At 38.1% G+C, this 72,089-nt stretch overlaps 3 protein-coding genes and 1 pseudogene across 4 annotated transcripts; all 4 read right to left on the reverse strand.

Annotated features, from left to right (window-relative positions):
* Positions 1–12,782: 12,782 nt before the first annotated feature.
* LOC143532639 (uncharacterized) lies at positions 12,783–15,192 on the reverse strand (the record flags this gene model as incomplete). Its single annotated transcript, XM_077027637.1, has 1 exon — positions 12,783–15,192. A coding segment is annotated over one exon (2,229 nt), but the record flags the coding sequence as incomplete, so codon positions are not given.
* An 11,555-nt stretch (positions 15,193–26,747) lies between these two features.
* Positions 26,748–27,562, reverse strand: LOC143532650 (uncharacterized). Its single transcript, XM_077027641.1, has 4 exons — positions 27,375–27,562; positions 27,166–27,283; positions 26,947–27,028; positions 26,748–26,866 (listed from the first exon to the last, which is right to left on the reverse strand). The coding sequence occupies exons 1-4, from the start codon at positions 27,558–27,560 to the stop codon at positions 26,794–26,796; spliced, it is 459 nt and encodes a 152-aa protein (XP_076883756.1). The 5' UTR covers positions 27,561–27,562; the 3' UTR covers positions 26,748–26,793.
* A 296-nt stretch (positions 27,563–27,858) lies between these two features.
* On the reverse strand, positions 27,859–31,812 carry LOC143532649 (protein transport protein SEC13 homolog A pseudogene; annotated as a pseudogene). Its single transcript, XR_013135219.1, has 2 exons — positions 31,769–31,812; positions 27,859–28,932 (listed from the first exon to the last, which is right to left on the reverse strand). The product of XR_013135219.1 is annotated as a protein transport protein SEC13 homolog A pseudogene (transcript).
* A 19,623-nt stretch (positions 31,813–51,435) lies between these two features.
* On the reverse strand, positions 51,436–54,995 carry LOC143532640 (uncharacterized). The gene is made up of 2 exons (XM_077027638.1): positions 54,904–54,995; positions 51,436–51,865 (listed from the first exon to the last, which is right to left on the reverse strand). Exons 1-2 carry the CDS (start codon positions 54,993–54,995, stop codon positions 51,436–51,438), a joined length of 522 nt encoding a protein of 173 aa, XP_076883753.1.
* Positions 54,996–72,089: the final 17,094 nt, after the last annotated feature.

Below are 72,089 nucleotides of genomic sequence, written 5' to 3' on the forward strand. Positions count from 1 at the left end.
TGATCTTTTACTATCAAATTTTTATCGGAACTAATATCGTCCCCAGCTTGTCTAGTGTCTTAACACCTTTCATGCTACCAACTCAGATACCCAGATGTTTGATTATAAACTGAAACAGAAATTTTATGAGCTGCTATGTCCAAATCCAAACCATCCATAAGAATCCTAGATTCCTAATTGATTAATCTGTTGAGTTTTGATCTAATTAACCTTAGGGTTAATGTTCCTTGATTAACCTGATCAACAACGTGTTTTAATTACCTTAAACAACGAAGGATGGATGGTGAATTGGCTTGAACGAAGCCGACGGCCATATGGTCTTGAACATGATGTTACAATTACTCTTGATGCAATTTATGTTAGGGTTAATGATCGTCGAGTTGCATAGAAGGTACATACCAGTTTAATTGCTTTATGGTGATGATTATATGGCAAAACGCAAGACGGGTATTGACGGATTCGTTTAATTCGAAATTCCGAATCTTATTTGATCTTGTTACTTAATTATGTTAGTGATAAGGATGGTTATAATCATATAAACGATTTGGTACAATCAATTTCATAAATTAGATGAGAATTAAGGGCCAAGTTAACAAAAAGGGTCGTCTGGCTGCACTTATATACAAATATGGGCATAAGGGTTAACGGGTTAAAGAATATAATAATATAATGTGTCAGATATTGCATATGGGTCCCTAGACTATGGAATTGGATACAAAATAGGGTTAAAGTGTAGTTTAGGGTTAACATTGCATAATCTTGAAAGTTGTTTATATATATTACATATATAATTATATAATAATATTAAAATAAATAATTAACTCGTTAGACGTGATATTTTTTATTGGAAAATTTTCCCGAATATAAAAAGTTTGTTCATCCCTATGCCAACATGAAGGAGTGTATCAGTATGAAAAGAAAAATGAGCAGACCAAACTTAGAAGTGTTGTGAAGAATTGCAAGAATCAGCTATGAAAAGAAGACTGATAGCTACATCTTTAGAAATTCTGAAGGTGTTGCTCTGGGCATTATTAAAGATGATTCTGAATTGGAATATCTCCATGTGGATGACTTATATGACATCATGAAATGGGATCTCCCAGAGGATTATTCATTCCATGTTGAGATATCTATAGTCCAACCGAAGACAACAGCTGTCAGATTGGAGAGAAGAATGGAATAAAGAAGAAATTCAAGAGGCTGAAGCTGAAGGTAATCAATGCTTGAGTTACCTATAATATTTTATTATGTATTTATGATTGTAATTTTATTTTGATATGTAATGCCCTTGAGGCAGAATTTGAATACGTGATATTTTCTTTGAAGTAATGTAATTTATTGCTTTTAAGGATTTGATGGTCCATCTGAGTTTGTTCCAATCTAGGGGGAGATTGTTGGGCCTAAAATATGATCTAGGAAGATTGAAATGTTCTCAACCTTTTCAGAAATATGCTAAGTATGGAATTCGAGCAAGCCAAGCACTTCAAGCAAGCTTTACACTTATTCTAGTAAGGTATCTTATTTCGATTAAGGTTGTCTTCTGAAATTCTTCTAAGTGTTAGGTTCGAGCAAACTACACTTCATCAAACAAGATTGTTCTTCAGTCGAGCAATGATTGCATTAGAGCAAACTACTGACTTATCCAAGCTTAGATCACGTAATTTGGTGGGTCGAGCAAGGGTTCAATTTATAGGATCTCAAGCACACTTGTAGGAAGTTAATGGAATTATCACAAGGACTTCTACGAGCAAAGTTAAAGCTCGAACAAGCTACAGTATCCCGAGCATACTAAGTTTGCTTGAATAAGTCTTAGACAAAAGGTTGAAGAGATCAAGAAGAACATGTTTGCTCGTAGGATATTTTCGAGCAAAGTTTGATTATATTATGAAGATTGAATAATACTTGAAGGAATGTTCAAGCACACTCATGGATTACTAGGTCTGCTCGACAAAGACAAAAGCTTACTCGAATGCCTATTTGACACTTGTAATAATTTGGAATATGTTTGAATATATTTTTACAATCATTAGAGTTTCTAGAAGGTGTCAGGTGATGCTATATAAGGGAATACTATGTCACATTTATGACAACGGATGATAACACATATTTTCAAGCATACATAATATTTTGTAAGGAAAGCAGCCGCACCTGACATTATGCCTAGAAACCCTAAAGATATTTCCTTTGTATTTTCATTGATTACTATGAATGGAAATCTTTTGATTTTATAGCGTGTTTGTTAGCTTTGTGTTATTAAAGCAACATCCTGATTATTATTGTTTCCACCATTAATAATCAAGGGGTTTTCACTTAGTTATTTTGTAATCCGTCTTATCATCATATTTGTGGGTTGCGAGTTTGTAGTGATATTAAGAATCTGATCATGACACATCCTTCAAGTTTTTTGATCTCAAAGCTTCTTCAACAGAATTTGGAATTTGTTCATCGTATAAAGAAGCGTTATAGGTCTTAGCTTCTTTAGATATGTTTGCTTCTGCAATGTTGGCTATGGGATATCTGGATTATTTGGATTGTTTTTCTGGAGAGTATCTCTTTGCAGGAATTCCTCTGTTCGCTCTTGGTGGAAGGACATATCTCTTAGCTGCTTCTTCTTGTCTTGTTTCTTCTTGCACAAGTTCTTCTTGTTCTTCATGCACTGTTTTTTCTTTTTCTATTTCATGATTGTTAGTTGTATCAACATTTTCATGGGTTATATTTTCAAAAATGGGATTTTGAGAATTACTTATGTTAGATTCTAGGTCGGGAGCACTTCGGTTTGGAACACTAATGGTTGGTCCGCCAGATTATTGTGAAGCTAGTGACTCATCTTGGGTACTGTGATTAACCTCTTCAGAAGTTGACGCTCATTTTGGAACCCATTTTAGCCAACTCAGTGTGTCATACTCTTTCTCCCCCTCGCCACTGTGTTGGGTGGCATAAAAGAATTCGGTTTCAAGGAAGTCACATTTAATGGTAATGTATATATGGTGAGTTTTAGGGCTATAGCAGCAATACACTTTTCTATTAACACCATAGCCTACAGATACACATTTTTCAGCACGTGGGTCAGTTTGGTTCGATTAAATTTGGATATGTGGAAAAATACAGAGCACCCAAATATTTGTGGTTATAATGTAAGGGTCGGTGACAATTTGGTAAATTCAAAAAGAGTTTGAAGGGGGGTTTTTAGGTCAATAGATGGTGTAGGTAGCCGACTGATAAGATATGCGGCAGTAGCGAGAGCTTCGGGCCAGAAGGACTTAGGTACTTGAGATTCAATCATGAGGGCTCGAGTTATTTCCAAAAGAATACGATTTTTTATCTAATAGTGTTGTTTTGTTCGGGAGTGTGGGAGCAAGACGTTTGGTGAATTATTCCGTTTGTTTGACAAAATTGTTTCATTGAATCATTTATGAATTCTGCCGTTATTATATCGAAGAATTTGGATGTTGGTATTGAATTGTGTTTGTATCAAGGTATAAAACATACTAATTTTTATCAAACACTTCATATTTATGTTTAAAAAATAAATCCATGTCATGTTAGTGCAATCACCAACAAAGAGTACCAAAAAACGAAAGTTTTGTCCTCCAGCAGCTTTTGTCGGTCCCCAAACGTCCGAATGAATAAGGGAAAAAGGTAAATCAACTCTTGTGTTGTTTGGTAAAAAAAGTGTGTCTATGGCTTTTAGCCAAGACACAAGATTCACAACTTAATGTATCATTTAAAGGAAATAATTATGAAATAAAAGATGTGGATAACCAATCGATGGGTGTCCTAATATCCTACACTATAGCCAACATTCTCTATTGGTGGTTCCATGAGTCAACATCACAGTATCGTGTTGAGTCACTTCTTCAACATAGTACACTCCTTGGCGTCGGTGCCACGCTCAATAATCTCCATGTCTGGATATCTTGTAATATACAAAAGGTCTGGTGCATTAATACCGAACAATTTAATTCTTTTGTCACATGACAAATTAGAAAATAATTTGTGTGACAATGACGGGATGTAAAGACGATTTGTAAGTTTTAAAGTGGGTGATATTTCAATAGTTTCTCCTCCATTTAATGGAACTATTCCCCCATTGGCAGTTTTTATATGGTTAATTTTGTGTTTAGAGTTTGAAGTTATGTGGGATAGCTCGAAAGTCATAGTGCTGTAGCACCACAATCAAAAATCCATTACTTATTTAATTTTTCACATGTTTTGGCTGTATTAGCTTCTTCCACAATTTTATTTGGATTCGTTTTGTGAAAAACGGAATCTCATAGGATGTCTTTAAAATTTTTAAAGTTTGAGCCAGTATAAAAAACAACAGGTTCTTTAGGGGGCTTGTCGGAATTAACAGATTCTTTAAGGGTTTTATTCAATAACTTTAAAACTATATGGTCAATAAATCTATGGTTGCAAATGCAAGGGTTTGAGGGTAGTCTCTCAAACCTGTTACATGTGTTGCAATTATTATGATCGGTCGCTCTTTCTTCGGCAGATGCTACACCACCAAATCCTCCTGTTCCACTTCTAATATCATTATGTTTGTCAACTATCTTGTGATACATGGGTATAAACAAGAATGAAGATCGAATCACGTTGATTTAGAGAATACCCGTGATGAACTTCGAAACTCCCAAATCCCACCCAAAGGTTTATGGAAAATGAAGAGAAAATTGATAATTATTAAAATTCAATTTTGTCCCTTTAGATTATATAACCAGCATATAAATAAAGGGTCTAATACGAAATGGGCCTAAAATGGGCCATGGGCCAAACACAAACCCAAAAACAAAAACATAAAAAGGCCAAAACTTTATATAAGAGGCGTTTTTGGGCTTTGTACAGGGGCCAAACTGTTGTAGGCGTTTGCCATAATGTGCTCGTCGTCTCAAGCTTCGATTTGACTGGTAATAGGCCTGAAACGGAGCTTCGTGGGCCAAGTTATGCCCGTTTTCGTGGGCCACCTATAATAGCGCGATCTTGGGCCTCCAAATACATAATAGCCCGGTCTTCAATACTTGGGCCTACATCATTCCCCCCTGGACAGAAAAAATTCGACCTCGAATCCGTAGCATCTTATCATCAGAAGTATCCCCGTAATAAGGTAGTAAATGCTTCACATTAAACACATTAGAACAACAAACGTGACTCGACAGCTTTAGACGATAAGCATTTGAATTTATCTTCTCCACAATTTCCATGGGTCCAATCTTCTTAGCTGATAATTTGTTATATTCCCCAATAGAAAAACGATCTTTTATCAAAACAGCCCAGACAAAATCACCTTCTTCAAATTCAACATGTATTCGCTCTGGATCCGCAGCCTGCTTATACTTTGAATTGGCTCGAACCAGGTTGTCATGCACATCTTTATGAATTTCATGTAGCCCTTCAAAAAAATCTTTCATCTTATTGGGTATAGAACCAGGAACAGGAAGTGACATCAGATCAAGGGGTCCCCGTGGCTGAGCAGATTAAACCACTTGAAAAGGACTAAACCCGGTACTTCGATTGACAGCATGATTATGATCAAACTCAGCTTGACATAGCTTTTGATCCCAAGACTTCACATGATCACCCACAAGACATTGTAAAATATTACCAAGGGACCGATTAACAACCTCTGTTTGCCCATCCGTATGAGGGTGGTAGGCAATACTGAAGTTAAGCTGAGTGTTCACCATCTTCCACAGGCTGTGCAAAAATGACTCAAGAAACGAGTGTCCCGATCGGAAACAATAGAAGATGGTAAACCATGCAAACGATAGACATCCAGAAAGAATAAATGAGCCACATTAACTGCATTTGTTGTCTTCTTGCAAGGAATAAAGTGCACCATCTTAGAAAACCGATCAACCACAACAAATATTGAATCGTTTCCCCTCTGAGTCCATGGCAACCCCAACACAAAATCCATACTAATATCATTCCAAGGCTGTGAAGGGACCGACAAAGGCACCTTTTAACATAACGATCTACCTCTTTCCTCATAGTAGACCAGAAGTAGGAAGACTGCATCAAATGTAAAGTACGGTTACGACCAACATGACCCTCCCCATGTAACTCGTGAATAATTTTCAATCAAAGACTGGAGTCAGGAATACATAGCTGATTCCCTTTGAACAAAAAACCGTCATGCAAAAGAAAGTCTGACTTCTGACCCGCTTGCATATCCTGCAACACAACTGAAAAATATGGGTCAGTGGTTAACTGCTCACAAATAACATTCAACCCCAGCACAGTGATTCTCACGGAAACAAGCAAATTTCCACTCCTGCTCAAGGCATTAGCAACACGGTTTGAAACACTAGTTTTGTGTTTTACCACAAAAGTAAACTTTTCAAGAAAAGCTAACCAACGCCCGTGCTTATGAGATATCTTGTCTTGCGTGTGAATATGCCTTAGAGAATCATGATCGGTGAATAAAACAAACTATTTAAGAAACAAATAGTGACGCCAATGCTTTACAGTTTGGACCACTGCATAAAACACCAGGTCATAAGTACTATATCTCAACTTTGCCCCTGTTAACTTCTCACTAAAATAAGCAATTGGTCTACCCCCTTAACTGAGGACCCCGCCAATCCCAACCTTCGAGGCATCAGTATGAAGTTCAAAAACTTGTAAAAAGTTAGGCAATACCAGAATTGGTGCGGTAGTGAGCTTTTCTTTGATAACCTGAAAAGCTAACTCTGCTCCCTCTGTCCATACAAACGTCTTTCCCTTCATGCAATCTGTCATAGGGGCCATAATGGAACAGTAGTGTGGAATGAATCTCCTATAAAAAGAAGCAAGCCCATGAAAATTGCGGACTTCAGTAATGGTGGTAGGAGTTGGCCAGTTTTGAACAACTGCAACTTTAGACTCACCCACCTGTATCCCATCACCTGAAATAACATACCCAAATAACAAAACTTTAGGGGTCATGAACACACATTTCTTTGTTGCTGCATAGAAACGGTCTCTGCGAAGTAAGGCCAAAACCTTCTTCACATGCATGACATGCTCACTGAAAGAAGCACTATAAATAAGAATATCATCACATGCTTGGGCTTGCTAGGAACAAGCGTTATCTTTACCCCACCAAACATGAAGCTATAAGAATTTGACCACCCATCATTTTCTATACTTCGATCATACTCCCAAGGCCTACCCAACAATAAGTGACACGCATTTATAGGAACCACATCACACACAACATCATCTTTATATGTGGTCCCGATAGAAAAGGAAACAAGGGCTTTTTTTGAGACCGTTACCTCTCCCTCCTTTTTAAGCCATTGAAGCTTATAAGGCTTGTGGTGACTCTCCGTCTTCAAGACCAACTTTTGGACTACCTCTTTGTCACAACTTCCAAAATCGATAACAAACGTGCAAACCTTCCTCAGAATGGTACATGTGGAGTGGAAGATGTTATGCTTAAGCCATCCATCTCCATCAGCCTTTGGTGTATAGCAAGAACGCCTAACCACCAGGTTTACCCCCACATCACCGGCCACAAACTCCTCCTCATACTCGGGTTCTTCATCATACTCTGGGGCCTTTTCATATTCTTCATAATGTTCATCATCAGATTCAACAATCAAATGCCTCTTACCCGCTTGTTTACAGTCAACTTGCCGATGACCTGTCTCACCACATTTAAAACACTTCACCCTGCTACTACTAGCCCCCTTAGAAGTCGACCTAGTGTTAATGGCCCCCGACCTCTGCTGACTTGGCACGACACGAGGTCCTCCACTACCGACCCCGAATTTCCCCCAGCAGGGGCTGCTGAATACGAACCGCCCACCCGACGGTTTTGTTTTTCAAAAGCCAACGCCCGTTGGTGCGCCTCGGCGACTGTTAACGGATCAAAAATATTTATAGAATCCATGATCTGAACCCTTAAACCTCCAATATACCGAGCAACGAGTTGTTCGTCGGTTTCTTGGATATCAATACGAGCAACGAAATGATAAAACTCGGTCGTATAGTCATCAACCGATCTGGCACCCTTCTTTAGATTCTATAAATTTTGATACATCAACCGTTGAAAGTTGTGAGGTAAAAAGGTATCCCGCAAACACTTTCTCATCTTGGCCCATGTCACGATCCGTGACATTCCGAGTCTATTTTGTGTCATCTTCAATTATTGCCACCATGCTGACGCCCTCCCACGTAGCCTGGTAGCGATCAAAGAGACCCGCTTATTTTCAGGGACCTCTCGGAACTCAAACACCTCTTCTACAATAACCAACCAATCGATGAACCCTTCCGGATCCAAACATTCCCATCAAATTCTGGGATATCAGTACGGATCCCAGCATCCCAACACCGGTTTCCATCTCCAAGTTCTTGTCTTGGTCCCCTCTCGTAACCTTATTTGGAAGACGAACCATCATTACCAAAAAATTATCAAACTCCCTGTTTTCTGGGGCCGGCCTTCTATGATTCATCAAGTTAACCATTCGATCAGTTAGTTGATCGACCACTTGATCCAATCGTTGTTCCAACTCTCGTTTGTAAAACCTCATCGAGCAGTCTCTGTTGTCTCTTTGGAGGCATTTTTGAGCCATGAATTCGGCTTTGATACCAACTGATGCAGCGGTATAAACAAGAATGTAGATCGAATAATGTTGATTCGGAGAATACCCGTGATGAACTTCGAAACTCCCAAATCCCACCCATAGGTTTAGGGAAAATAAAGAGAAAATTAATAATTATAAAAAATCAAGTCTGTCCCTTTAGATTACATAACCAGCATATAAATAAAGAGTCTAATACGAAATGGGCCTAAAATGGGCCATGGGCCAAACACAACCCAAAAACAAGAACATAAAAAGTGCTGAAAAAACATAAAAAGGCACAAAACTTTATTTAGGAGGCGTTTTTGGGCTTCGGACAGGGTCCAAACTACTTTAGGCATTTGCCACAATGTGCTACTCGTCTCAAGCTTCGATTTGACTGGTAATAGGCCTGAAACAGAGCTTCGTGGGCCAAGTTATGCCTGTTTTCGTGGGCCACCTTTTATAGCGCGATCTTGGGCCTCCAAATACATAATAGCCCGGTCTTAAATACTTGGGCCCACATCATCTTGGTAGCTACTGAGTTTCCGATGGCTTCATTTGTTCCATTCACCACCAGTCTAGTTGCCAAGTCTGAGGTATCTCTTGAAGTCGCTTCAAGAATGTGTTGGTGAGCGGTTTCTTTTCTCACAATGGCATAGGCTTCTTCGGCTGATGGCAAAGGATCCCACCGTAGGATTTCTCTCTTAAAGGGTCGTATTTGCGATCGAGATCAATTTCTGTTCGGCTCTTATCCTATTGTATGAGGAAATATCAAATTCACAATTCATCAGGTTTGGGTCTCTTCTTTTAAGCCCCCCCCCCCCCAATTCCCTGCATCACGATCGAGCCACAAATCTTTGAGAGGCATATCAATTTGTTTGATTTCATTTGCCTTAACGTGAAGGTCAAATGTTTGCAATCCGTTCTTTTCACAGCTATAGGTTATAACTAGGGCATCCCACAATGATTTTGCGATGGGAAACTCGGTTAAATTGCTAGCAATGGTATGTTCTATGTTTTGTATAAGCTAGGTGAAGACAACCAGGTCATCTTATCCCAATGCTCATAAGTTTCGTCTATTTTTTATAGAGGAGATGTGGATGGGTGACCTAACGGATTCTTTGATTTTCCTTTGATTTTTACCTTAACTTTACGTCCCACAAGGCATAGTTTTGATTGTTGAGGTTGTCGGAAAGCATCTGTTTTGGATTTTGGGGCTGAAAGTTGAGATTGGCGATTTGGATGGCTAAATCATCATTGCTGATTTGGTTTGAGTTATTGACACCAAACATGGCAGCTTGGGAAGAAAGTATTGGTAATGATGAGCTGAACCGTGTTGTTTGATCCAAGAATCGTTCAACACCGCTTTGATACCATGTTGTGAAATGGAATTCAGATTGTTGCTCTTGTATAATGGTTTTGTGAATTTCTTGTTGAGGAAACTGGTTCTTCCCCTAGCAAGATCTAATCGAATAACATGATACATACACGAGACGATTACGTTATCAATACTTTATTGATTACATTACCGTTCATACATTACATACGTTAAAGCTCGGTTTTAGAGAGAATCCGGCAGCATAACATTACTCGAATAAATTAGACACGGACCTCTAAACTCATATGATAGGATCTGCCTATATATAGGTAAAGGCCCCATTTGTTAACATCACTAACGAATGGGGTGATCCCATAACGAATGACCTCCCATTGGTTAAATCTCATAACGAATGAGCATTACTTTAAGGAATGAGCCTCATAAGCTAAACATCCTTAGCGTATGAGCTCCTAACTTAACGAATGAGCTTAGTCAACAAATGAACCTCATTCGCTAAACATGCTAATAGAATGAGCCATATTACATTATAATCTAATGACTAAACTACCCTCTAACTTATTCGATCAACTGCAGACAACAAATCATGCAGAAACACTTGTGGTTGTTACAATTACAAATGAAAGAAGAAGAATATAAATAATACATGTTGATCATTAAAAGAGAAGGAAATACTATAAATTAGGAGCCTGACAATCTTTGAATTGAACCTCTAACGGTAACATGAAGTTGTCAATCATCTCTAAATGGGTAAATAATATTAAGTTGATCCCTTGTAATCTCTTATTTTAATTTAGTCGTTTAACAATCATCTCATATCAATCGGACCCTAATGATTTCTATTAATAGGAAGTAAAACTATCGATCTACGTTATGTTTATTTATTAATGAAAACGATTATACTTGATAAATAAAGAGTATTTATGGCGATGGGATCAATGAAGCAATAATATCTTATGCTAAAACTTCATGAATAAGAAAAACATTGCATGACATTGCATGCTTAAAACATATTATGGTTTGCAAAGGTCACAGATCAATTAGGATATAGACACCTTAAACTTGATTTGGATTATTCTTGCCGTTCAAAATGAAATTTATTATTATTTTTTAATATGAATAGGATTAATTACATATTATAGACACCTTAAACTTGATTTGGATTAATTACATATTACTTGCATCTTATATGATAAAATTGCAAGTAGACTAATTAACAAACAAAACTAAACCAGATGGACTTATACACTTTAATTAATTTGTTAATCAAACATTAGCAATCAATCTTAACTATATTTATAAAGATATAAAAAACCAAATGCAGATTAGAAATTACAAACTCACAAAAATAAACGGAAAAACACTGATTAAAGGACCATCATACGTGGATCAAATGAAAAAACACACTAAAACCTTAGTACCTCTTACCATTTTATTCAGACACAAACTAATGATGTTTGTTTTGTTTGTTACTTCAAATGAAAATCAACTCATAATTAAAGAGCTTTGCATTGCATCACTTATCACCAAACAAGTATCCCACAGATGATGCTCCACCAGGAACCGAAGTAACTCTCGTCGACGGGCGACCCTAGAAATCATGAAACATTTGAAAATATGACATATAAAGAACATAAGTGATCAGTAACATTAATTTGATCTTTCATAAAAATCTTTGAATTTGAAAAACTTACACTATCAGATTTATGGTAGATATAAGTCTTGTGCAATGGGATATTATCATCTATCTTAGATGGAGAAGGCAGAGGTTTCTTGGGTATTTCCTCCTCTACATCATCAGTGCCATACGGTGGTATACAAACCGACGGTAAAGAACGTTTAGGGTCATGGTTACTTTCTTGGTCTAATGCATTGGAGCCAAACAAGTACCCTAAAGAACTTTGACCTCCGCCGGAGGTAGAAACCGTTTGTGAGGGCACCTTGGATTGATCATTGTCTTGTTGCTCTAACTCACCGGATATATTACCAAACAAATAGCCTAAAGAACTTTGTCCTTGGCCAGAACTTTTCCTCCCACTCATTGGAACCAAACATACACCTAAGCTTGAATGTATGTTGTGTGTTTGTAACCCTCATATTTATGTATGGAGTGGCTTATGAGTTATGCCTCTGTTTATAGAGTCAACTATATTATTTTATTAAAGAGGTTGTGGGTATCCAATGCATCGATTGGATTAATATCCACATAGTGGAATGCTAACAACTTAGAATTTGGCTTTCGTAAACACCTTTTATCTTATTTATTGATATATAGTTAGTTATACGTATATCATAGTAAATGACCTCGTGAAGTATCATGTCATTCTCATCCTATTCTCTATCTCTAAATCTAAAATTACATTAAAGCATACTATATTTTCTCTCTCATTTTCAATTAAATAATACTTTTTATATATTTATCATTACCATTTATATTTCCTTCACACACAACCACTTTCAAAATATATTAAAAAATTATAGAGGGTAAATAGTAGTTTTTCAAATATACAGAAAAATCAATACGTTTTAAAATATATAAACTCTTCACTCACAACACCCTAAATAAAATTTTAAATTATAAAAACATCCCAAGCATAAATAGGGGGTTGGATGAGAATGCTCTTATATATTTATTTTTTGAACGGCTCTAAACAGGGATGACATGGATTCACCTAAAAACCATATGACATAAAGCAACCCGGGCATTTCAGCGGAATAAAGATACGACCTGTATCCATCAAAAGGATCAATGACACGATTTATTGTTAAACCCCTCAAGAGAACTAAGAGAATATTTTCACCAACCAATAAGAATGTGTGATGCAGTGGCGGACCAGGATTTTTTTCCAATGAGTTCACTGCTTTTAAATGCTCTAATTTTTGTACGACTGGCCATAAAAATATTTCGGGTCGATTCGAAGGTTTAGGTCGGTTCAACGGTTCGGGTCGGGTAAGGCCGTAAGGTTCATTACATAACATAAATACGATAAATTAACAAAAAAACAAACATCGTCATAGAAAGGATAACATACATAATAAAGATACAATTGTATTTTAAAACAAATAAAAAAAACTTACTTATAGTTGTTCTCTACGAGTTTTCATCTTTTGGAAACGTTGCATTACATCTTCAATCGAAACTTGTTGAAGGAACTCTCTTTCAATGTAACAAATGCAAGCATCGTTCAAGAATCCGTCACCCATCCTATTACGCAATTCCGTCTTCAAATGCTTCATTGAAGAAAAACTTCTTTCAACACTCGCCGTTGCAACCGGTAAAACTAACGATAACTTGATTAAACGATAGACCAACGGGAAATCAATGTGTTTTCTTGTTTCCACCATCCTTTTGGCAAGCTCACTTACCCCATTCAAGTCGTCAAACCGTGTATCTTCTTTCACATTAGCAATGTAGTTGCCGAGTTCATAGAAAAGCTTGTCTTTTTCATCAAAATTAAAATCACATGGATACATCTCGGCCAAATATAGCAAATTTAGTTTATCAAAGGCTTCAAAATTAAGGCACGGGCTCAAACAACTCATATAAATAAGCAAGTTAGTGGTTACCACGTTAAAACGGTTACCAAGCTCTTGAATTTGCATGTCGAGTACCGTGTTAAAATTGTTGACCACATAATGTTGACGATTAGTGATGCCGGTCTTCTTTCTTCGATTTTTCGGGTCAACATAAACGGCTTCCATGTTAACCATTTCAATATCATACTTTTCACAAAAGGATGTGACATCTATCAAAAGTGAGTCAAAACCTTCAAGTCGATAGGTTTGTAATTCTTCTTTAGTAGTTTTGACTAGCTTAACTGCATTCAATATGTCTTGATCTTTTCTTTGAAGTGCTTCACACAATGTGTTAGTAACACCCAAAATGTGCTTCATCAAATGTAGATAAAACACAAAAGTATATGTTCTCATGTATAATTGAAGTCCATTTGCTTGACTTTTGTGAGCATCAAGATCTCCCGAATTTTCTATATATTCAAGCACGTCAATGACACTAGGATATAAAGAAACCAAACGGGTCATCGTTTTTTCGTGGGAACTCCAACGTTTATCTCCGGCTCTTGCAAGTGATAGTTCTTGATTTTGTCCACTTCCCGTTTCAACTTCCGGATTCAATCCCAATCTTTCTCTTTGACTTTCTCTTATCAAAGCTACCCGCTTGCAAGATGCACCAACAACATTTACTAAACTAGATACTTCATTGAAAAAATTAAAAATTTCATGATGTTTGTTTGCAAGAGCCACAACAACAAGTTGAAGTTGGTGAGCAAAACAATGAACATAATATGCGGATGAATTTTCTTTCAAAATCAAGGCTTTCAAACCATTAAACTCACCGGACATGTTACTTGCACCATCATATCCTTGGCCTCTAATCCTACTCAAACTCAAATTGTAATGAGCAAATAATTCATCAATGGCCTTCTTAAGAGATAACGCGGTTGTTTCCATTACATGAATAAGGCCAACAAATCGCTCTTTCACAAATCCAAATTTATCAACATATCTCAATACCACAGCCATTTGTTTCTTTTTAGAAACATCCCTCGATTCATCAACTAATTTGGAAAAGACATCATCACCAAGTTCATCAAATATCTTCTTTAATACTTCTGCCGCAAAACAATTACAAATCTCTTTTTGGATTGATGGAGCCGTCATTTGGTTATTCTTCGGAGCATTGCTTAATATAACTTTACCAATTTCTTCATTTATTACTCCAAATAATTTTAAAAGCTCTATGAAATGCCCTCTATAATGAGATGTTTCGGACTCATCATGACCACGAAAAGATAAAGCACCATTCAACAATCCATAAGTGGCTATAATCGAAGCACTTAATCGCATCTTATATTCCCTTTTGTTTTTATCAGTTTTTTTATCAAGTGCCACATGTACAGATTGAGCTTGGTTAAGTAAGTGTTCCCCTCTTTTACGCGCTTTGTCATGTAAACTATTGATTTTACCGGCATGAGTTGTAAATCTTGAGATTCTATGCCAACACCGTACCCCTTCACTCACAAAAGCATCATTGTGTCCAATTTCCTTAAACAAGTAACAATATAAGCAATACACTTTATCCGTTTTGACACTATATTCCAACCAATTTCCATGCTCTTGTGTGTACCAATCCTTATTAAAACGTCTTGCTTTATCACTAAAATCTGTTTGTGGAAACTCATGCTCTGTTGGTTGACATGGACCTCTAAGTAAATAAGTTCGTCTAATTTCATCTTTTTGACTTGGATGATAAGATGAATTGGTTTCCTTTCCGAAGGATCCCACGGAAGGTCATTCAAATCTATTCGTTCTTTACTACTTGAAGATGATGATTGAATGTTTGATGGTTCACTTGAGAAATATATTTTAATATTCATAATGCCTACAAATAAAATTTAAACATCACTAATTTTCTAATTCAATTAACAAACTTCAACATAATCATACTTCCTAATTGTAATTTCAGTAAACAAACAATAATAATTGAAGCAAAACATCAAATCATACCTTACTGTTAGTCTGTGAAGATTGGAGTGAAGGAAAGATGGAGACTAGGGATGGAGAGGAAGGCAGAGGAGGCGAGGAGCCGAGGACATTGTGGCGGAAGAGAGAAGGCCGCCGGCGGTGGTGGTGGGGGGCTGGGGGGTTAGGGTTTGAACAGCAGGTGGTGATGTCTGATGTTGTTGTGTGTTAGCGATGGGTAGAGATGGGTAGGAGTAAAAAAGTAAACCCTAACTTAACTGGATAAAAAATAAAAATAAAAATAAAAAGCAAAAAAACAGAAAATAAAAAAATTCAGCTTTCGTTGAGACTCGAACCCGGGTCAGAAGATGGATGGCGAGATTAAAGGGGGAATCATTACCACCAGACCAGAATTATATAATGTTTATGGGTTCACTCTCAAAATTTATATGGGTTCACTCTCACAAATTATACCTATATTCTATATAAATTTCGGAACTTAGTAGGCTCCCGTGAACCCGTATCACACACTACAGATCCGTCCCTGGTGTGATGTTACTATCACATTCCAATAGGTCATTCTACTAGTTGGGACCAAAGATGTAATCGTTGGCATTGCCCTACCTGACCTCCACAAACTACTGAAAAACTTCGCAATAGCGGCGACATTTGCCGCTGCTAAAAATCCCCCATTATTGTCATTAAAGGTATTAGTGACGACTATGTTGACAAATCGCGGTTAACGATGTTGCTGGTAATACTTCACCGGTGATGCCAAAAAGTCGTCGCTAATACCTACGACAAAGATTTTGCAGGAAAACTTTCTAGAGACGGATTTCAAGAATTTTTTAACTTAACAAAATATGATTAATTTGCGGGAGATTTTTTTATTAATCAAATTCAACTCGAAATGAAATAAAGCATGATTATTTCTTATTAACGTGTACATTAAATTGCAACGTGAAGAATTCGGTCCATAAAAATGCATATATGTGTATGTCGGTAATTGATCATGGTAGTTAAAGGAGATAGCCTGTGAACCGAAGGTCATGACGGTGCTAGTGGGCCCGGTGTCGCCTTTGAAAGAGGGAAGGAAAAAGGTGGTCGGCAGTCCTTGGCCTTAACACTCGGTAGGCCCGAAATTTATTTTTAAAATAAATTTTATATATTTTTATGAAAAAGAATTATGTATTTTTAATGTTTAAACTCGATTATCCAACTCATTTTAAGTCTATTTTTAATAAATAATAATAATAAATTTGCATAACCCAAATCATAACTAAGTAATTAGTTCATTTAAAGAGTTAACTGTCTAAACCCAAGAAAAAACCCCTTTTACTTAAGGGCAAAACAAATTTCGCCTTCTTGCCAAAAAAAATACTGATTCTCTAAGACTGCCCTGCTAGTGGTTGGAGCTTGAAACTAGTGAACTGAAGGGTTTGGATCTTGACGCTAGCGAGTGACGGTCTTATGGTTGCGGATGAAGGCGGTGGTGGTTTAAGGAGAAACAAGAAGATGCCTGATGTACGTATTGAAGGAGATGGTCGGTCAATTGTGAAGGAGATGATATTGGATTGAGAAAGAAGAAAATGAGGAGCTATAAGATGGGGTGGCCATTGGATCCACATTTTATCAAGGGTTAGGAAGTAATCTTAGAAAAGCACATTGATTATGAGCAATAGCAATGACGGAATTAGCAGCGACAACAACCATTAGCACTGCTATTGCTCATATTTCTCATAGGGACAACTATAAATACCACATATGAGAAAGAACTCAAGTATGCCCTTACTCTTGCTAGCAAATATACTTTCATACTTGCTCTTTAAGAACTCAATATTGATTCTCAGTGACGGAACTACTCATGCGGGACTGGGTTCGCCCGAACCCATTCTATTTTCGATTTTATTTAGAGCATATAGTAGTGTATTAATGAACGAGTTCATTCATTTTTGACGACCAATCCCATTAATTAAGAAACGAAAAGGCGAAGAAAGCATATCGAAAATTTCTCCCGTGAACGGATTTGCTAAAGAAGAAGCAAAGTAGGTAATTTAATATTTTAGGTTAAGTGAGTTTTTAAGGTACCCAATAAATATATTCACTAACTACTTTTTCTTAAAACAATATGCATTCTCATAATTTCTTGATAATAAAACTATTCAAAATTATATTAAATTACATTAAATAAATTCTAATTTACTATGCTATTAATACATGTGTTTTTAATGAGTTTGAGTTTCTCTTTTTAAAGTTTCATGATAGTTATTTTTTTATTTTGGTTTCATTTCAGTTTTTTGTTTTTTGTCCGGTTTAGTTTTTATAAATTTGTTTCATTTCAGTTTCGTTCCAGTTTGATTGGTTTTTTTATTTCGTTTTAGGAGGGTTTAACTTTATTTTGTTTTGGTTTCAACAGTTTTTGTTTTTCAGTTCGGTTTTAGTTTTTCTGTTTCATTTCGGTTTTTATTTTAATTTTATTGGTATTTGGTTTTATTTAGGTTTTCGATTCTGGTTTTGTTTTAGTTTTTTCAATTTAGTTTCGTTTTAATTTGTATTTAGTTTGTTTGCTGTTTGTTTTAGTGGCTATTGAAAAATGAAAGAATATGAAAGATTCACAAGTTAAGTGAAAGATTCACATAGTTTCAACTTTCAAATTGGTTGAATTCATTGAAACTTTATATTTTTTGTAACATTATGAAAATTTCGAGTTCAAAATAACAACTTTTCAAAGTCTAGGGACCAAATTTGCCAAAATCCAAACTTGAGGGTTAAAAATGTAAATTTTGTTTTCCTGGCCAATCGCGTAGCACGATGGATCAGAAGAGAGACCCATCGCGTACCGTGATGGGGTGTCTGACAGCAAGGCGTGTGGCACGCCACGTGTCCACACGTGGCACACCGGTCGCCACGTGTCCCAACACGTGGCCACACGTGGCACGTCGTCCGCCACGTGTCAACACGTGGTACACCATCTGCCACGTGGCAGACCTACTAGGTGACTCACCAGTGCTACGTCGCGGTACGCGACGGGTGCCCAGAAAGCCATCGCGTAGCGCGATGGGACATCAAAAATTGTCTATAAATAGCAGGTCCGAGATCTTCATTTCCCACACCCAATTTCAGCACATCTCTCTCTCTCTCTAACATCTCTCTACAATACCATAATCAAATACTCGATCCACCTCGATTAACGTGCCATAATTCCTAGATAAGCGTGTCCCGATCCTCGATTTTCGTGTCGACATTTCCTCGAAGTTCGTGTCACCCTCCACCCACATAAAACCAAGAATTTGTTTGTTCTCGAAAGGCGTGTCGTCAATTATCGAAGACTGGTGATCGTTGGCGTGCTAAGGAAGGTGTACCGAACTTGATCAAGAAAAAGAAGCGGCGTTGGAGTGCTGCTCGAGTTCTTAGGGTTTCTAAAACGCCAACAAGGTTAGGTGTAACGACAATATATATAATATTATATTAAAGACTTAAGCCTTAAGTCGAGGTTATACTCGATACCTCGATAAAAGAGAAATAAACATAACAAAGAAAAGAATAAAAGATTGAATTGTAAATATGTATATATGTGTGTAAGTATATATGTATATTCTTTGTTATGAAACTATTATTTAAGTAATAAAGCATATTCTTAAATAATAAAAGAAAAGAATACGTTTCTTAGATAAGAAGAAACGTCGGGTTTTATATATATAAACTAAAGGTTTATAATTACTTTTAAACTAAAGGTTTTCAAGTAAAATAGATTTATGAACTAAAGGTTCATCGAGGTAGAGATATAAAATAAGACTAAAGGTCTTAAGCTGGATTGCATATCGGACTGACAAATGGTTATACTCGTACTATAGGTGCGAGATAGCAAGGGAAACACCCTCGGACGGTGTTGAAGCCGATCCCAAAGCGAAAAGGTGAATATGCCCCCAAACTTTTATAAACTTTTTTTCAAATGAGTCAAACATGTTATATGAAAAATATTTACAAGAAACTATGTGTTCCTAAAACCGTTATAAGTAAGAGTATAAGCCTAGACCTCAGGCAGTAGTATATGTGTGTCTGGATCCTTACATATGTGGTAGTACGCGGTGGGCACATCGCACCACGCTTGGTCGTAGGACGCTTTCCTATAGGAAGCACGACCATGTGTATACTTACAGGTGCTTAACTAAGTCGAACGTTGCGGTGTTTGCTGAGGTGACCTAGTGTAGAGGCTCGAGTTTATAATTTTATTGTTTTAACTTTGTTATTCCTAAGCCACGATAGGCCGAGGCAGGCGTAATCTCGAGGGGTAATAAAGTAAAAGAAAATATTTTTGCGTCAGCGTGTTCACCAGCATTCGTTGCTGACGTATTTTATTACATTTTGCAGGTGAACAACAATAACGCTTGTAGTGACGAAGTGTTATGAATATCCGATGGCTCGGATTTGTTTTGTAATAACTTAATATATTAAAATGGTGGTTTTGTAAAACAAGTTATCTTTTAAACACTAAACGGGAAACTTTTATATCCCGTCTTTTTTATGTAAATGTTTATAAGTTAAATCCACATGTTTGCAAGTCTTCCACTAAATGAACATAACTTTGATTTATTTACAAATGTGGTACCAACATAGTCGTCACACTCCTAGGCCGTGTTTTGGGTTGTGACAAGTGTTGGTATTAGAGCCATTGATCTTAGCGAATTAGGTATCATAAAACAATACCCAAGCTTCGATCCAAGTACAGGAAATAATTATTTATTTGTTTTAGGGATAAGATAGGCTGGTAACCTTTTCTTTCTCTCCAAAATCGAAACCACCCATAATATTATATGCCATTCAAAGCTTACATGGAGAATTATGTACGCAAGGCAAAAGAGGTTGGAATCGTCGAACCTTATCCCTAGGATAACATGAGTGATGGTTATTATGAAGCATACTTTGACCAAGATGTGGAACATGATTTAACCAAACCCGTATACTACCCCGAAAGTAAACACTATCCAATAGACGTTCCCAAAAGTCCACCGAAACAAAGAAGTAAGCCACCAAGGCATTCAAGTTACCATCCACCAACAATATCAATGTACCATCCCTCTGAAGTACCGACGTACCATCCATCTGAGATCCCCATATACCAACCCTCTGAGATACCGCAATACTACCCAGCTGGATACCTACCACCAAATCCTCATCCATCCTATGCATTCCTGTCCAATTTACCCATTAAGTAGAACCAAGATCCACATCCTTCGACTGGATGAAATTCCACTCCGATCAAGGACGATGGCATACTGGAAGCTCCACTTTCAATGAAGTCAACTCTCAACCCAACAATAATGGAGGGCCATCCCGCAAACCTAGAATTAGGATAATGATGCCCTATGAAAGTTTCCAGATGCCCCCGATAAACAATGAAACCACTCAGCATATGGAAGAGGAGGAACCTGAAGAAAACGAAGAACCCGAGGAGGAAGAGGAGGACCCCGAAGAAGAGGAGGATCCTGAGGAAGAGTCTGAACCGGAAGAAGAGCATCCCGATAATCCCAATGAGATATCAACATCAATGGATGGATCGCTCACTTCCCAAAACCCAAGCTACGGTTCTGTTGATCCATATGTTCAATACCTCGAGAAACTCAAGAACCAAGCTTCGTCAAGCTTCCCACTATTTCAAGGTGTAATCCCAACAGAAGAAGATCGAGCTGATGAGATTCGAGAACAAAATCCAGCTGCTAAAACTTACCTCTACCCTTCATCCGACATGACTTACGTTCTGTATCCAGAACCAAGGAATCACTAATGAGATGGTAACATTGGGTTACCGCGACCCACCACCACAATATGGATACCCCAACGAAGTCCCACTATCATACGAAGAACACTTGGACCGCGCCCTGCACAAAACAGATGATTGGAGAAAGAAGGTAGCCATTGAAGGAGAGAAAAAGAAGAAAATAGGAAAGACACTTCTTCGTAAGTGCAAAAAATTAACAAAAGTGGTGAAGAAGTTCTTAAAAGATTGAAGATGGTGGAGAAGAATGCAATATGAAGTTATGTGTAATATAGTCTTGTATGATATGTGAAATATATATGTAACAAGAACGTTGAAACGTTCTTTGAATAAAGATAGGTTGATATATATATATATATATATATATATATATATATATATATATCAAACGATATATATACATATATATATTTATATATATATATATATATATGCATGAAATAAGACATGTGTTTAATATAAGAAATTTGTTAAATTTCAGTTAAAAGAAATAATTAAAATAAAAATGTCTAAACAAAGTAATAACGAGAATGCACGGAAAGAAAAAGAAATAAAAGAAAAGGGAAAAGGTCCCGAGAAAGCACAAGAAGAACCTATTCCCGATAAATATATGAGCCAAATTCAAAAGATGATTAAGAAAGCGGTTAGGGAAGATTCCGAATCTAGATCCCAATCTAGGCAATCTAAACATTCTCGATCCGTTAATCCTTCTAAAAAATCTGTAAAATCTCGTCCGAATCCATCTCGTGTCGAAGATAGCGTTCATGAGTCGAATGCTGATGGAGGCGTTAGACAAAATTTTAAGACACTCAAGATTAGTGGGTGCTCATTCAAAGATTTCAAATACTATGGACCAAAGGAGTTCCATGGTGATAAAGGAGCCATCACAACCAAGAGGTGGCTTGAGGAGATGGAGACAATAGTGATAACAAGCAAGTGTACCAATGAGGAGAAGATTCAATATTCTGCCTTGATGTTCAAAGGAGAGGCGCTCGAGTGGTGGAATACAATGATCATGAGTAAAGGGAGAGAAGTGATGTATAACATGACTTGGGATGAGTTCAAGGCGATACTGATGGGAAAGTTCTGTCCCATGCATGAAACCGACCAAATCCAAACGAAATTTCTCAATCTTAAGGTCGTGGGGACGAATCTTCATGAATACAACACCAAGTTTCACGAATATTGTCGCCTGGTTCCCCAGCTAGTGAATCCAGAATCCAGCAAAGTCACCCGATACATTTGGGGACTACCGCGGGAAATCCGCGACATGGTGAGGTCTCACTTACCTCAAACCGTTGACTCTGCGATGGAGTTAGCTGGTTATCTGATGGGCGGTTTGGTCCGTAATAAGGAAGAGGATAAGAACGTTACATTATGAAAATTTCGAGTTCGAAATAGCAACTTTCCAAAGTCTAGGGACCAAATTTGCCAAAATCCAAACTTGAGGGTTAAAAATGTAAATTCTGTCTTCTTGACACATCGCTACGCGATGGGTCAGAAGAGAGACCCATTGCGTACCGCGATGGGGTGTCTGACAGCAAGACATGTGGCACGCCACGTGTCCACACGTGGCACGTCGTCCGCCACGTGGCGGCACGTGGCAGACCTACTGGGTGACTCACCAGGGCTACGTCGCGGTACGCGACGGGTGCCCAGAAAGCCATCGCGTACCGCGATGGGACATCAAAAATTGTCTATAAATAGCAGGTCCGAGATCTTCATTTCCCACACCCAATTTCAGCACAACTCTATCTCTCTTACATCTCTCTACAATACCATAATCACATACTCGATCCACCTCGATTAACGTGCCATAATTCCTAGATAAGCGTGTCCCGATCCTCGTTTTTCGTGTCGACATTTCCTCGAAGTTCGTGTCACCCTCCACCCACATAACACCAAGAACTTGTTTGTTCTCGAAAGGCGTGTCGTCAATTGTCAAAGATTGGTGATCGTTGGCGTGCCAAGGAAGGTGTACCAAAGTTGATCAAGAAAAAGAAGTGGCGTTGGAGTGCTGCTCGAGTTCTTAGGGTTTCTAAAACGCCAACAAGGTTAGGCGTAACGACAATAAATATAATATTATATTAAAGGCTTAAGCCTTAAGTCGAGGTTATACTCAATACCTCGATAAAAGAGAAATAAACATAACGAAGAAAAGAATAAAATATTGAATTGTAAATATGTATATATGTGTGTAAGTATATACGTATATTCTTTGTTATGAAAATATTATTTAAGTAATAAAGAGTATTCTTAAATAATAAAAGAAAAATAATACGTTTCTTAGATAAGAAGAAACGTCGGGTTTTATATATATAAACTAAAGGTTAATAATTACTTTTAAACTAAAGGTTTTCAAGTAAAATATATTTATGAACTAAAGGTTCATCGAGGTAGAGATATAAAATAAGACTAAAGGTCTTAAGCCGGATTGCATATCGGACTGACAAATGGTTATACTCGTACTATAGGTGCGAGATAGCAAGGGAAACACCCTCGGACGGTGTTGAAGCCGATCCCAAAGCGAAAAGGTGAATATGCCCCCAAACTTTTATAAACTTTTTTTCAAATGAGTCAAACATGTTATATGAAAATTATTTACAAGGAACTATGTGTTCTTAAAACCGTTATAAGAGTATAAGCCTAACCCTCAGGCAGTAGTATATGTGTGTCTGGATCCTTACATATGTGGTAGTACGCGGTGGGCACATCGCACCACGCTTGGTCGTAGGACACTTTCCTATAGGAAGCACGACCATGTGTATACTTACGGGTACTTAACTAAGTCGAACGTTGCGGTGTTTGCTGTGGTGACCTAGTGTAGAGGCTCGAGTTTATAATTGTGTTGTTTTAACTTTGTTATTCCTAAGCCACGATGGGCCAAGGCAGGCGTAGTCTCGAGGGGTAATAAAGTAAAAGAAAATATTTTTGCGTCAGCGTGTTCACCAGCATTCGTTGCTGACGTATTTTATTACATTTTGCAGGTGAACAAGAATAACGCTTGGAGTGACGAAGTGCTATGAATATCCGATGGCTCGGATTTGTTTTGTAATAACTTAATATATTAAAATGGTGGTTTTGTAAAACAAGTTATCTTTCAAACACTAAACGGGAAACTTTTATATCTCGTCTTTTGTATGTAAATGTTTATAAGTTAAATCCACATGTTTGCAAGTCTTCCGCTAAATGAACGTAACTTTGATAGTAATACATCAATTCTATAAATGATGGCAAACCCATAAAAAAATAATTTTGATTATCACACCGGAAGGTAGTCACGTGAAGACCCTATTCCCGTGGCAGGACTAATAGTGTCTTTTGCATGATTAACCTTCAATATTTGCTAGAGTTTTCATCAAAAGATCTAGTTGTCGAACTAAGATCTAGGCATTGCAAAAAATGGTTAAACCGCATAGACCATTTTTGCCATTTTCTTTATGAAAAAATTGTAGGAAAAGTGATTGATCAACGGGGTTTAATGAACAAATAGAGACTTTAGTGACTAATAATCAATTAGAAGATCGCCTCAATCCGGACTTCCGGTATTATAAAAGAAAAAAAAAGAGAGAAAAAATGGAGGTTTGATTTGTATAAAAACTAAAGGAAAATTGGATTTTAATAATCCCTATTAAATGGTATTGGCCGATAATAATCCCTATTTGTTTTATCACCACTGGCGGTCTCAAATTCAAAAAAGTTTGCCCCCAATGGTCCCCCGTTAAAAATGACTTAATGAACACCACAGAGTCCCGCGGTGTAAATCTATTGGTTTTGATATGAAAATCTATTTATACTAGTAAAACAAAACTATTTTTTTCACATGTCATTCAACTAGAGTTAACTATGATACCAACCAATACTATTACTATTTATAGAATTACTAACAAAGTTACAAATATAACTTTAAGTGTTGTATTAAATGATATTTTTAGATATTTAGGAATTATAAAATTTTATTTATCATTATTTGTATCTTATGAATCCATAAGGTATTTTATTAAATTTATTTTTTGTATTGAATTTTTTAACTACCCACCCATGCATTAGAGGGCTATATCCTAGTGTTGACAATAAAGTAAAGTTTATGTTTTCATCTACCCAAGCATTAATGAGAACTTCGAACAAGTTTGTTTGGTTCAAGTTCAAAGTTATATAACTTTATAGGTTCTAATATAGTGTCGGCCATCAAAAGGTGGAATTAACCAATAAGGATAATATAGATAATGGTTGTGATTTCTGTAATTGGAAGTTATGGTCGTGTGGGAGGGAAACTAGTAGGCCAAAGCTTACTAATAAATTAATCAAAATTAACTTTATTAGTTGTAAGTTATCTATAATCATTATATTTGTTCACATCAAGTAATAGTACTTACAGACATGCAGCAATAGTAAATGAAGTAATCTTACTAAGAAAATACTATCATGTATGAAATATGTATTAGCAGCAGGTATATATCCTTCCCGCTAAAAGCATGGAATGGCGAGTCCATGTCGACATAGGACGACAAATAATTAAGCACATTATAAATGAGGAAGAAGTTCTAGTCTTCGGATGTAAATGATTTAGAGCACCATTCTAATATCTTGAGCGCAATGCTCACGAACCGCACGATAAACTTCCCAAGGTTCACATAGAAGGACACTATCGGGCTAATGAATGGGACTAAATATATACTGTAAATCTTCAACAATACTTGCACTATCAGTTTTTGACTCCTAAAGAACCCTGAATTAAAACATTATAAAGATTTGAAGTTAAAATAATCAATAATAAGTAATAACACACTATTGTATATAGTAATTAATGAGGTTATTTAGTTGCATACATTCAGTAGCCTCTGGGAAAGCATCAAATAATGAAGTCACAATCTTCAACAAGACCTGCAAGCAGTATGAGTGTATATGTATAATATTTCGTATCACTAGTGGACAATGTGCGGGCGTATTTACACGTAGCAATCACGACCCGTTCTTTAACATTGCTTGATTTATATGTTTTTTTGGGTCTACTTAAATTATCCAACGGGCCAAAATAGGTAAAACTTGCAAACTTAGAACGGGTCCAAATGGCCAGCCCCACCCACCCTCACTAGCGGGTGAGACCGTTTGATATTTCGTCTAAAACGACATGTTTTATTCAACTTCTTTTGGTCAGAATTAAAGGTGTGAATTTCTCACACAATATGAATGTAACACGAAATTCACGACTGAGGGTTTGGTGTTAATGGGTTCGTGTCAATTCTGGTCGAATCTGCCTACACGTTTAGCTAAACGAGTCGTTTTGTGTCAACACGTAACCCATTTATTTTTATATGTGTTTTATATTTTATGCCAAAATTTAGAGGTTAAGTGAGAAAACACTTTATAATTAAAACTTAAATGTATTATATATATGTGTGTGTATTTTCGATTGTAAAAGGTAAAGGTATATAAGAAATCAGGTTAAGCGGGTCGTGTTCATGTCAACCCGTAAATACTCATATCATGTCCAGGTTCATGTTTTTCACAGGATTTTGGGTTCATGTCAGGGTGAGCCTGCCAAGTGCCAACCCGTTCTAACACCCCTAGTCAGATCTTGTTTTGACCCAAACCTAGATAATAGTTTTTTCTAAATTGACCCGTTTTGACCAGAACCCTTATTTCCAGGCTTATGAGTAATAGGCACATACCAGGAACAGATCACCTGGTTTAATTGGTGACTCAACAAAAACTTGTGCATTCCTGCATGTTATTTTTAATTTTCTCATCATAAGTTAGCCTAGATTCAACATATACATTATCTTTTGAATTATAAGCAATACCTAATTCTTAATCTCTCTCCTTCTCTTGTTAATCTGTACACGCTACAGCCTCTCGTGAACGGCACCTGCTTGTTTTTCCACTCTGTCATGCACCCGTAAAACATTAACAGGCTGATTTGGGTTATGCTCTCTCAGGTCAAACAAGCAATAATAGATTTGGTTGCAGGTCAAACAACTAAACAAGTAACAATAAATTTGGTTTCGGGTTGATGAATGTACCAAGGTGCCAATTGACTCCGGCTATAAGATCACCACCACCTTCATAGATATCGCTAACATGAAACTCAACGTTCGGGCCCATTCCTGTTGTTAGTTGTTTAAGAAAACGTATAACCTCCTATAATACATAAAGTTTCGATAACGTCTTAATTCATCTAAAAATTGCACTTTTAACAAGCTACATAAATAGGAAATTATAAGTTTGTGACCTTTTTGCCCTTAAATGGCGTTGGAAATGAGTAATCCTCAAAAAAACAATCATCCGCCAGATAACTTTCAAGTCGCGTGACATTCTTTTCATTCATGCATTTGTAGAATTCTTTTATTGTATCCGATGGTGTCAGCTCGGATGTGACATCGGAGTCCCCAATCATCACTAGTGGCATGTATCTCATGTTGTAACCAATCATCACTAGTGGCATGTATCTCATGTTGTAACGTTTATTTTCGTTGCCCACTTTCATACGAAGCTGCACTTGGTTTTTGTTCGTTTCATGTTTATACAACGTCGAAACACAAATACCAAAAGCAGATAATGGCATTCGGGTAGCCATTTTGTGTTAAAATGTGTTAACACGCGATTTGTGTATTGTATAGTATGATTGAGATCTTGTTTCTTTGATGGAAAGAAAAGAACCACATGTAACTTGTGCTTACTGGTCACATTTGGAACAAATACTTTGGAACACAAAATTAGTTCTAAAAGGAATAATATAAAATAGTCCAAAATCATTCAAAACCTTAAAAACTAAACATAAAACATATGACCATCATTTTTGTTCCAATTAACATTTGTAAAACAAACACAAACCAAAACAACACCAATTGCAAACTACTCAACAGTTGTCACTTGTTGCCATTCACCATCAACACCTTCTTTCCACAAAGTGACATTATTGTCCCCAGAAGCAACAGCCAACAGATTCCCAGTAAGTGACCACGATACCCTCCAAACAGGGGCATTAAAGTCATTCAACACCTTACCCTTCCACCCCTCACCATCTTTAGCATTAGTCCATATAACAACCCGCCCATCTTGTGACCCTCGCGATAGTGGACTTTGGTAGGCCCAAGTTCGGGGCCCATGCCACATCACGCACCAAATCAGTGTGCATTATAAGAGCTGAAGCGCAGTCCATTTTCCAAGCCCCGTTACTAAATTTCCATATCTTCACCGTGTTGTCATTACCACCAGAAGCCAGTTTCTGAACCGGGTCAAAATCACCTGACCCGATTAATGAACCAGGCTCCATTGACGGGGCCCACGTGACAGAGGTGACCCCAACAGGATGAGCTTGGTCTATCTTTGTAGTGTCCCACCCGCCATCTGACCTGGCGGTGTGAACCGAGATGTTTCCATCGGATGACCCGCAAGCCAAGCAGAGCCCGAGTTCATGTGGGGCCCAAGCAATCGAGTTAACAGATGATTTGTGGTCGTTGAAGGTATGGGCCGGTGTCCAGGTGTTTAGATTGTCTTCTTTCCAAATTACAACAGTGCCATCGTATGAGCATGAAGCTAGAAGTGAACCAAACTTGGGGTGAGCCCAAGTGACCTGCCAAACGGGCCCATTATGACCGGTCAAAGTAGCGAGGTGTTGTGAGTTTACACTGATGATCTTGATAGTGGCATCAGATGAGGCGGATGCGACTCGTTTTCCATAGTAATCCATGCTGACATCATGGATGATGTCGGTGTGACCTGTTTCAATCTTCTGGCCTGGCATGATTTCCTATTGATGTTTGTTACTGCACTATTAGTGATTGATCCTACATGTGCAGAAGATAGAATTAAATTTTCTCATAGTAATTCATGCACATAATATAGTAACAACTAATAACAGCACGTTTTAAAAAGATAAAACTAAACTTAAAAAGAGGCAATATATATCATGCTTCCATTTTGAATATTCAAACCATGCAGTTAATGCAGAAAAATATCGGATATCGGTCAAGGACCGATATTTGAGATATCGGTTATCAAGTTGAGATATCGGTAATTTAAATATCATGTAGAATTATATATATATATATATATATATATATATATATATAGCAATTTAACACACAACTCAGTATACTCTCCTACCATTAACAAATTAACATTTTGCAACTTACAAAACACTAACAATTGTAGCAAGTAGGAACTTATTAAGACTTAAAACACCAACATTAAACACTAAAAACTGACAATTAAGACTTAAAAAACTGATATCGGGAAAATCGGACATATATACGTCAATATCGCTGAAAATATTGGGACCGATATTATGACCAAGGGACCGATATATCGGTTTTATATATCAGTGATAAATCGGCGAGATCACCTGCATAGTATTCAAAGCTTATTTTTGACAAAAGGAAACTGAGCATCAGATATGTTATATACTCTTCTGATCTTCTTAATTCTAGATAACCATTACACTTCAATTTTATGGTACACCTATGCTTCACAAATGGAATTGAATGTGATTTAGGTAACAAATTCTATTCACTAATCTTGTTGTATGAAAATCGTCTTCACATAAATATATACGTTGCTCCAAACAGTACATATAAAATATAAACAAAAATAAAATTGCCAAGTGATGAGACTTAAAACAAATGAGCCTTCACACGTTCTTCTACTATAATGTCTTTCTAGGTAGTCAAAGGCGCAAAGAGGTTGCGCGTCGCCTAAGCGCAAGGCACAACAAGGGTGCATCCGGCAAAAGAGAGCACAAAATAAAAATACATACATGATAGTTATACAAAGATAATGTTACTCTCCGAATAAAATTAAAAACTGACATAACTAGCAATTAAAATAATCTAATCAATATCAACATTTTAAAAACCTTTCAAAAGAATCGAATTCTAAAAATCTGATAAAACTAGTTATAAACTAGGATTAGAAAATCAAAAAACTTTGAGAATCTTTACCCAAACAATAAGTAAAAAAGTCTGTGCTTATAGGGCATCTGTGTGGTAGAAGAGAAGAAGAAGAAGCAGTCGCCTTGTGTATCTTCAAGACACCTAACCCTCGCCACACGAGGCGCACACATCAAACACGCAAGGTATTATATAATATTTTTATATTTTCTAACAAGCTTCTAACATCGTGTACGCCCCCCAAAACTTAAATACAAACAACCTCTATACTCAATTTAAGATATAAGTAACCTCTAACTCTCAAGTACAACCTAAAAAGTCATATCTACAACCTCCCGAAGCACAAAATGTACAAGAGACTCTGCAAATGTGTGTACAGGCTCTACAAATGCGCACACCTCAAATACACTTTTTACAACCAAGTTCCTAGGTGCACGCCTCTTATGCCTATGACTACATAGAGGTCTTTTACAAAATCAATCTTATTTCAATCTTTTTTACTATAAATGTTTCAAGTTTATATCAATGTGAATTTGGAAGGCAGCCAGCTCAATATTTCTATAATGAAAGACTAAAAAGTACACAGCGCTATTCAAATTCATCTTTCCAATCGAGAAAAAAGTGTCTACAATTATATTCTCACATTCTCACCCAATTCCAAGATATTGAAATAGAATGTTATTCCCCAGTTCACAAACATTCAGAATCAACTACACACAGATTATGAATACGAAAACATAACTAGAACAAAACTTCTAATTTCACACAATTACACACGAATTAACTGAATCGAATAAAAAAACAAACTAACATAACTAGTTGTATACTAGGTATAGAAAAACAAAAGCCTTTAAAAATCAACAAATAGTTTTATACTATATTAACCCTACCCAAATAAAATGATACTAAAAGAAATACTCGTGCTTATAGACCTCGCCTCACACAAGCTTAAGTTTTAAAGGTGCGAGGGCACCGAAACGATAGGATCCTCAGATTCGATGACGAAGGCAAAGGTACACCCTTCACGTACGCGAGGCGCAAGGTATTCATACAAATTTTTATACAACTCTAATAAGTTTCTAACATCGCATACACAAAACTAAGATACAAACAACCTCTGTGATCAATTTTAAGATATAAAGAACCTCTATGTACAAGTACAACCTAAGAAGTTACATTGCAACCTTCACATGCAAATCTACTCTTGTACAAACGGCGCTACAGATGTGCGCGTATCAGACACGGTTTTTCAAGCCAAATGCCTGCCAGCATGACTGCCTAGGCGCACACGTCTTGAGCCTACGACTCATAGCGGTCTTTTCCAAATTAAAATGTATTTTTCTAGAAATGATTTTAATATACATCAATTTGAAATCGGAAAGCAGCCACTCAAGATTACAGAGTGCTATTCACATTCAACTTTCCGGATCGAGTGGCCAACATCAGATTCAGAAACATTCAGAGTCAGCTACACACGGATATTATAACAAGAACAAAACTTGTAATTTCATACAGATCGAATAAACAATCAGAGATCAAGGATGTGTGAAGTAAGTAAGGAAGGAATTAATAGGCATCCGAATCTGTGTTAAGTTTCAATGGGCGAATGAATGGATCATACAAGTTTCAAATTACAAACCTAGATCTGAGGAAATATATATAATTTACATACAGAGAGCATATCATATAGATCGATTGATAACAAGAGAAAGAATGGCAGTGGAAGATTGATTACCTTTGATTTGATGGGTTGTTGGTGCCGATAGATATGTGATAAGCAGCAGAGGTGAGGGTTTCTTCGTTGAAACAAAGAAAGATACATGAAGTGTATTCGTTTTTATTCTTTTAATTATATATTTTGTTCAACTAATGAATTGAATGTTCTATCTTTTAATATATTTGTTTTTAACGGTTTATAACTAACAGAACTCTAACAGTGTTAGTTGCAAGTCGCTGAAAAAAACACTTTTTTCTAGAAAACTCACATTTTTTTCGAAAAACTCAACATTTCATCCCAAACTGTTGGTGCATGATGTCAGTAGTTCAGTATCTTGTGTTTTGCATGTGTCTGTAATTGTTTTAGATTGTTTGTTTTGTATTGAATATTGTTGTGTTTAAGTTCGCCGGTTTGTGTTAAGCGAACTTGGGACATAAGCGAAGTTATGACAACTTCGCCTAACTTGTTGGCGAAGTTGTCGAGGTATATTTAAACCTCAGCTTCGGACTTTTTGGTCTAAGGTTTTCGTCGAACGAGTTGTTTGGGTGATCTGTGTATCACGTGTTGGCTTTGAGTAATATATCAAGTTTACAAGTATTATTCTGTGTGTTTTTGGTCTTACCGATTCAACGTATTATTTTGTCTTACACTCGTATCGTATTACGTGGGGATTCTGCACCCACATGTTACGAGATATTCCTGTGTGTTGGTGCATGATGTCAGTAGTTCAGTGTCTAGTGTCTGTAATCGAGTTAGTTGGATTTGTGTTATGTATGTAAGCGAAGTTCTCACAAGTTCGCTTGTTATAGGCGAACTTGTGGAACAAGCGAAGTTAGGAACAACTTCGCCTGAACATGCCAGGCGAAGTTGTCGTCTTTATAAGCAGCTAGGTAACGGCAGAATATAAAACAAGTTGTCATTCGAGTTGTAACGAGTCAGAGAGTTTACGAGTTTGTGTGATCAGAGTATCACGTGTTTACAGTTGCAATACAACGTGTCTTTGTTTATTGTAACGTGTGCTTAATCGTATCGTCTTCTACGCTCGTAACGTCTTACTTAGGGATTCCGCACCTACGTAGAACGAGATATTCCGTGTAGATCCGGCTGGGAACCTACAATTGGTATCAGAGCTACAATTGGGAACCTACAATTGGGAACCTACATTTTGTGTAGAACGCAGTCAAAACAGGTCTACACAACAGAGTGGGGGGTGGTAATGATAATAGAGCCATGATATCCAGACAGAACGGGGAGTACAACTGGAACCTGCATGTTGAGGAAGTATTCGAACAGGCCAATTTGGCGAACATCGAAACTGCAGGAAGTGAGAAAGTGACTGGAGAAAATGAAGCTTACATGGCAGAAGTGACAGACCAGCTCTCCGAGGTAAGTACCAAACTCCCTTGTACTAAATGTGAAAATCTGTCTGAACAATTGACAACTATAACTGATCAGTTTGTTAGTTTGGATGCTCAATTTAAAACATTAAAAGAAGATCATCATTTCACTAAAGCTAGAGAAAACAGTTATAAGGTAAAAATAAAAGCTAGTGAGAAAGATATTAGAAGTCTTAAAGCCAGCCTAGCTGAGAAAATACAAGTAATTGATCTTAGCTATGAAGTGTTAGAAGAGAAAACCAAACTAATAGCTGAAAGGGATAAACAGATAGCTGATCGCCAGGTGAAAGTGGTGGAGCGGAACACGAAACTTGAGCAATTTAGAAATTCCTCCGCTATACTTGATCACCTCGTTAGTGATCAAGGTTCCCCAGTTAAAAGGGGAGGAATTGGTTATCATGAAGTTCCACCACCTTACAATCATAATTACACTTATGATCCTAGTAATCAGAAATCTGTTGATGTTGATTTTGGTCAGACAGTTCCGGTTAAGGTTACTATTAAAGATCTAGAAGTTAGTAAAGGCGAAACGAGTAAGCCTGTTTCTAATGTGAAGATTTCTGTTCCTAGTCCTGTCTCATCAAACTCGGACAAGTCATCCGAGTCGAGTGAGACAAAACAAGAGACAGTGTTACCAAAGTGTGGAGAGAAAAATAAAACAACTGAAAAGAATTCTCCACTAAACCCGTATGTCCCACCATATGTGAGACAAACGGGCAGTAATGCAGCCTCAACATCTAAAACAACTATTGAAAAGAAAGTTGAACACAGGAGTTGTTTCAGATGTAATCAATTAGGACACCTGATTGCTGATTGCCCTCTGAAGCAGAGATTCAGAGGTGTGAGGACTTCAAAATATGAGAAAAGAACTAACAGTAATCAATATAATGGTAAAAATGAAAACCCATCAAAATTCAGAAATTGGACTAATCCAGGTTTTCAAAGAAATCGATCTCAGTTTTTCACTGCTAACAACCAAACCATAAGTAATAATTCATTTAATTCACGAAGGTTTGGATGGCCCCATAGTCAATCTACAAGAAGGTATCCTTTTAGGACTTACAGATATCATACTAATACTAACTTTGGACAGGCAAAGTACGGGATGTATCGACCCAAGACCAATAGGTCTTGGGTCCCCAGATTTTAATCCTCTGCTTTAATCGTGCAGGAACAGTTGAACAGGGCTGCAAACAATCTATGGGTTGTGGATAGCGGCTGTTCCCGGCACATGACGGGTAACAAGAATTTGTTACACGAATGGAAACCTGTTCAGGGAGGAAGAGTGAGTTTTGCTGGAGAGAGCGGTGGAAGGATTACAGGAATTGGGACGGTGACGAATGTAAAAATGACTTTAGAGAAAGTGAATTTTGTTGAAGAACTGAAGCATAATCTGCTGAGTGTATCGCAGATCTGTGACAAAGAGTACACCGTGCACTTTACCAAGAATGAGGCGATCGTGTTGTATCCTGGTTTTAAGATACCAGAGGATTGGATTGTTATGAAGGCTCCAAGAGAAAAGAATACGTATATTATGGACATGAGGTCGACTGAGATGGCCACAGAAGAATCGTGTCTTCTGTCAAAAGCAACTGAATCGGAGTCCGAGTTATGGCATAGAAGAATGGGGCATATTCATCTTCGGAAAATGAACTACATTGTCAAGAATGGGCTGGTGTTGGGTGTTCCCTTGAAGAATTTCAACTTTGAAGACCAATGCTTATCATGCAAAAAGGGAAAGCAACACAAGAAATCCCATCACACCAAGAAGGTTAATTCTATAGTCAGTACCCTAGACCTACTTCACATGGATCTCTTCGGTCCCGTGAATGTAAAAAGCCTAGGAGGAACATCATACTGCTTGGTGATAACTGACGATTTCTCTCGATATTCTTGGGTATATTTTCTGAAGTCAAAGGATGAAACGGTTCAGATGGTAAAAAATTTGATTACCAAGGTTGAGAATATCATGGGAAAAAGGGTTAAATACATCAGGAGTGACAATGGGACAGAGTTCAAAAACTATGAGATGGAGATCTTCTGCTTACAGAAAGGGATAGAACACCAGTACAGCGCTCCGTATACTCCGCAACAAAATGGAGTGGCTGAGAGGAAGAACAGAACGTTAATTGAAGGAGCCAGAACCATGCTGGCTGATTCGAAACTTCCTGTGGTGTTCTGGGCTGAAGCTGTTGCAACAGCCTGATATATCCTTAATAGAGTGTTAACTGTTAAAAGATTGAATAAAACATGTTATGAACTTATGCATGGGAGAAAGCCCAACTTGAGTGGTCTAGAACCATTCGGGTCCCCGTGTTCGATATTAAAGACAAATTCTAAATTTGGTGAAATAGCCCTCGAAGGTATTTTAGTCGGATATGTTGTTGGGACTCCCAACAGACGAATCTTTAATACATCGACCAGCAAGGTTGAGGTGGTGTGTAACACTGATATCACGTGTTACAAATCACCAAAACCAAGCACGGGACCCGCCGGGGTTTTCGACTATGATAGACTTTTTAAATCTTTTAACATACCTTACTTGGATTGTGCAGAAGTTGATGAGAGAATTGCTACGAAGATGATATACGATGAGGAAGACACTTTGGTGCAACGACCGCAGTATGATGAATGTCAGCCTTCCTCGTCAAATGCTGTCGATACCCCTGTTGCCTCTACTGAAGAGGAATTCTTCAATCCGTTTCACTCTCAACAACAATCACCCATTGATGAGATACCTTCGAACCTGGAAGACAATCTACAAGTCAGTTCGGTTTCGACTACGAGAGTTCACAAAAATCACCCTTTGGAGAACGTGATAGGTGATCTGTCCGACGGTGTACAAACAAGACAAAGCTTGAATGAGCACACCTGTGTTTACACAAGCATTAAAGATACGGGCATAATCAACGAATGCTTGTACACCTGCTTCATCAGCCAGATTGAACCAAAGAACTATCAAATGGCTCTCAAGGACAGCTCGTGGGTCGAAGCCATGCAAGAAGAGTTAGCCCAATTCAAGAAGATGGAGGTATGGAATTTGGTTGCAAAACCGAAGGATGTGCATGCGATTGGCACAAAATGGGTTTTCAAATGCAAGAGAGATGAGAAAGGGATTATTATCAGGAACAAGGCGAGGCTGGTTGTAAAAGGTTTTAATCAGCAAGAGGGGATTGATTACAATGAGGTGTTTGCTCCTGTGGCGAGATTGGAAGCCATTCGATTGTTTTTGCATTTGCTGCACACAAGGAGATGAAGGTATTTCAGCTAGATGTGAAGAGTGCGTTCCTTAATGGTAAAGTCGATGAGGTTGTGTACGTTGAGCAACCTCCGGGTTTTCCTGACCCAGACTTTCCCGATCACGTGTACAAGCTAAGTAAAGCGCTGTATGGACTACATCAGGCACCTCGTGCCTGGTACTCAACACTATCCGATTACTTGCTTGAGAATGAGTTTGAAAGGGGAAAGATAGATAGCACACTGTTCTTTAAGAGAAAAGGAAGCGACTTTCTTCTGGTGCAAGTCTACGTGGATGACATCATCTTTGCTGCATCAAAAGTCGCCATGTGTCAGGAGTTTGAGGCCGTCATGAAAAAGAGGTTTGAAATGAGTGCTATGGGTGAACTAACTTTCTTTTTAGGACTGCAGGTTGATCAGAAGAAAGATGGGATGTTCATTCATCAGACTAAGTATGTCCATGACGTTCTCAAACGCTTCAAGATGGAGGACATCACTCCATTTGATACTCGAGTCTGCGTCAACCATAAATTGGGTGCTGATTCAGACAACGATGCAGACGTGAACCCAACCCAATATCGGGCAATAATAGGTTCTTTAATGTACTTAACTGCTTCTAGGCCTGATATAATGTTTGCAGTTTGTCTTTGTGCTCGCTTTCAGGCTAACCCAAAGGAATCTCACTTGAAGGGTGCGAAGAGGATATTGCGATATCTCAAAGGCAAGCCTAAGCTGGGGTTGTGGTACACAAAAGGAGGAGACTTGGAGTTGGTCGCCTACACGGATTCTGATTATGGAGGGTGCAATCAGAATCGGAAGTCAACAACAGGTGGATGTCAGTTTCTTGGAGGCAGATTAGTGTCATGGCAATGCAAGAAGCAGACCTCAGTCGCCATTTCAACCTGTGAAGCAGAATACATGGCAGCATCCAACTGCTGCTCCCAGGTTCTTTGGATTCAACAACAGTTGCGCGATTATGGTCTGAATTTCACTCATACTCATATTTGCATTGATAACACTGCTGCTATCTCAGTAACTAACAATCCCGTAAAGCACAGTAAAACTAAACACATTGACATCCGTCATCATTTTATACGGGAATGTGCTGAGAAGAAACTGATTGTGCTCGAAAAGGTTGATACGCTAGATAATTTCGCTGACTTGTTTACTAAAGCGTTTGACAAAACTCGTTTTCAAAACCTTGTTGAGCTGAATGGGATAATCAATCCCGAGTAACCGTGTTTTGTGTTTTTGTTTAGAAAAAAAAAAAAAAACGTCACTATCGCTTAGAATTATGTCGGTTGCCTCAGTTTGAAGGACATATCTTCGGATATGTTTGGTCCTCATTTCTACTTGTAGAATATGAGGATAGCCATTAACCAGATGACTGAAAGTGATCGGGGCGGTTTATGATGTGTTTTCATTCTTTCGCTGAAAAATAGTCGATCATACTTAGTTAGAAGGACACATCCTTGTATGTGGTCGGTCCAGCTGATCCATTGGATCTTCGGGATAGCCGTTTACCGGAAAACTTCGACTTGATCGGGGCGATAGAAGTTAAAAAAATTTTTTCGGGAGATGAAATTATTTTTCAAGTCTACTACTTCGTAAGAAGTTCCTTTACTATGTTTAACAGAAAATTGATCCAACCTTGGAAAGTGATAGATATACTGATTCTGTGTGCTTAACTAGTGAAGTTATTAGGTCTAAAAGACTTTAGAACAGTCATTGTATGTCATGGTAGCTTTTTATGGTGCGTAAAAGTAGAAGTGATACTAACTAAATCTACTCGATTTTACGTGGAAACTCCTTAAGAGTTGTGCATGGCTTCATATATATCTTTCCGAATGATAGGCAGAAAAGCGATTACCCAGTCATAGACGAGCCCGTGAGTGTTCTGATTCCCGTGAAGATAGCGTGTCAAGAAACTGCAGTGATCCAGATTCGGGACTTGCAGTTGTCTACTACTCTGAAGTTATGTAAATACTTTGTTAAAAAAAATGTGTGTGTTATTGAGACATTCTAGAGTTCATAATGTTAAGACTTCTCAATCAAGATGCAAAATAGAGAACGGGAAGAAGAGTCTAAAGATCGAAGAGTGCTTACTAGTTAATCAGACACTACGGGTCGAGGTCAACCCGGGGTGACTTGGGGAAAGCCAAATACGCTTTGAGAATAGATAGGAGGCATCATAATCTCTGAGTTGTTGCCCACTTAAGTTTTGAGCTTAATTGAACCTAACCCGTATCACAGAAACGATGAAAACCATTTTAAGTTATTTACCTGCTTACAACCTGTTTCTTTATGTCATAATACAGCTGAACACAGATCTATGTGACAGTCACTTAATTAGTATGATTCCTGTTCGGATCTTTTCTAAAACATGGTAGTCCCTGTCGAGACTGAAATTTGATCCCGTGTACTTTATTTTTTTCTACTTATGTAGTTGTATGATTTTATACCTGGTTACTTGGTCTTGATCGTATCATTTAACTCTTTAAAGGATGTTTTAAAACTTGATTGCAAATTGTTCAAATTATAGGGATTTGTTTTGTAAAGTTTAATACCGGTGAACTTATTCATAACTTCGCCTGCAATAGGCGAAGTTATCCATAACTTCGCCTGTTATAACTCTGACCCTATATAAAGAAGTTTTAAGGTCAAACTGTTCATTATTTCAAAACCCAGCGAACTTACTCTCCGTATCCCTAGGCGAACTTATCGATCGATCATCTGTGTTATTTTTCCTTCGATTCTAATCAGATTCAAGGTTTGTGGGTTCGATATATCATATATTCACTGTCAATTGATGTTAATCAAAGTGTGTTTCGACCCGATTTGTGACCCTGTTTTGTCGAACCTTAACACCCGATTTTCAAACTTGTTATTACGTGGTCGTAATCTACTTGAACGTCTAGATCGTCATAAAATCATTTTTTACGGAGTCCTCAATCTCCAAATTCACCAACTACACGTCGAGTCGAAAACCTAACTGTTGCCGATTCATATTCAGGCGAACTTACAGGTTAGGCGAAGTTATTCTTAACTTCGCCTGAGGTTTAACTTCGCCTGATAATTAATTATGTAACAGTATTTGAGGCGATGTTGTGGTTAGGCGAAGTTATCTTTAACTTCGCCTGGCCCTTTTTATTTAACATTTATTAGACGAAGTTCAAGTTGAAGCGAAGTTGTTCCCAACTTCGCCCCACCTCTAACTTCGCCTATACAGTATAAATCACAACTTCGCTCATGGTAACAGGCGAACTTGTGATTTGCCTTGACGTTTCTCTAACTTAGCCTGTTTGTTGCAAAAATGGCAGCTGTAGCTGGAGCAGGCGGTGCAGGTGGTGATGACGGAGGAGATAACCAGCGACAGTTTTTCCCAGGGCACAACATGTACATCACACTGGACCCGGATGCGAGCGGTGTTGATGATTTCCGCGAAATCATCACATTTCTACTTCGCTCGCGTATATTCCACGCGATTACCACAACTCTGCCGATATCTTTGCCAAACATTGAAGATTTCTGGCAAACCGTGGAATATGACTGTCGAGTCGAGCCCCCGGTGATGCGTGCAACGGTCAATAATCAGATAGTTCAGTTCTCTTCTGAACAGATCCGGGTGGCTTTGCAGTTCGGAGATGAAACAAGAGACGATCCGACAGACTTTGTAGCTCCATTTCGAGATGGTGCGTTTCTAAGGATGGGATATTCTGGTCCCTTGGGGGATACTCAGAGACGCAAGGGGTTCTTGCTAGACCAGTGGCGCTTTCTCATGCACGTCATGATTGTATGCATGTCAGGGAGAAAGGCTGGTACTGATGGGATGGGCGCGACCATGCAGTCGGCGATGACTGCTCTGACTTACAATAAGCGTTACAGCTTTAGTCAGATGGTCTTTTACGAGATAGATCGACAAAGAAGAGCGATGGCGCGTGAGAGATTTCTCATGTATCCAAGATTCCTCCAAATGATCTTGAATCATGTTGCTCCCACGTTACCTCAGCGTCGCCCGATTCGATACGTGGAAAGTGTAAGTAAACGGATCTTCGCCCAGTGCAGATCATCCAGTGCGAGGAGCAAACCTGAGCTCCGTCCTCGACATACTCCTTTATTCGGGTACTTGATCAACCCAGAGTATGTTCCTGCTCGTGGGGACGAGTTTCGGGATCCTCAACCACAACAGGCAGGAGCACCTCAAGCTATACCTGTTGCTCCTGTTGTGTCACCGAAAGAACATGTAGACCTTGATGCAGAGTTTGGTGGTCAAGGCTTCTTTGATATGGAGCGGGTCGATCCTGTAGAAAATGTACAAGTATCAGTTGAAAGGGTTCCGAGTGTGAATGTTACTAGGACAGCTAAAACGGTGGCTGATTCTGATTCTGATGATGAAGTGGCTGAGGCGAGACGAATTTTGGTAACTCAAGAAAGGATTCATGGGAAAAGAAAGAGAACCGATGATGACAGCGAGTCAGATTATGAGGAAGAAGTAAATCAGTTGGTTCGCAGATCAAGAAGGGAACGGATAGGTGCATGTTCGGGAGCTGGTGAGAGCTCAAGGGTGGTACGTTTCACTCCACCCGCACTGTCTGGTATGACCATGGTTCCTTCATCATTACAAGTTACAAGGCCAAGCGCCACGGATGTTCCCGTGGTGGCTACCTCATCTGCATTCGGCCCCCACCCATTTCATTCCAACTATCGGCTCCGGAGATTGTCTTTTTGCCACCTCAAACTCTTACTCCAACGGAGGTCGTGGCAAGATTTATTGAGTCGACGGTTGTAGCGACTGCGGGGTTGTCAGTTACGATATCACCTGCGGTTACGTTTACGCCTACTTCTGAGGTCCCTGTTACATTGGAAATCCCTCCTTAGTACACTCAAGATATATCACATCTGAGGTTTGATTTCGATGCAACCTTATCAGACTCTGAACGAATAGTAGCACTTGAACGGGTCGTGGCAGAACAATCAAGGGTGAATCTTATCCAGACCCATGCTATTCAGCGCCTCGTTGCAGAGAATCAGATACAGTCGTCCCTGCTGGTAGAACATGGCAAAATCATTGATGCTTTGAAGGAGTTCTTGGCATCTCAGGGGGAGACGAGCTGTAAAGGCGATGAGCTGAGGACTAAGAAGCGAAATGATCGAGACGATGATCCCAATGCATCGAAAGGTGCAGGTGGAGAGTTGCCAAGAACTGAACAAGCTCTTGGGACTTCCACATCTCAGGGGGAGTCAACAAGTGCGGCGGGCGGTACAGGTGATGAGGTGGTGGTCGTGGAAGTTGAGATGTTGGATGATGAGTTTATAGGTGATGATGATGTAATACCAGTTGAAGAGATAGAGAAGATTGCAGCTGAGATAGTTATTGATAATGATATTGAAGAGGGAGAGATAGTAGAGGAGAATATTGAGCATGAGATTCCGGAAGTGGATAAAGCAGATATGAGTAAAGAGATTGGAAGCGATGAGACAGAATGGGAAGAGCAGCCAAGATGGAAAGAAGGCTATGCTCGGTGGTTTACAAAAACGAAGAAACCGGCAGTCCCTACTATGTTTAAGAAGAGTTACAACATTAGAGGTTATGCTGAATCGAAGAAAGGGATTATATGCTGGATATATGATGAGCAGTTGAGGCTCTTCGTGATTAAAAGATATGATGGTGTTCAGTACTTCAAAAGGCTGTTGAGATCATTGAATACATTGCCAGAGTGTGAAGTGAAAGACTTAGCCAGATTGGGGTTAATTAACAGGAGTGATGATAACATGGCTAGAGTCATTGGGAAGATTGTTTGGAAGGAAAGTATAAAAGAGAAGAAGTTTGAGCTGTTGAAACCACAAAAGGGAAAACTTATTGAAGACAAAGATAGAGGATTGAGAGCAGATGGCAAGCCTTGGATGATTATGAAGTATAAGCCGATCCGGTGTCTTAAAGAAGTGCCGATGAAACTAATGCCCAAGGATGTGCTGAAAGATCTGAAGTGGTGGTATGTAGATTGTGAAACAGCTGAGGCAGTAATGGAAGACGAAGATGAACAAGAGCTGCTGAGAGTGTATGATCCGATGCATCTAGTGAACTTGTCTCAAGCTGATCTGCAGGTGCTGAATGAGAAGAAATATTTTATAATCCTGCTTGGAAAGACGAAGCGAGGAAATATCAAAGAGTTGTTTCGGTTTGTGTACGAGAAGGAGTGCATGCTTAAAGATGAAGATACAAGATTGTTGAAGATTACAAGACACGTGCTTGAAGATAGAGATATGAAGCTACTGCCAAGGGGGAGTCTGTTGGTGCATGATGTCAGTAGTTCAGTGTCTAGTGTCTGTAATCGAGTTAGTTGGATTTGTGTTATGTATGTAAGCGAAGTTCTCACAAGTTCGCTTGTTATAGGCGAACTTGTGGAACAAGCGAAGTTAGAAACAACTTCGCCTGAACATGCCAGGCGAAGTTGTCGTCTTTATAAGCGCTAGGTCACGGCAGAATATAAAACAAGTTGTCATTCGAGTTGTAATGAGTCAGAGAGTTTACGAGTTTGTGTGATCAGAGTATCACGTGTTTACAATTGCAATACAACGTGTCTTTGTTTATTGTAACGTGTGCTTAATCGTATCGTCTTCTACGCTCGTAACGTCTTACGTAGGGATTCCACACCTACGTAGAACGAGATATTCCGTGTAGATCCGGCTGGGAACCTACACTGTGAGATCCGGCTAGGAACCTACAATTGGTATCAGAGCATTTGCTCGTGATTGTGTGGTTCGGGATTATCACACAGGTGTTAAGATCGTTCTGTTTGACTATTCACGGAACGAGTTTACGTTGAAATACCTCGTTTTTGTGTCTTGCCCATCTTCCCTCATCAAATATACCCCCAAAACACCCTCGCGTCCCTCGAATCCACCTAACCAAAACCTGCAAAAAACCTTGTTCTACTAGCGAAGTTGCCATATCCAACTCTAGGGTTTTTGGCGAACATATAGGGTTTCTGCGAAGTTGTGAAGGTGTGAAGTTGTAAAGGTGCGAAGTTAAGTGAGACAAAGTTAAGTGAAGGTGCGAAGTTAAGTGAGGCGAAGTTAATAGTCGGCGAAGTTATCATCTAGCGAAGTTATCTTAACTTCGCTATTACTGATTTTAAAACATAATCTTTAGATTTCAATTCCTCCAACCATGACATCGATTAACATCACAGAACTGGTAAAGATGGAGGTTGAAGCCGGTTCAGCAACTAAAGCTCTGAAACTGCGTAAGGGTACCAATTTCGTTGCGTGGAAAGATAGGTTTGAACAATACGTGAAATATCAAGATGCAAAGATGTGGGTTTGCATTCAAGACGGGTACATTCCACCAACATCCATGTTTGAAGGTCGTGAACAGATTAAGAAGTACAGTAAGATTGAAGACGATGAAAAGAAAATGTATGAGGCAGAGAGTAAAGCGCATGCAGCTATAACAATGGATCTTCCACAAGAGATTCTTCATACCTTCAAGAAATACAAGACTGCTAGAGAGCTATGGGAAGCGCTAGAAAATAGATATGAAGGTAATGTGGGGATACGTACTTCCAAGACAAAGCTGCTAAAAACCCAATTCTCAGTATTCAAGTATCTGAAAAATGAATCACTTGATGATATCATCACACGATATTACCATTTGATGACCGAGCTAAATAACTACTCAATTGAATACAAGGAAGAAGAGATTGTGGAGAAACTTCTTGATGCCCTCCCACCAAAATGGGAGATGTACACTGTTCTGATGAGAGAAGATAAGGACTTTGATAAGATGGACTTAGAGACGGTGGTAAATAAGTTACGAAATTTTAAACTTAACATGGTTCGAAAGGAGACACCAACTGATCAGGTTCAGGATCCGGGAATGTATGGTGCGAAAGTCACTCCAAGCTCAAGTTCAAAATCATAATCCACCGCCTACTATTCGAAAGGGGATTCAAACGCCACCCTAGATGGTCATGTGACTCTCAACATGGATGGTGACATATGTTTCGTAGCAGGAGGTAGTAATTCCTCAAAATCTCAAAGTACTACTGGTAGTTTCTCATCCAATGCTCAAGCAATAATTACTCACATATGCCCATGAGTGTAAAATCAGCTGAACAACAGTTTGCTCTCTATGCATCCTTCATTGCATCTTATGAGAATTACATCAAAGGTAAAATAGTCGACCCTGCAACTTTGGATGAAGACTATGATCAGATCGATGCTGATGATCTGGAAGAGATGGATCTGCAGTAGCAGATGGCTATGATAGTCAGAAGGGTAAAGAGATTTATGAAGAAAACGGGAAGAAAGTTTGTTGGAGAAAGACCAGGGTTTGATAAGTCGAAGGTTCGCTGTTATAACTGTAGGTCACTTTGCTAAGGAATGTACAAATGAAAGAGTCGAACGAAGTCAGAACAAGCCTGCTCAACAGAATGGGGGTGGTAGTGAAAATAGGGCTATGGTATCTCAATAGAACGGAGGATACAACTGGAATATACAAGTTGAGGAGGTGTTCGAACAAGCTAACTTGGTAAACATTGTAGCTGGAGGAAGTGAGAGAGAAACGGGGGAAGATCAAGCATACATGGCAGAAGTGAACGATCAGCTTTCCGAGGTAAGTTCTGAACTTTATTGTGAACAATGTGAAAATCTGTCTGGTCAATTGAAAACTTTAACCGATCAATTTGTTAGTTTGGAAACACAATTTAAAAACTTGAAAGAAGATCATCACTATTCTAAAACTAAAGAAAATAGTTACTCGGTAAAAATAAAAGCTAGCGAAAAGGACATCAGAAGTCTTAAAGTCACTCTAGTTGAAAAAATACAAGTAATTGATCTTAGTTATGAAGTTTTAGAAGAAAAGACCAAACTAATTGCTGAAAAGGATAAACAGATAGTTGATTACCAGGTAAAAGTGGTGGAACTGAATAGAAAAATTGAACAATTTAGAAATTCTTCCAATATGTTAGATCACATCATAAGTGTTCAACGTTCCCCGGTTAACAAAGGGGGAATTGGATTCACTGAAATTCCACCACCATACAACAATAACTATACTTATAATCCTAGTAACCAGCAATATGAGAATGTTGAAATTAGTCAGACAGTTTCAATAAAAGTATCTGCTAAAGAAACTGAAATCAATGAGAGTGAAACAACTAAGACAACTTCTAATGTCACTAGCTCCGTCTCTAGTTCCGTCTCGTCAAATTCAGAAAAGTCGTCTGAATCAGATGAGATAGAAGAAAATGTCGTGTTACTAAAAAGAGGGGAGGAATATAATCCTGATGAAAAGAAATCTTCCCTAAATCCGTTCGTCCCACCATATGTTAGACAAACGGGTAGTAACGCAACCTCGACATCTGCAACAACTTTTGAGACGAAAGTTCAAAACAACCAAAATAGTTCGAACAGAAGTTGTTTCAGATGCAATAGAGTAGGGCACCTTGTCGCTGATTGTCCTCTGAAACAGGGGAAATCTAGAAATATGAGGCCTCCTAAAATTGAGAATAAAACGAATACTAATTATGATGCTGGTAAGAATGTGAACGCACCAAATTTCAATCATTGGAATAATCCAAGATTTCAAAGAAATCAGTCTCGTTTTTTCCCATTAAACTATCAAACCAACAATTATAATTCTGTTAATTCATGAAGGTTTGGATGGCCTCACAGCCAGTCCTCTAGAAGTTTTTCGTTCAGAACTTACGGAAACTATCCTCAAACTGACTTTGGGCAATCAAGGTACTGGATGCCGGATAACAGATTCAGATTTATCTTAAAAAAAAAACCATCACCATCGTTTAAAATTATGTCGGTTGCTCAAGTTTGAAAGACATATCCAAGGATATGTTTGGTCCTTACTTCTACGTGTAGATTATAAGGATAGCCATTAACCAGATGACTGAAAGTGACCGAGGCGATTTATGATGGGTTTTTATTCTTTCGCTTAAAATTAGTCGTTCATACTTAGTTAGAAGGACACGTACTCGTATGTGGTCGGTCCGGCTGATCCATTGGATCTTCAGGATAGTCGTTTACCTAAAGACTTTGACTTGATCGGGGTGCTAGAATTTAATATTTTTTTTTGGGAGATGATATAATTTTTCAAGTCTATAACTTCGTAAGAAGTTTCAATATGATGTTTAAAAGAAAATTGATCCAACCTTGGAAAGTGATAGAAAAACTGATTTTGTGTGCTTAACTGGTGAAGTTATTAGGCCTAAAAGACTCTAGAACAATCATTCTATGTTATGGTAGCTTTCTATGGTGCGTAAAAGTAGAAGTGATGCAAACTAAATCTTCTCGATTTAATGTGGAGAATCATTCTGAGTTGTGCATGTCTCCATATACATCTTTCCGAATGATATGCAGAAAAGTGATTACCCAGTCATACACGAGCTCGTGAGTGTTCTGATTCCCGCAAAGATAGTGTTAAGTACCTGCAGTGATCCAGATTCAGGACTTGCAGTTGTCTTCAATTTGAAGTTGTATTAATGTCTTTATTATTAAAAAAAAAAACTCTAGTTATTATTGTTAAGCCTTCTGAAGCTTATTTTATTACAAATATCTAGAAAGAGGTAAGAACAAATATTTCAAAGTATGAGAAAGAACGGGAAGAAGACTCTGAAGATCGACATGTGCTTATTGATTAATCAGACACTACAGGTCGAATTCAACTCGGGGTGACTTGGGGAAAGCCAAATACGTTTTGAGAATAGATAGGAGGCATCACAATCTCTCATGTGATGTCCATCTAAATTTTGAGCTTAATTGAACCTAATCCGTATCACAGAAGCGATGAAAACCATACTAAGTTTTATACCTGCCTACAACCTGCTTCTTTATGTCATAATACCACTAAACATGGATCTGAGTGGCAGCCGCTTAATCAGTATGATTCCTGTTCGGATCTTTTCTAAAACATGCAGGTTCCTACAAGACTGAAATTTGATCCCGTCTTTTTATATTAATTTTGTTTTGTATTACTTTATTTTCTTGTTTTGTTTGTGTTTAAAATAAAGCTTGGGTTACTCTTAAAAGGCAGACTTTGGTCAAAATTGGTCAAACCATTTTTTACTATTATCACCTTCGGCAAATTTACTCTCAGAATCAACCTTGATCAAACCTGGTTTTGTTCACTAATTAAGGAGATATCTCATATGCCGTTTGTGTTTGGTACATCTCTGATGGATTCCGAGAGGATAGTGTCTGTGGAACGTGCTGTTGTAGAGAAATCAAGGGAACACAATAAATTTTTTGATACTTTAAAGGAGTACTTGGCATCTCAGGGGGATAGTAGCTGTAAGGGTGATGAGCTGAGATCAAAAAGTAGGGAGGACAGACGATGATCCCAATGCATCGAAAGGTGTAGGTGGTGAGCTTCCAAGAACTTCACAATCTCTTGGGGCTTCCACATCTCAGGGGGAGTCAAGTGGTGGTGAGATACTGGAGGATAATGTGATGAGTGATTCTGCCACAAGATGCAATGAAGTGGTATTTCTCAAGGATGTGTTGAAGGATCTCAAGTGGTGGTATGTCGACTGCAAGACTGCTGAAGCTGTTATGGAAGATGAGGACGAACAAGAGATTCTGAGAGTGTATGATCCCATGCACTTGGTTAATCTGTCTCAAGCTGATTTGCAGGTACTGAACGATAAGAAGATATTCTACATTCCTGCGTGGAAAGATGAAGCTAAGAAGTACCAGCTGAAGGTGGTCTCTGTCTGTGTTAGGCAGGGAGTTCATGCTTGAAGACGAGTGGCACGAGTTTTTGGAGATTACAAGACAAGAGAAAGAAGATAGAGATATGAAGCTACTGCTAAGGGGGGGTCTGTTGGTGCATGATGTCAGTAGTTCAGTATCTTGTGTTTTGCATGTGTCTGTAATCGTTTTAGATTGTTTGTTTTGTTTTGAATATTGTTGTGTATAAGTTCGCTGGTTTGTGTTAAGCGAACTTGGACATAAGCGAAGTTATGAAAACTTCGGCTAAATTGTTGGCGAAGTTGTCGAGGTATATTTAAACCTCAGCTTCGGCCTTTTTGGTCTAAGGTTTTTGTCGAACAAGTTGTTTGGGTGATCTGTGTATCACGTGTTGGCTTTGAGTAATATATCAAGTTTACAAGTATTATTCTGTGTGTTTTTGGTCTTACCGATTCAACGTATTATTTTGTCTTACACTCGTATCGTATTACGTGGGGATTCCGCACCCTCGTATTACGAGATATTCCTGTGAGATCCGGCTAGGAACCTACACAAACATCGTCGTAACCTTGAATCGTACCTTTAGGAATATTATTGAGGTTGTCGGAACTTTTGATTTGTATTATGGAGGCTTTCTGGAAGTACTTGAAGGTTATTTGGATGCTAGTTGGATTTAGGGCTGTTCACCAGCCGAGCCGAACCGAACGAAGGTTTGCTTGTTGCTTGGCTCGTTTAAAACCGAACCGAACGGAACAACTGAAATTCGAACCGAGCGAAAACCGAAACGAGCCAAATTCAAACCGAGCATTTTTCGATCGAACATCGAGCGACTTCGAGCATTATTTATTTCTTTTTCACTTTAAAATTTTCAATAAGAAACAAATTTGAAGGTTGTAAATAATATATTTTATAAATAAATTAATAGTTTTTATACAAAGTGTAATAGATTGTAAATTTTTATTGTAAATAAGTTTGAAGTGAGATATAATGATCATGTAAACAAACTTCTAGTATTGTAAAACTTTAAACAAACAAATAAAATTATAACATTGACGAAATATGAAAAATTTTAAGGGGTAAAAATAATTGTAAGCTTATATTTAAATGTTTTATCTATATATTTATACATTTGTTCATATATAATTATATATATAATAAATTAAAAATATTCGAGCCGAACCGAATCGAGCAGACCTTTGCTCGTTGCTTGGCTCGTTTACAAACCGAACCGAACAGAGCGGCTTGTTTATAATCGAACGAAAAAACAAGCAAGCATTTTCTGAGCAATTTCCGAACGAGCGGCGAGCGAGTTCGAGCGGCGAGGGTTTAAACGGCCCTACTTTGGTGTGGGTGTTGTTTCTTGGGCTTCGAAGAAACAACACATGTATTACTCACTCCATCATGAAAGCCCAGTTCATGGGTTTCTTGGACTTAGAAATATGTTATTGGTTAGAGTTATGAACTTGCGGGCAGAACCAATGCCAGCTATTTCTTTAAATTGTGACCGTAAGACAATTTTGTCTCAGGCTTATAGTAATGTATATAATGATCAAGGGCGAAGCTCTTTGGGGACTAGGGGTGGCCTCGACCACTACCGTTTTCTCTTTTAGTATGGTAAATTTGCGATTTTTCTCAAAAGTTTTATATGTGTTAAGCGCGGTCACCCCCGATACATTTTTTTAAAATGCTAGCAGTCACCACTGATTTTTTTTTTAAATATAATACCATATCGTTTGTTTTTTTTTCTAAAATCTCGCAGTATTTATAAACAAAAGTTATAAAATAGTAGTCAAATAGTAAAAGATTTGTTTTTATAAATATTTTAGGTCTTTGCAACTCTTCTTCTAAGTATTCACCTTTAGGGATCGGTACCACACCGGTACCGGTACCGATACCAAAATATTCGGATCGGGACTGGTATTGAAAGTAAAATTTGAGATATACCGGTACCGAAACTCAAAACTTTGATACCTATTCGGTACCGATGGTACCAAATCTGTACCGGTACCAATGCCGAATTTGCTTATCACTACTCACCATTTCTCTCGCATTATCATGAATATTTTAGGTCTTTGTTGGTTAAAAAATTATTTTGTTTTTTTATTATAAGAACAATTGTTTGAATAAATGAAGAAAATTAGATATATAGATGTCATATTGTTTGATCCGACCTGACCCGAATCACTGACCCGACCGAAATCACCGACCTGAGAATTTTTGAGTCCGTGACTTCGGTCACCCTCGTGACTAAGCCTAAGCTTCGCTGCTGATAATGATAAATCTAAACCCATTAGTTTGAAACTTGCGTATGTGAAACAATTCATTTCCGATGGAATTACTAGCGTTGTTTATGTTCGCTCTTGTGAAAACTTAGCAGATCCATATACTAAAGGTCTTCCGATATATATACATGGTTTTTAAAACTACTAGTGATATGGATTTAAACATATTAAGTAAAGTTGGAAGTCATGAAAACCCATTCTTAGACCACCCGTAGTGGCAATTTATTGAAGACGTTTTGGCCTATAACGCCCCTCCTCCCCCCGGTTTTGGGCTAATTTTTTAGGCGTTTTGTACATAACACAGGTGGAAGCCATGAAAATAAAAAAAATATAACAAAGTTATGGCTTTATGGAGGCTTTATGACTACACCCTATTTTTGTAAAAAAAATAACGCTGACTGGGCACCACGTGGCGCATAACGCCTAGGGGTGGGGCTTTATGACTACACATGGTCTATCTTAAATATAAATATATTTAAAGGTTTGGCGTGATAAATACAACTTAGCATCACTAAATTCGACAGCTACTAAGCATTTCAACGTTTTGTATAAGATGGGTGTAATCATAGCTCTCTTCATATAGCAATCATTACTCAATCATTTCTTTTTCTTTTTTTTCATTGCATATTTTTTAATTAAAACTAAATAAATAATATTTCATTAAAGAAATAAACATTACATTAAAATAATAAAAACTACACGGCTCCCTAATCCTCGTCTTCATTAGCACCACTGTCGTCGTGGTCCTCGTATTTGTCTTCATTAGCACCGTCGCCATCAGCTTCATCATCGAACTCGTCTTCGTCTTCATCATTGCCCTCGTCCCCGTTTTCAATTTCACCCGGAAGACGCTGAAATATCCAAGCATGTTGGACCAAATCCGCCATAAGAACGTTATGTATTTCTTTTGAAAGCACAAAAAAAGTGTATTCTAGTCTCTGCTCCAAATTTGATGGAGTTGGTGGTGGATCATCGTATGGTATATACGTTGGATATATTGCTCGAATGTCGTCTTCGATGATCATGTTATGCAATACGATACACGTATAATTAGCGCTTTTCATTATTTCAAATGACCATAAACGACATGGATTTTTAACAAAATGCCAACGTTGGTGAAGAATCCCAAAACACCTCTCGATGTCCTTTCGCGAAACTCTTGCACTTTCTTAAAATAATCTCTTTTTTCATTGATCAGGTCTCTAAATGTTTTCACGATAATCGCATACTCCGGATATATCCCATCACCCAAATAGTAACCGTGTCGGTAGTAGTTATCGTTAGCAAATAATGAAGCGACATGAATGGTATTAGAGATATAACCCTCCAACACAGGCAATTGTTTCAAGACGTTTATGTCATTGTTGGAACCAGCGACAAAAAAGAACGCCGACCAAATCCAAAGGTCGTATGAAGCAATCGCATTGTTAGTCCTTTTTTTAGCCACCTCGTGTGTATTGAAGTCGTCATACGGTTGAATAGTTGGCCCATTCCTGGTTCATACAAATTATACTCTCGATCATGCCTGGTAAACCATGCACCCTTGCATGTACCTCGTAAATCCGTTCTAGATCGTTACAATTTGATGTTCTTAGATAATGTGAAGCATACAACTTTATTATTTCTATGTAACAGCCCAGTTACCACCGCACCATAATATTGTCCGCTTTGGCAGGGACGTACCACCATCGCCTCACGGATTTTGCTTTTGGTTGCCAAGGTGGTCACCCATCCTCATACTACTCCCACCTGAGCACGCTTAACTGTGGAATTCTTCTTTCATCCACTATCATTAAGCGCCCAAAACGCGTTATGATGTGGAAGGTATCCACCTTCTTATAAAGGAGGCTTAGTTCTCCTCCCTAACCGATGTGGGATGTCGCAATCCACCCCCCTTAGGGTCCAGCGTCCTCGCAGGACCTGGCACCACCAGCCCGGCCCTGGCTCTGATACCATCTGTAACAGCCCAGCTACCACCACACCATACTATTGTCCGCTTTGGCCGGGACGTACCACCATCGCCTCACGGATTTGCTTTTGGTTGCCCAGGTGGCCACCAACCCATCCTCATACTAGTCCCACCTAAGCACACTTAACTGTGGAATTCTCCTCTCATCCACTACCATTAACCGCCCAAAACGCGTTATGATGGGGAAGGTATCCACTTTCTTATAAAGGAGGCTTAGTTCTCATCCCTAACTGATGTGGGATGTCTTGTAATATCCTATTTTTGATTATAAGAATAAATAAAATAATCTCGTTTATTAAATAATGTATCGTGTATCGGTTTAGATAATAAACTATAAGTGGGTGGGTTTGGACTTTAGAAGATGAAATAAAAGATGAAATGGGCCTTAGGTCCATGGGCTTAAGGGAGTATAAATACCCCCTTAAACCCTAATCCTTTCCAGGGCTTAAGGGAGTATAAATACCCCCTTAAACCCTAATCCTTTCCAGTTTTATCAATCTTTACACCATAGCCTATACCTTCCAAAACACACACCATCCTTTATCTTGAGCCAAGATATGAAGTTGAGAACCCTAGCTTGATAGTGTAAGAGCGTTGTGACGATCCAAGCCAACATCAAGACTAGACCGTGTTCGTAGACCGACTCGTTTAAGGTACGTTTATATCAAGAAGTTGTTCGTTTAGGTCCGGTTTACATCTAGGAATCTTAGATCTATGTTTAAATGGTAAAATCGAATCCAATGCATCAAACCTTACTGGAATTCGTTAACAATAGATGGGTTAATTGTTAACATAAACAATCGGGTTTGTGTATTGAGTAATCGCACCCTTTAAAACGTAATATTTGGATTAATGGATGGTTAGGATTTGTAGGCGCTGCAAATCCGAGTTCAATGATACTTAAATCGTGTTATTTCATCGTGAAACGAGGGGTTAATTGCAAATCTGATGAAGGTTGATTGCGTATGTTCTTGACGATTTTGACTTTGACCCTTGAGTCAAAGATTTGGATAAGAACTGTTGATAGTTCGTTATGATTGATCATTCGTTACGCGTTCATAACGAATGGGGCACATTCGTGTGACTTGATAACGAATGAGCCCTTAATTCTTATCTACCCATTCGTTAAATAAGTTAGCGAATCTGGTAATTCGTTATATGCTCATTCTCTATGCTAAGGTAACGAATCAGAGGATGTTCAGATAACGAATCAGAATAACGAATCAAGTCATGTTCAGATAACGAATCGGAATGACGAACCAGATGATGACAAGATGACGAACTAGGATAACGAACCAAACCATGTAAAGATAACGAACCAGATTAATGAATCAGCTAACGAATCAGTTAACGAATCAGCTCGACCCCAGCCAGAGGCTCTGCCCCTTGGACCCCGCCAGGGGCTGCCGCCCCTAGAACCCCGCTGCCAGGAGCGCTGCCCCCGGACCTCCGTTCGTTGAGGGTTACAATTAAACTAGATATATGATATGGATAGCGATAGTAATTAATACGCGTAATTGTTATACAATTAGCCGTGCACAACTAAAGAAGGGGATAACTATTAACGATGAACGCGACCGTGCTCAGGTGAGTTTCTAGCCCCATTTCCTTGTTATGTTTTCGGGGCTATGTGCATACTCGATGTGATAGTTAATACACTTACCTTAAATGGTAAGTGTATACCATGTATGATTTATATGTTATATATGTATGTATATCTTGAACGTGAATGAAAGCTTGTCGGTACGTGAACGATCTTTGGATATTGCACGTATTGACAAGGGAGGTATGTATATATAGATGAATGTGTATTATAGATATATGTACAATATATGAGCATGTATGAATGATTAAATAATGTATAAGTACGTTTTGAGTATGTAAGGACAAAATGTTCGAAGATGAAGAAGTAAGGGATCAGACCCTAATAATATCTGAGATAGAGAAGAAAGGGATCAAACCCTAATAATATATGAGATAGAGAAGTAAAGAGGGATCAGACCCTACTAATATCTGAGATAGACAAGAAAGGGATCAGACCCTAATAATATTTGAGATAGACAAAGGAAAGAGGGATCAGACCATAATAATATCTGACATAGAAAATGAAGGGATCAGACCGTACTAATATCTGAGATAGAAAGGACGATAATTATATAGTATTAAAGTAATAAAGTACGAACGTATGTATGAAGTTATGTAAGTAAAGTAAACTAGTAAAGTAATTATTATGTATCTTCGAATGCATAATTGAAGGTAAGTGTACGTATTATATGATGTGTGATAAACTAAAACTTACTCAGCGTAGCTGACTTTTAGTATGCACGCAGGTGATTAGAATGAGACCGCACCGGTAACGGGGCCTTACATCCTATATAAAATATTAATTAAAATCAATTTAAAAAAAACTACAAGTGATATATATATATATAGAGAGAGAGAGAGAAATATTAAATTGAAATATACCATAGTAGAAATACTCCAAGGGATTCGGGTTGTTTTATCGGTCATCTTGATGTCGGTCGTGTTTCCGTAGGCGAGCAAGCTCTTAGCCGAAGTTACCTTTGGATTTCGGTGAATCCTAGTGTCCCTTGGTCATCCGTCTTTTGCTTAAAATAATCAAACTCGCACTCCAAATCTTTGGTAATGCGCATATATATTGTTTAGACATCTGAAATCGACGTCTAAAAATCTTCGGGTTCTAGTATCTTGGAGACTCATCGAAGTAATCTGCCATCAAACGAGCGCTAGGGGCCAAATGGTCTCGTTCAGTATATACTCTCTTCGTAACCGGGGGTGGAGGAGAACAAAAAGAACTCATATAATTTGTCGGTGAGCAAAACCGCACTCGTAATCACCTCTTCCTCCGCGTCGTCATCGGCTTGTTGGTCGATCCCATAAAAATGGTTGTGTTGGGGACTTCTTTAATCGTATATCTTAGGAAAATCTGAGAGTTGTGAAACACTTTCAGATCAAACTATTTGTTGGTTCCCAAATGTTTTGACTGGATAAAACTCAGATTTAGTGCAAGAAACAATATGGTGATTGAGAGAGTTTTTTTTGAACAAGTAATTATCGTATGATCAAAAACAGTTTAATTAGGGTTGGCGAGTTGTAACTGCATTTGCAGTTATCTTGATTTTGAATTTAAAATATCAAATTACGCTCGACCCCAGCCAAGGACGCTGCCCCTTGGACCCTGCCAAGGGCTACCGCCCCTCACACCCCGCCACCAGGGGCGCTGCCCCCATTGGAACCCCCATTAGTTTGGGTTCGCCCCTAAGTTACAATAGGATTATAAATTATAATATGATCGAATAAGTGTGCACCCCGCACCCAACTTAATTGAGATTCGTATTACAATTAACTTGATCAACAAGTTAATCCCTAATTACACTAAAATTACTAACAGGTTGTATATAGTTGTGGGAGAATCCATAGGTTTAATTTTGTAGAGAGTTGGTTGTGTATAGAGTTTAAGCAGAAAATTTTATAAAAGTATTGAGTTTTGATTGGGAAATAGATGAATTATATAGGGAAAAAGTTGTTTTTTTAAATAGTCGTTGGATTAACGGTCATGTTTCAATATTCGTGCCAAACAACGTTATGCAGGAAACGCTTGATCAAAACAACCAACCCAAAACAGGCACGGGGATGTTGCCTCAGGCGTTTTAGGCTCAAAATTACGGTTCATGAGCCAAGTACGGACGATATAATGATAAGTAATTACTTGAGGATGAGTTATTTACTCTTAGAAGTACTCCTTTTGTGATTAAAGGGGCTTCACCTATGTGGACACAAGGATTGATGTCAGTAGTATGAGCACATGCTTTCTTGCTCTTGTAGGTGTCTATGAAACCTTGACGAGCGGTCGAGCACATAGCCATAACCCCATAAAAGTGCTCCCTTCATCAGCATATAACTTATTTTTAAGCTTTTATAAACTTCTATTGGTGACTATTTGAAAAACATACACTATGTTGAGATTTAAACGGAAAGCTACCTTAAACTGTGCATAATTTGTCAGGTGCTTGTGAAAAAAGCCTAAGTGATTGATTGATTGTTGGAAATATTCTCCCGCAATGATAAAAAGTCTGCACAAACAAAACATGCATTACACTAGGTACAAACTTAAACGCTTAACGAATCGAAAAGTTAAATGATTGACCCGCGTATCCACATAAACAAAGCATGCATTACACTGTTGGTACAAGCTTAAACGTTTAACGAACCAGAAAGTTAAATGACTGACCCGCATATACATACTGACCGGCGTTGGTCTACTTCGATTGAACTTGAAAATGCCAATTATAAGGTTTTAACGTTCATCTACGCTGGTTTGGAATTGGTCAACTTTTTAGTGCATTGGTCAAAGTTTGACACGTATTACAACCGAATTTGATACTTTTGTAGTCTTTCTGGTTATTTCTCAACCATTGTCAAGGATTCAACACTATAAATAAAGGTCCATGACCTTCATTTTGTACACCACTTTTCAGTTCTCCTTCATATTATCATAATGCAATCCTTGTTTATTAGAGAAACCTGTAGGATCATTGCTTACAATCGCTAGACTCAAGGAGATCTATAGAGGATCTTTGTCATTTGTTCCACCAACGAATAATGGGGACGAATTATTCGTAAGGTTAAAAATCCATCAAGCACTATTTTATTGAATTTCATAACTTCGATATCTACTGCATACATAATACATTAGTTCTAGCAACCAAAGTATAGCAAGAGCTCATTGCTAGTCAGTGCAACCATTCGAACCAATATTTGGACATTTGATTCTTTTGTTATATCTTCATCTCCACATTGGACACCAGAAGAAAGAAAAGAAACAACTTTATATTGTTTTTTCTAGATTGTCAATATTTCTTATATTTGTTAGACCGTGTGTACTAAAGAGGGTTATAAACAAAAAGTCAAAATGTAACATCACATCAATGCCATCTAAGTGGAAGACCATTCACTAACTTTTTCTTCAAACACCCGTAATGTTATAACAAAATAACAATTTTATCGGTTTTTATAGAAATGTGAGTAAAGTATTTTTATTGGTTGGATTTATCGTTAGCCCCACCATTTGGAGCCATTGATATGTTACTGCATTGGCGTCCAAAGGGGTTCATCACCCTTTGCTGCCCTCCTTTTAAAGATGTGTAGCGGTTTGATGTTGAAATGGTGATTATGTGGAAAAGATTGATGCTTTCCGCATCACCACTACACATGATCTTACTCGCATAAATAATCACATACTAGCGAAAGTTACACAAGATGGTACTCCAAAGGTTACATTGGAAATTTTCATGGTTTAATGGTCATTTATCTCACTTGTTGCCTGTTCTAGTTTTCTTTCTTCAATTAGTAAACATTTTGTCTAATTTTGGCAACAAATAAAAATGTGTAATCTTAAGTTAAATCATGCCTTCATTAGGTGTAACACCATTAATGTTGTACTGTTGTACTTACACGCCTATGATAATAATGTAGGTGGTTAATAGCTCGGACATCATATTCAATTCAAAACCTACAATTCATATCATATACTTTATCATATGAACAAAGAAAATACAAGAAAAGAAAATGTTATATTATTCTAATAAATAACCATCAAATGCCGTCATATTAACTTATCTTCATACAAAACAAAACGTATCCAACTAATGCATTTAAGAATCCTAAACAAAACGTGTTGAACTAAAGTATTTTAAGAATCCTTACCATAAAGAGATATTTGTAGTTACAATTAATCCTTGCCATTAAGTCTGTAATATTCCCTTTTAAGAGTTAATAAAAGTGTAATAATTTTAGATTAGATCTCTAGTAAATGACAGCTTTCATGCCTTGTAAATGCTCTAATTATTTTGATTACTTGATGTGCAAAAGAGTTAAGCCACACGTAAGCAACTCAAGATTGTCTCAATAACACTTCGAATTGGGCTTAAATCGAACTAAAGCTTCACATATTTAGCTTGACTTGACATGCGAAACCAAACGAACTTAAGTTGACCTATTGTTTATATAATTTTTATTAGATAAGCAATAGTAGTAATTATTACGTACACAACTATGATAAAAATAATTTATATATGCATATATGTGTGTAATATATATTATGTTAAATATAATAATTTGTAAATATGTAAATAGTACGATTCTATCTTGAGCCGAGCATGTACTTAAAAAACAACTTACGAGTCAAACTCAAATTTTAGAAGTAAAGCTTTAAATGAAGCGAGCCTGAGCTTAGACGAGTCTCGTCTGGGCTCAGTTCTATGGATTTCACCCCTACGTATGAATCATATCTAAAACACGAAAACCTTACACTTTAATATAGATTCCAAAGCTTAAGAATGAACATATTCGGCTGGTCAAAAATAAAAAACATTGACAAAAACCCAAATAAAATCATAGTGTATACACGCGTAAGTCCGATATACATATTTAATTAGTAGCAAGATAAAGTTTTCAAATATGGACAATATTTTTCTAAATTATTTTATAGAACGATAGACAACACAACTTTATAAATTATAAACAAATCAACAAGAAGACATAGCACAATTAAGTTCTGAAACGTGTAATTTTATTTTTATGGAATGTCCCCTCATTAGTTATTTGGAATGTCCCCTCGTTAGCTATTTGGCTGTACCTTAGTGGTCGATGAAATTTTATGTTTTTAGTTTTCTTAGTTCTAGTTTCGTAACGAACATAACGTAAAACGAACGAATGCCAATTTTGTTTTTTTTTTGTTTTTTGTTTAGTTCCGGTACCGTAACGAACGTGACGGAAACCAACCGAATTTGCATAAGCGCACTACATTTTGTATTAGTTTCACTATCGTAAAGAACGTAACGAAAACGACCGAATGCCAATTAGTTTTTGTTTGAGGTCTGACACATAACAAACGTGACAGAAACCAACCGAATTTGCGTAGACTCACCGTCTCAACGTTCGAGTTTACCGACCGACGCCACCCCATTTGGTCACCTCAATTTTTAGATATATTTTTTGTTTTAGTTCCAATATCACAATGCACGTAAATAAAACCGACCAAATTTGCGTTGACTTATCACCTCAACACCCGGGACTAACAACGCATCGCTTGAGTTTTACTACTGCCCATATTTCACCGACTTGTCCCGGCGCAACGCACCAAGTGAGGTACTAGTTCTATTATAAATACAAAATAAACGGAGACGATATGTATCGCCAGCCGTTTTTAGATTACAAAACTAAGTTTTTTGAAAACTATATTTATGGATCTTGGGGTAGTAGTATTATTATATATTAACCTATTGAATTTAACTATGTAGCTCCTTAACCTTAAACGCAAGAAAAAAAACATTGGATTTTAATGATATAGCCTATGACTAATTGGCCATATTAAACAATATAGGTAATGTGACTAATGACAGTTCTTATGAATAATCTTACTCTAATACAAAACTAATTAAGTATGCCACTAATGATCAATTGATTAATGTTTATCTCAATCAAAATATTGTAAATTGTATTGAAACAACAAAAGTGAAATTAAGAAATATATTGAGTTACGTTTTCGTTAGAGTAATATCGCCCTTAGTATGTGAAGAAACACAAACCTAAACTACTATTAGGAGTAAATCAATATTTCCACCAGATTAACGAATAACCAGGTTGGAATGAATAGAACCAATCTAAATCCGGATCTGATCCTGCAAAACAAAATCATCATGAGCTCGTTACGGGAAAGACAAGATGGGGGTCTTTGATATTATGATAATTATTTATATTTTCCTTGTATATTTAATGTATTATTTTAATAGTTTTTGCTCGTTTTTAGTTAGAATTTGTATACTACTAACATATTTGTGTTTTATAGGTTCCGGAAGTTGAACGTGGTTAAAAAGGGCGAAAAACGAGTCATAATAAGCTTAAACGAGAATCTAGAACGAGTCAAGAAGGAACCAGAGAGATAGCCGGTCGGACCGGCCATTGACCGCCCCCCTTAAGTGCGCCATGCCGCGCAGCCAGAGAGGGCACGCCTGGTCGCGCGGTGCCTAGAGTGAGAAATTCCAGAAAGTTTTCCCGTTTTGTCAGGTTTAAGGCCAATTGCAGTATATAAACACCCTTAACATTAGCTTGAAAAAATATCATACGAACCAGAGCCGAATTTGGAGTTTCTTGGAGCTTAGAATTTCATAATTTGATTTGAAGACAGAATTATACGGTGAAGTGCTACTTGATTGAGATCGAATACTACGAGTTTTATCGCCTTTAACCTTTCATTTCTCTATTTTTCACCATGTTTTCCATTATGATTATTTTATTGGATTTTCCGATACTACACTAAACGTTATAGACTACCTAGGCTATCGATGAACCTTTGTTAATGTTTGATTTTTATTTGGATTATGCTTTTCTTTATGGTTTTATGAATCAGTAAACAATTTTGTTTTATTTAATTAATGCATATGCGTGCTTGGTTTTATTTGATGAATTTTATTGTTCCACATTATCCTTGGTTTTTTTTATAGAATATGATTTTGTTAGGTCATCTACTATGTGTTTTTGACTAGTTTATGATTGAATTCGAATTAGATCATAGGAATAATATTATTAATTTAACAAATAAAAGTGTGCTGCTAACCTAAAGAGCTATAAGGTGACATGTGTAACATCCGGCCCCTTGCACCACCATTATTGTCCGTTTTGCCCACGAAGAGCTCACATATTTGTTTTTGGTTGGTTGCCCAGGTGGAGATTTCCCAGGAGGTCACCCATCCTGCTACTACTTCCAGCTGAGCACGCTTAACTGTGGAGCTCTCCTCTCGTCCATTACCATTAAGCTCAAAACACGTTGGTGATTTAAGAGGTAGGGCATTTACTTATAAACCAAGGATCTCTCTTGTCCACGGCCGTGTGAGATTCGGCTAGGATGTTACAAACACCCCCACCCTTTGGAATCATCGTCCTCAATGAGGTTTGCCCCACCATCCCATCCAGGATGTGGGATTTGCCTAAGGTGTAACTCATGACACCCCGGGGACTCGCCGTCTCTGATGAGGTTTGCCCCACCATCCCGAACGGCACAAGAGTGGCTTTGATACCAATCTGTCACACCCCAAATTACGGCGGAAATGTCGGGGCGTGTATTGATTACTCACAGTTCTCAAGGTACTATCATGCAATATTGGACATTTCAATATCTATTAAGTTAAATTCAATTAAAACCAAATATTCAATACAAATATCCAAAATCAAATAATTCACCAAACAAACATAAATCAAATATCCAATATCTTGTTTATTTCTCTATCTTGAATCCTAAGTTCTCTTTCAAATCTTGACTTAACTTCACATCACACGATTACCTGCATATGTGTTAAAAATAAAGTAGTTTTGTCAACACAAGGTTGAGTGAGTAGCACACCAGTTTTGATGTATATATAATAGATAAATAAATATGCAACAAAGTCAAGTGAGATAAGTAATTCAATCAATGGGAAAAATAAATAAGTTGTCGATAAGCATGATGCCAGATAAACTGGACGATGGCTATTACGACTGTCGTATGATCATACTATTATGAGATTATGCTGGACCTCTCCGAATGCGGTTCACATAAAGCATGTAAGCACATAACAAATAATGTATAAATTGTGAACACAAGTGACAATAGTTGCAGTTTGTGTATTAAATATTGGGGAAATAATATATACTAAAACGCATATGTCCCCAAAAGTTTGCAAGTGGTAAAATAGGTGAATGTGGTACTCACCTTAACAGATGAGCAAAGATGAAAAGATAATATTAAAAATGACGATTGCGGATCACGCATTGACGATAAAGCCTATAAAGGAAGATGAAATGCGGATATGCTAAGTAAACGAAATCGATCGGATTTGATGGTTAAATATTTTTTATTATGTAAATCCTTAAAAATTTATATTATATAGAAATAGACCTGTTATAATCAATTAACTCTTTAAAGTATATAAGTGTATAAAAATTTGCTTTTTATATATATTAAATCAAAAATATTAAATTACGTGATATTATTTATACATATAAATATATATACGTATATGTAAATCCAGGGTTAGATTACGTTTCTGATTAAGGTATTCGATATGAATTAAAGGTTTATTCGTTGTCTGATTGTTCAATTAAGATCCGATATTCTGTTTTTCAATTTTCATCGAATTAGAAGGTTGAAATGATAATTTGATGTTGGATTGAGTGTGTTTGGATTCGGATTTGATAGTGTATGGGTTATTGGCACTGGATAGGATAATTGATTGAGTTTGGTATGGATTAGTGATGATTTTGGGTATTGTACGAAACATAGCTTTCTGTTTGCTGAATTATCGATTTCGGACTAAGTTTGGTATGTTTATGGATGTTCAGAACGGTTTGGGTTTGTCCGCGTGATCAGGACGAATAGTTTAAGCTATAATTTGTGTAATTTTGTTAAGATTTGAGTGATTTATGTTGGTACATGTGTGTCAGTAGTTCATAGTCTAGCATTTGTAATCGAGTCTGTAATGTAATTATGTTTATGATTATGTTTATGTTTTTGTACGTGCGAAGTTGTCAACAAGTTCGCTCAGGCGAACTTGTTGAACCAGCGAAGTTATTGACAACTTCGCCTATGGCGAAGTTGTCGTGTATATAAACTGTTCAGCGGAACAGTTTCGGAAGTTGGTTTTTTAGGTTTTCGTTTCAGTTGTTCAGTGAACGTGTTACGTGTCAGTGTCTGTAATAGTGACCTCGAGTCACGTGTTCGGTTATCAATACAACGGTTTCGTTCATTGTTCGTGTGTTTGTTTAAACATATTCTGCACTCGTATCTAACTACGCAGGGATTCCGCACCTGCGTTGTTATCGACATCCCGTGTACGATCCGTCCAGGAGCCTACAATTGGTATCAGAGCCATCGGCTCGATTGTCAGGTTCGGGATTTCACGCGGGTGTAGAAAACGTCTCGTTTGACCTATTCGCGGGACGTGTTTTTGTTGGGATTGTGTTTTACTCGTGTTTGACAGTCATTTTCAAGCCATTACATCGATCGGAAACTGCTAGATTGACGAAATCAGATCTGAACAGTTTCCTTGTTCATCGGGCGAAGTTATCTCTTCAGGCGAAGTTGCCGTCACCGGAAGTAGGGTTTCGGCGAAGATATAGGGTTAAGCGAAGTTAACCACAACTTCGCCTACCCTCATAAGTTCGCCTCAGCGAAGTTATCCTCAACTTCGCTCACCTCCCAAGTTCGCTTACATTCTAAGTTCGCTCATTCTAAGCGAAGTTATTTTTAACTTCGCCCAGTCAAGCGAATTTAAGACCCAGCGAAGTTACACTTTCCAGCGAAGTTAACTTTCAGCGAAGTTATTCTTAACTTCGCCTACTGTGCTGTTTGGAAGTTTTTTTTAATTTTCGGGTTTTCGTGATTTCGCAAAGATGTCGTCGATTAACATCTCCGATTTAGTCAAGATGGAAGTAGAAGCGGGGTCTGCTACTAAGGCCCCGAGGTTGATGAAAGGAACTGACTTCGTGGCATGGAAAGACAGATTCATCCAATACATTAAATACCAGGATGCAAAAATGTGGGTGTGCATCCAGGATGGATATATCCCCCCAACTATGCAATACGAAGGTCGTGATGTGGTTAAGAAGTATAGCAAAATGGAGGACGAAGAAAAGAAAATGTATGAGGCCGAGAGCAAGGCCCATGCTGCGATAACAATGGCACTTCCTCAAGAGGTTCTCCATACGTTCCGAAAGTACACTTCTGCGAGAGAGCTTTGGGATGCTCTAGAAAATAGATTCGAGGGGAACGTGGGTATCCGTGCATCAAAGATTAAACTATTGAAGACTCAGTTCTCCGTCTTCAAATTTTTGAAGAACGAATGACTGGATGATATTATCACCAGATACTATCATCTAATGACAGAGCTTAGCAATTATTCGATTGCTTACCGAGAAGAAGAGATCGTTGAAAAGCTTCTCGATGCTCTCCCACCGAAGTGGGAAATGTACACCGTTCTTATGAGGGAAGACAGAGACTTTCCGAATTATGATTTGGAAACGGCAGTAAACAAGCTCAGAACTTATGAGCTTAATATGGTTCGAAAAGAAACACCAACAGATCAGATACAAGACCCTGGTATGTATGGTGCAAAGGTTAACTCAGGCTCAAGTTCGAGGCCTGAATCAGCTGCTTATTACTCAAAAGGGGAGTCAGGTTCTGACTCTTCTCATGAAGGAAACGTTTCTGTAAACTCGAATGGTGATGTCTGTTTCATTGCTGGAGGATCAAGTACTTCAAAGCCTCATGCATCCACAAGTGGTTTCTCTGCAAATGCCTCAAGCAATAATTATACCAAGATGCCTATGAGTGTAAAATCTGCTGAGGAGCAGTTTGCAGTCTATGCATCATTTATTGCTTCCTACGAAAACTACATCCAGGGGAAGATTGTGGACCCTGCTGTTCTGGATGAGGATTACGACCAGATCGATGCTGATGATCTGGAGGAGATGGATTTGCAATGGCAAATGGCAATGATTGTGAGGCGAGTAAAACGGTTTATGAATAAAACTGGGAGAAAGTTTGTTGGTGGTAGGCCTGGATTCGACAAATCTAAGGTAAGGTGCTATAATTGTCAGCAATACGGGCACTTTGCCAAAGAATGCAGAAATGAAAGAGTTGAACGTGGACAAGGTCGGCCTACACAACACTCTGGAGTTAATAGAGAGATTAATGCCATGTTGACCAGAGAGGCAGGTGAATACAACTGGAACCTGCATTCAAATGAATCTGGTGAGCAAGCGAACATGGCTGAGGCTGAAGTTAAAGAATGTGAGAAGGTTGATGGAAATGAGAAAGCTACTGAAGAAGAAACAGCTTTCATGGCAGATGACAAGGACACTCGCTCCGAGGTAAGTAATAAGAATATTTGTACTAATTGTGAAAATTTGTCTGAGCAACTAACAACAATGACTGATCAGTACGTCCGTTTAGATGCTGATTTTAAAACTATTAAAGAAGATCACCATTTTACGAAAGCAAGAGAAACAAGTTATAAAATTAAAATAAAAGCATGTGAAAAAGACATTCAAAGCTTAAAAACTAAACTTGCTGAGAAAATTGAAATAATTGATCTTAGTTATGAAGTTTTAGAAGAAAAAACTAAAGTGATTGCTGATCGGGATAAACAGATTGCTGACCACCAGGTGAAGGTGGTGGAATTGAACCGCAAACTTGAGCAGTTCAGGAATTCCTCGACAATCCTTGATCATCTCGTGAGTGATCAAGGTACCTCTGCAAAGAGGGGAGGAATCGGTTATCACGAGGTTCCACCACCCTTTAACCACAACTATACTTATAATCCGAGTGTTCAGAAATCTGTTGATTTCGAAGTTCCTCAGACAACTCCAATCAATATTACTAGTGTAGAACCAAGTGTTAGTTGTGGCGAAACAAGTTCGCCTGTTTCTAGTGTGAATATTTCTGTTTCGAGTCCAGTCTCATCGGATTCGGATAAGTTGTCCGAATCTGGTCAGACAAAAGAGAAGGTAGGGTTACCCACCGGTGGAGATAAAAATAAAATTTCTAAAAAGAGTTCTCCACTCAATCCGTACGTCCCACCTTATGTGAGACGAACGACTGGTAACACTGCCTCTACATCCAAACCAACATTTGACAAGAAAATGGAGAGTCGATGTTGCTTTAGATGTAACAAGTTAGGACATCTAGTTGCAGATTGCCCTTTGAAGCCGAGATTCAGAGGTGTGAAGCCAAATAAAACTGAGTATAAGCGTCATTTTGTTACTGCTAAAAATGAAAACTTTACAAAATGCCAAAATGTAACGAATTCAAGTTTTCATAAAAACAAACCTCAGTTTTACAACCAAACCACAAGATATAACACTTACAATTCACAAAGGTTTGGGAGGCTTTACCCTCAATCTGCAAGGAGATTTCCTAACAGGACTTACAGAAATTATCCTGATGCTAACTTGAGAAAGCCAGGGTACGGGACGTATCGATCCAAGACCAATTGGTCTTGGGTCCCAAGATTCTAACTCTTTGTTTTATTGTGCAGGAACAGTTGAACAGGGCTGCCAACAATCTCTGGATTGTAGATAGCGGCTGTTCCCGGCACATGACGGGCAACAAACACTTGTTGCAAGATTTAAAACCTGTTCAGGGAGCAAGAGTTAGTTTTGCTGGTGAGAGCGGTGGTAGGATTACTGGTAGAGGAACAGTGTCGAATGGGAGAATGACACTTGAGAATGTAAATTTTGTGGAGGAGTTAAAGCACAATCTGCTGAGTGTGTCGCAGATTTGTGATAAAGATTACACTGTCCATTTCATGAAGAATGAAGCGATAGTATTGAAGCCTGGTTTTCAGATACCAGACGAATGGATAGTAATGAAAGCTCCACGTGAAACGAATACATATGTGATGGACATGAGGTCTACTGAAATGGCCACCGGAGAATCTTGTTTAATGACAAAAGCAAGCGAATCAGAATCAGAATTGTGGCACAGGAGAATGGGACATATTCATCTTCGGAAGATGAACTTCATTGTCAAAAATGGGCTTGTGATGGGCGTTCCCTTAAAAAGTTTTAACTTTGAAGACAAATGCATAGCCTGCAAGAAATGAAAACAACACAAGAAATCCCATCTCACCAAGAAGATCAATTCAATTGCCGGTACTCTAGAACTACTTCATATGGATCTCTTCGGTCCCGTGAATGTAAAAAGTCTAGGTGGTACTTCTTACTGCTTGGTGATAACTGATGACTACTCGCGATACTCGTGGGTATATTTTCTGAAAACGAAAGACGAGACGGCTCAGATGGTGAAGAATCTAATTACAAAAGTTGAGAATGTCATGAGTAAATCAGTTAAATACATCAGAAGCGACAATGGGACAGAGTTCAAGAACTTTGAAATGGAAATCTTCTGTCTTCAGAAAGGAATTGAACATCAATACAGCGCTCCGTATACTCCGCAACAGAATGGAGTGGCTGAAAGGAAGAACCGAACGTTAATTGAAGGAGCCAGAACTATGCTGGCAGACTCGAAGCTTCCTGTGATGTTCTGGGCTGAAGCAGTTGCTACAGCCTGCTATGTTCTGAATAGGGTGTTAACTGTTAAGAGACTTGGAAAAACTTGTTACGAGCTTATGCATGGAAGGAAGCCCAACTTGTGCGGTCTTGAACCATTTGGGTCTCCTTGTTCGATTTTGAAGACTAATTCGAAATTTGGTGAAGTAGCCGATGAAGGAATCTTAGTAGGTTATGTAGTTGGGACTCCCAACAGACGGGTCTTCAATACGTCGACTTGCAAGGTGGAGGTGGTTTGTAACACCGACATTACTAGTTACCAATCGCCAAAACCAAGCAATGGACCTGCTGAGCTTTTCGACTATGTTAAGCTCTTTAAGTCGTTTAACGTACCTGATTTAGAAATTTCTGAAGATGACGAAAGAGCTGTGACGAAGATGATATTTGATGAGGAAGAGAATCTATTGCAACGACAGCTGATTGAGAAATCTCAACCTTCCACATCAAACACTATTGGTACCCCTACTGCCTCAACTGAAGATGAATTTATTAATCCTTTTCACTCTCAGCCAGAAACAACCATAGATGAGATCTCTTCAAATTTGGAAGATAATTTGCATGTTGGTGCTGTTCCGACCACGAGAATTCACAAAGATCACCCATTGGAGAATATTATAGGTGATGTGTCCTCCAGTGTACAAACCAGAAGTAGCTTGAATGAGCACACCTGTGTTTATACAAGCATAAAAGAAACGGGTATAATGAATGAATGTTTGTACTCCTGCTTTATAAGCCAAATTGAACCAAAGAATTATCAAATGGCTTTAAAGGACAGCTCGTGGGTCGAAGCCATGCAAGAAGAGTTGGCTCAGTTCGAGAAAATGGAAGTTTGGACTTTGGTTGAAAAACCAAGGAATGTGCACGCTATAGGCACAAAATGGGTGTTCAAGTGTAAGAGAGATGTTAAGGGAATTATCGTAAGAAATAAGGCGAGGCTGGTTGTTAAAGGTTTTAATCAGCAAGAGGGTATTGATTACAATGAGGTGTTCGCTCCTGTTGCCCGGTTAGAAGCGATTCGATTGTTTTTGGCATTTGCTGCATTTAAAAAGATGAAGGTATTTCAGTTGGATGTGAAGAGCGCGTTTCTAAACGGGAAAGTTGATGAGGTTGTGTATGTTGAGCAACCTCCGGGTTTTCCTGACCCAGACTTTCCTGATCACGTATATAGGTTGAGCAAGGCGTTGTATGGGTTACATCAGGCACCTCGTGCCTGGTATTCAACGTTATCAGACTACTTGCTGGAAAATGGTTTTGAAAGGGGATTGATCGACAGTACGTTGTTTGTGAAGAGAGAAGGATGTGACTTCCTGCTGGTTCAAGTCTACGTGGATGATATCATTTTTGCTGCATCAAGAGTATCCATGTGTCAGGATTTTGAGGCTGTCATGAAGAAACGATTCGAGATGAGTGCTATGGGTGAACTAACTTTCTTTCTAGGATTGCAGGTTGATCAGAAGAAGGACGGGATGTTCATTCATCAAACGAAGTACGTTCATGATGTGCTGAAGAGATTCAAGATGGAGGACAGTTCTCCATATGACACTCCAATCTGCGTAAATCACAAATTGGGCGCTGAATCAGATGGTGACGCAGATGTGGACCCAACTCTGTATCGGGCGATAATAGGTTCATTAATGTATTTAACTGCTTCTAGGCCTGATATAATGTTTGCTGTTTGTCTTTGTGCACGTTTTCAGGCAAATCCGAAAGAATCTCATTTGAAAGGTGCAAAGAGGATACTACGGTATCTCAAGGGCAAGCCGAAGCTAGGGTTGTGGTACCCAAAGGGAGGAGACATTGAACTGGTGGCATATACAGATTCTGATTATGGAGGATGCAATCAGAGTCGGAAGTCGACAACAGGAGGCTGTCAGTTTCTTGGAGGAAGATTAGTTTCCTGGCAGTGCAAGAAACAGACATCAGTTGCAATCTCAACATGTGAAGCTGAATACATGGCAGCATCCAACTGCTGTTCTCAGGTTTTGTGGATTCAGCAACAATTGCGCGACTATGGTCTGAATTTCTTACTCACTCCTATTTTAATTGATAACACTGCCGCCATCTCAGTAATTAACAATCCCGTGAAGCACAGTAAAACTAAGCATATTGACATTCGTCATCACTTCATACGGGATTGTGCTGAGAAGAAACTGATCAAGATCGAAAAAGTTGATACACTGGAAAATTTTGCTGATCTGTTTACAAAAGCGTTTGATAAATCCAGATTTCAAAACCTAATTGAGCTGAACGGGATGATCAATCCCGAGTAACCATGTCTTTGTGTTTATTAAAAAAAAAAAAAAAAAAAAAAAAAAAAAAAAAAAAAACGTCACTATTGTCGGTTATCTCCGTTTGACGGACATATCCACGGATATGTTTTGGTCCTCGTTTCTACTTAGAAAATGAGGGTCGCCGTTAACCAGATGACTGAAAGTGACCGGGGCAGTTATGATGTGTTTTCTTTCTGTCGCTGAAAATTAGTCGGTCATACATAGTTAGAAGGACACATACTGGTATGTGGTCGGTCCAGTTGATCCATTGGATCTTCAGGATTGCCGTTTACCTGAAGACTTTGACTTGATCGGGGTGACTGAAGTCAAAAGTTTTGTTAATGGGAAATGAAATTACTTTTCAAGTCTATTACTTCGTATGAAGTAAATGTGCTATGTTTAACAGAAAATTGATCCAACCTTGGAAAATGATATATATACTGATTGTGTGTGCTTAACTAGTGAAGTTATTAAGCTTAAAAGGCTTTAGAACAGTCATTGTATGTCATGGTAGTTTTTATGGTGCGTAAAAGTGTATGTGATACTAACTTAAACTACTCGATTTTACGTGGAAACTCCTTAAGAGTGTTGAATGTCTTCATACATATCTTTCCGAATGATAGGCAGAAAAGCGACTACCCAGTCATACACGAGCCCGTGAGTGTTCTGATTCCCGTAAAGAAAGCATTTCAAGACACTGCAGTGATCCAGATTCGGGACTTGCAGTGGTTTAGTACTCCGAAGTCTATAAGTATGTATCGTAAAAAAAAAAAAAAAAAAAAAAAAATATGTATATTTTCAGTACTTATTGTTGGTACATGTGTGTCAGTAGTTCATAGTCTAGCATTTGTAATCGAGTCTGTAATGTAATTATGTTTTGAATTTGATTATTTATGTAAAGCGCGAAGTTGTCAACAAGTTCGCTATGGCGAACTTGTTGAATCAGCGAAGTTATTGACAACTTCGCCTGTGGCGAAGTTGTCGTGTTTATATACTGTTCAGCGAACAGTTTACGGAGTTGGTCGTTTTAGGGTTTTGTTTTCAGTTGTTCAGTGAACGTGTTCGTGTCATAGTCTGTAACTGTGACCTCGGGTCACGTGTTTGTTATCAATATAACGTGGTTGGTTTATTGCTTTCGTGTTCGATCTCTACATACTCTACACTCGTATCTACCCACGCAGGTATTCCGCACCTGCGTTGTTAGCGACGTCAACAATTACGCGACTATGGTCTGAATTTCTTACTCACTCCTATTTTAATTGATAACACTGCCGCTATCTCAGTAATTAACAATCCCGTGAAGCACAGTAAAACTAAGCATATTGACATTCGTCATCACTTCATACGGGATTGTGCTGAGAAGAAACTGATCAAGATCGAAAAGGTTGATACACTTGAAAATTTTGCTGACTTGTTTACAAAAGCGTTTGATAAATCTAGATTTCAAAACCTAATTGAGCTGAACGGGATGATCAATCCCGAGTAACCATGCCTTTGTGTTTATTTAAAAAAAAAAAAAAAAAAAAAAATGTGTGTCATTATTGCTTAAAATTAGTCGGTTACCTCAGTTTGATGGACATATCCTAGGATATGTTTTGGTCCTCGTTTCAACTTAGAGAATGAGGATAGCCATTAACCGGAAGACTGAAAGTGACCGGGGCAGTTATGACGTGTGTTCTTTCAGTTGCTGAAAATTAGTCGGTCATTCTTAGTAAGAAGGACACATACTTGTATGTGGTCGGTCCAGTTGATCCATTGGATCTTCAGGATAGCCGTTTACCTGACGACTTTGACGTGATCGGGGCGATTGAAATCAAAATTTTTTAGGGAAATGAAATTACTTTTCAAGTCTAATACTTTGTAAGAAGTTCTGTGCTGTGTTTAACAGAAAATTGATCCAACCTTGGAAAATGATATATATACTGATTGTGTGTGCTTAACTAGTGAAGTTATTAGGCTTAAAAGGCTTTAGAACAGTCATTGTATGTCATGGTAATTTTTATGGCGCGTAAAAGTGTATGTGATACTAACTTAAACTACTCGAATTTACGTGGAAACTTCTTAAGAGTTTTGAATGTCTTCACACATATCTTTCCGAATGATAGGCAGAAAAGCAACTACCCAGTCATACACGAGCCCGTGAGTGATCTGATTCCCGTGAAGAAAGCATTTCAAGACACTGCAGTGATCCAGATTCGGGACTTGCAGTAGTTTAATACTCCGAAGTCAATAAGAATGTTTGGTTAAAAAAAAAAAATGTGTATATCTTTAGTACTTATGAGACATAGTAACAATCAAGACTTCTCATGTCTGGAGTAAGAAGAGAACGGGAGGCAGTCAACGAGTATATAC

The sequence above is a fragment of the Bidens hawaiensis genome, unplaced genomic scaffold, assembly GCF_021521415.1.
Source record: "Bidens hawaiensis isolate Kalapana, Puna unplaced genomic scaffold, B.hawaiensis_p1.1 tig00009539_1, whole genome shotgun sequence".
NCBI lineage: Eukaryota > Viridiplantae > Streptophyta > Magnoliopsida > Asterales > Asteraceae > Bidens > Bidens hawaiensis.

Excerpts from the sequence above, each read along its gene's own strand:
- LOC143532640 (XM_077027638.1), bottom strand. The coding sequence starts at position 54,995 with ATGCGCATTACCAAAGATTTGGAGTGCGAGTTTGATTATTTTAAGCAA. Across the intron at positions 51,866-54,903 it reads GGATTCACCGAAATCCAAAG|GAATGGGCCAACTATTCAAC; the intron begins GTAACTTCGGCT and ends TGTATGAACCAG.
- LOC143532650 (XM_077027641.1), bottom strand. The coding sequence starts at position 27,560 with ATGAGATACATGCCACTAGTGATGATTGGGGACTCCGATGTCACATCC. Across the intron at positions 27,284-27,374 it reads CGCCATTTAAGGGCAAAAAG|GAGGTTATACGTTTTCTTAA; the intron begins GTCACAAACTTA and ends TATGTATTATAG. Across the intron at positions 27,029-27,165 it reads CGGAGTCAATTGGCACCTTG|AGTGGAAAAACAAGCAGGTG; the intron begins GTACATTCATCA and ends GGTGCATGACAG.